This window comes from Paramormyrops kingsleyae, chromosome 14, assembly GCF_048594095.1.
Source record: "Paramormyrops kingsleyae isolate MSU_618 chromosome 14, PKINGS_0.4, whole genome shotgun sequence".
In the NCBI taxonomy this organism is placed as follows: Eukaryota; Metazoa; Chordata; class Actinopteri; order Osteoglossiformes; family Mormyridae; genus Paramormyrops; species Paramormyrops kingsleyae.
In genome coordinates, this window is record NC_132810.1 from 19,427,130 (window position 1) to 19,499,218 (window position 72,089).

The following is a 72,089-nucleotide window of genomic DNA, read 5'->3' on the forward strand; positions in this document are numbered from 1 at the left end:
TTTAAGTGCGACTTCGTTAGTGGGATCTTTAGACAGACCGCCCCCCCCCCATCACCCAGTTGACATGTGACCGAGCCTGTCGCGTGGGCCCAGGCAATCAATTACACCACCAGACTGGTTTAGCTGGGACGGAGACAGGGGGGAACAGGAACAGGTCGGATTTTATGACCTGTTTGGGGACCGGTCTCGGCACTCCTGCCCCAACACCCTGCCGTACCACATATGCCGGCGAATTTAAAGTCTGCTGTCCTACAGGAGGCCTGATTCGAGACAGCAGAGAACAAATGCCATCTGTTGTAAATAAACAGGCGAAAGAAAAAAAACAGACGAGAAATATTCCTCGCTGACTCCCGAAAATGGGAGCAAGAAATGGAAAAACCCCCCAAAAAATTATCGCCCCCGCCGTAACGACAGTGGAACTCCAGACGGCCAATTATATTTTATTCGGGCACTTAAAGTTGCGGAGGAGTGCAGAATATTGTTCGTAATCTATACAAAAAGCAGCAGGCTGCCATTAAACTGGATCCCCGGGGGGGGGCGGGTGCCTCGGAGTGGGGAGAGGGAGTACAAGCGAACAGACAGAGCCACCTGCATACGTCTGCTCAAACGAGTGCCAATTACGGCCTGACGGGGGGAGGGGGGGGCCGACTGCCTCGCGGCGTCTGGCAGGAACGGCGACGCAGAGCTCACGCTGACCTGGGGCTGGGAGGTGGCTGACGGGTCAGGCTGAGCGGAGCCAGAAGGAAGATTGGAGTCGTGTCGAGGACCGGGGCGGGGGGGGGGAGACTGACACCTGCGAGTCGGATTATCATATTGACCTGTCCGAAGTTTGCACCACCATACATGTGAAGGCCAGGCAGAATGTCAAACCATATTGTGTTTACGCTACGAACGGCTTGGAATTATTTTCTGTCCAGATTACTGTTATATACAACCATTTATGTCAATACTTTATTTTATTTAGATATGGAATTTTATTCTGTTGATTGTCCTTGATTGTTTGCCGAAACACCACGAAGTCCCTTGCATGTCAAAGTCTGTCAACTTAACATATTAAATATTGTAGTATCTTTCTGTAAGATAGCAGTTTTCACGTTTTTATAACCACTTTTGATAAAGTAACTAAATCATATCTTTATAAAGTTCAGTATCACCCGTATTTATTTTTATCTGTAATCACTCATAGGTGATTAATCTTTCCTTCCTGAAGGATGTGGGGTCATATTCAATTTCATATCCATTAATTAAATATGTTTGTACATCGAGATAAATGCTAATCATAATTATTTTTCTTGTGACTCTGGCCATGATGTCAGATTCAATTACTGTAAATAAGGTTTACACGTGTCAGTTCACTGTCATAACAATGCTCTATCACTATTAAAAGCTAGTTAGTACTGGCAATCATTTTTTCTGATTTCATTTCACGTTCCACGCAGCGCCCACGTGAAATGAAAAGCAAATTTCAATTATGCTAAGTTTTAACTGACCTGTTTGGCTTCAGAGGTGAGATTTTGGGGAGAAGGGCTTCTGTGAGTCTATCTGGAATTCCACCAGGGATTACTAGCAGAAGGTGTGAAATTCCTGGAGGAACATCATTGATCTTCTCACGCTTGACGATTATATGGCCAGCGCTCTGCTCCATGTCCCACTTCATGAGAAGACCTGTGTATAGACGGCCACAACAGGCCTGCAGAACCATCGTCCCGTTCACCCGAAAGGATTCATCTAGACCTGATTCCTGAGCGTTGCTGAATGACGACGACGTGACAGGTGCACCGCGGGGGCTGACAGTCTGTCCCTGAAGATCCAACGAAATGTTTGCCAAAGGTGATTATGTGATGAGAATGAGAGAGTCGAGAGCATCGCTGTCTGGCTGGCGGGTGACAGACATCTGTGAGTCAGATGTCTTCTTTCAATCACTGTCAGCTTTTTTTAAAAAACAAAAAAACAAAGCTTTATTTACCATTCGTACCCTGAAATCGCAATGCTGCCAACTTTGGTCAGAGTGAGATTTTAAATAATCTTCATACGCATTTTTATGTATGTAACTGTTTTATTACCAGGTAAATAGTCTTAGGGGTTTGCAAACTACTTGCAAACTAGCACTTTTGATGCAGCTAATTTTAGGTTTGTAACAGAATAATATATATTTGGCGTAAGATTTCTTGTGTGAGCATGTCACGCCAGATGCACAAGAGTTCACAACCCTGTAACTGTGTTTTTTCACATATCCCATCATGCTCTGCTTTTTTTTAAAGTCATTCACACACATAGGTGTGAGAGTTAAGCTTTGGGTCTGAGCGTATGGTCAATCTTCTCTCCAGTGTCCCAAGTGCATTTTCAGGGGGGGGGGGGGGGGGGGGGGGCTCAAGAACCCAATAGAGATGAGTTTGGTTAGGCTCAGTAATCTCTCCACAGCTAGCAGAGTCACCCCCAGCCCACCATTCTGCTCCTCCTGTCTCTATCAGCTCAGAGAAAACAGTATTTTCATGAAGGTTTCTGCTATACACCGCTAATCCTGGTTGCAGATAATCGCAAACATCGTGAGCCGTAGGCCTCAGTTCTTCAAACCCTCATTCGAGAACCATATTACGAGATTTTAAACTGTAGCCAATGTGTAATACGTTTATTTATTTTAGAACCTCCAAATAAACCACTTTACTAGTTGCCCTGGGTCTGTCAGGATGACCACCAAATTTTATATCTTGAAGGTGGCGATATCATCGATTTTTTTTTTTTAAAGGTTGAGACCAAATCGCAAACACATTTGCTTCGGCGTTTCAGTTTGTCCCAGGAAAGAAAATCGCTCTCAGGCTGCATTTATTTTTCCATGATGCAGTGGCTTATGTCTGTCACACCACATCTGCGAGGCCATCTATCTCCGCCCCAGATGAAGTGCACCCAACTTTAGCTTTTATCTCAGCCCACCACATGTTCCTGAGGTCGCTAGGTTGTGTCTGACAAGTCTGTCTGCTTCATTTGTAAACTTTTGCCTTTCGCGTTAAGGTTGACACAGGAAGTCCCTTCGCCTTTTAAAGGGGCAGAATATATGCCTCGGGAAGGAATTTCCTCCTCGGTAAAGCTAGCATACAAAGCGCTTTACAGTTTCTGTGCTGTAACACATAGAGCAGTTTGTAGAGATACAACTATGGAAGTATCCCTGTTTTTTGTTTTATTAAACGTATTACAGAGATTCACAGGTAAATGATTCATCCAAAGTCACTTATTTGGTCTGGATATTCAGTAGAATTTCAGAAATTGGAGTTAAGGCAGGACACTCAACAGCATGCAGCTACATTGCATTGATATACACAAAGCACTGCCTATTTAGCCCAAATAAAATGAAAGCTAGAAGATGTATGAAGCAGATCAACAACATCAGGTTAGAGGCTGTTTAATTCTTCTTTCCGCAAACCTTCATCGATTCGTAGGCATTTAATGTTGATCCTTTGGTCAGTTATACAACTGCAAAGTTTTCTGCACTTTTCAGTGGTTTAAGACAGTGATGATGTCTATTTCATTCATAATTGGGCGCCTTTTCATAAATAATAGTGCTCCCAAGTGCCCCCTGGAGGCTGTTAGAGAATGACACAATAAATACCTAAGTACAGGGGCAATAGCCAGCCACCTCCATGCAGCTGGTGAATGAGAGAGTAAACATGTTGTGTGCTTCCCATTAAGGCAAAGATTTCTGCATAGGACAGCAGTGTGACAGAAGGGGAGGCCTTTTCCCTAAAGAAACATCTGTCAGTATTATTGTTCCCTGAGCATTGATCTGTCAGCCAACCCCTGGAAAGAACTGCTGTCACACACAACAATGGAATCCATGCTTGTCAGTTTAATTTTAAATGGTTTCCTTTTCCCAACACCTGTCATCATGCCAGTCTCCGATTTGGTCCAGCGGAACTTGTACTCAAACTACATCACACACATCTCGCGACTAGATCTGTATCGAACCTTTAATTGAGGTTTGGTGGGATCTCTCCAGCGTGACACCTGCCATCACTGCATGAAATATCCTGGACGCCATTACTCCAAGATAAGTGTGAGTATAATGGAAAATCCCACCCCCCCCCGCATCCAAAGGGTCCCGTTCCTTAATTCCCCAGGCCCCCTAAAAAGAGGGATCAGGAAAATTAATTCTCATCATTTTAAACCGCAATCACCGTGTTTCACCAGAGTTCAGATGGTAATTTAAACCATGACTTGAAAAATATTGGTAAAAATATAGCATATAAACAATCGTCAGAATCGCTAACGCGATTTGAGGGGATTCAGGGGCCGTAAAAAACAAGCTAAGTACAACACAACAGAGCAAAACAAACTGTTATTACTGCTTATGGAATAAGAATGAGATTAACGGGGGATAAGAAGATTTTCCCGATTTAATCTGCATAGTTTCTACTTGTTATGGTGGCAACTTTCTATTATGAGCAATGAGGATAGAAAACTCATATGAGCAAATTTCAGCAAAAAACGTGAGACCTGAAACTGAACAGGTCGCCTTTGTCTGTATGTACAAATTTGTATAAATGATGTAATAATGGATTGTCACACATTCTTGTCAAGTGCCTTAGTGCGACTCTGCTGTGAAAGGTGCTATATAAAAATAAATTGAAATAAAATTGAATTGCGGCCCATCTTTACATTGTTACACTAATGTGACATTAATGAAACGTTTCACGAGTGCTTGTACTTGAGGTGTTTTGCAACACTTTTCCAACACAAGACCTCCTCATGAGATAGTCCTTGCATCCACAAACCGAAATAGACACGTTTCAGCTATTAAGCTCAGAATTGTTAAAGAGGCGGGGGGGGGGGTGGGGGTGGGGGGGCATGCTGGCTACATGTTGGGGAGAAACTAAATTTTTGTAGAGGTTTGGGCGACGTATATCCGAGTTTTTCTGAGTATCCAGGAGTCTTAATTAAAGAGGGCGCTCACGGCGGCCTCGCAGTCGGAAGAGCCGATACAAACGTTCCCGGCACGCCCACGAGAGAAATTCCCAGCGCTGCCTTCCAATTAAATCCAGACATTGCAAAAACAATTAAGTGAGCAACATCAAGCTAACCGTCAGAAGCTCTGTACGACGTAGCTTTTTCTAAACACCCATTGAAGAGTTTTTTTTGTGTTTTTCCTTGATATGAAAGTGTCATGTGTTAGCTACCTAAATACTGCTTAGCTATCAGCTAGACGATCCAGGAGGTGTAAATATCAGCGGTGACCTCAACATTTTAGTAACTTATTTTTTTACAGAGGAAATGGAGACGGCCTGCATAGAGGAATAAGTTAAAGTCACCATAGGGGTGCAGAAATCCAGCCGGCGCTTTTAAGACGAGATTACTAGGATTCTTTGTGTCAAAATACAAAAGGTTCACAATTCCTGGTCAAATCGGGCCTCTCCAGACTCTGGCCTGTTTCGCATTTTGCCGCTGACAGACGAGAACTTCCAGCAAAGGGTGACATGAGGGGGTTACCCGGAGCGGGGGTCCGTGTCGATTTCTTTGGCAGCGGGAATGGAAGCGACGGTTTTCCGAAGCAGATGTCTAATGGTGTTTGGTGAGTCCCCGACTTTATCAAGCCAGACCAGCGCTGACTGTTAGATGCTGGAGGGCAATTAAAATTGAAGCGTGCCTGATTAGAATATCATATTCATCTGGATGGTAATTACGGTGTCTGGCCCGATATAAATAATTAATTATGCAAAACCTAAGCATCTGCCACTGGCTAGAGTTAACTGACTTTCTGTCAACACCTCACAGTTCTCGAAAGGATAAAGCGATTTGCGAAATAAGCCTTTTAACGGCTCTACCTTGGGCCTGCTGGCGTGTGGCAACGCGGCGCCCACCCCCAGCTTACGCGGAGTGGCATCCACGGGGCGATCGGGGTTTCCTTTAAAGGTCCAGAGTGTGGGAGGGATGAATGATCCTGGACAGCAGGTGCTGGTTGATACCACGTCTCAATCATACCCAGGGCATGTAAAAACCTTCTGGGAGATTAGAAAGCGAGTCCAGCTTCTTAGTTCATACTTATTTCATCAATATATTATGCAATAAAAAGATCTTTTGGAGATTTAAAAAGTCTCACTTAAGTACTAACAGTTCAGGAGGAATGTTATTGTTTTACTGTGTATTAAACTTGTCTAGGATGATAAAGGTGCTTAGCCTGACTTAGTCCATAGTTAATTTATCAAACATTCTGCAAAAAATCACCTGATGTTATATACGCTTTTCCTTCTTAAATGATATTTTTGTTTGTTGTGACAAAAAAATCATGGAATCATTTGTACCTATGTATAAATAAATATATTTTAATTCTCGAAATCAGTATGATTTCTACTAGCCCCCTAGAATCAAATGAATAACTCAGTGCCCAGGAAACATACTAAATAAGGTAAAGTAAATATGTATTAACGGATGACAGTGACTTGACTCAGATGACTTTCCTCATGTATAAACCTGACAACTAAGCATGGCACGCAAAAATATCCCCTGAAAAATAGTTATTATAATAAAGACTTTATTCACAGAGAAATGCTTTGGTGTGCATATTATTTAATCATATTAGGCTGTTGTAAATAGTGGAAATACTGGGCCTTTCTCTGCCCGTACATTTTATTAAGCCTTTGGCCCCGTCCTCAGGAAACGGTGGGTTAGGGTTTGACATTTAGAGCAACACTTTAAAGTTTACAGCCTGGACTAATTTCAGGGGACGAACGTTAAGGGGCAATAAACTCGAAACATGCAAGGCGTCAGCCAACCGCTCGACACGTTGGCATGAGCGTGCCGCTGGAGACCGGGCCGGTCGGGATCATCGAACTGCGCTAATTATTGCGTATCGCTACAGAGTTCTTTAAAAACGATTCTTTCCCGGAAGATTGAAGCTTCCCAAGGAGCGGAGCAGGTATTCTAGTGCCAAGCAAGACCACTAGAAACACTGAGCCACGGGCAAACGAAGATCTCGAATCGTTTGTGTCAAGGGAGAGGAAACTTGGCAGGAAGGTGACATTTGGACGGCTTGGAATTCTTTCAACGAGTGTCGCTTCGTCCTCATTGAAATTCCCGCTCATGACTGGATAGACATTTAGCATGTTGGACAAGTAGGACCTGTAGCGAGCTGCATGTTTAGCTCGTCATCACAACCCTCTCCATGGCTCTCAAATTAGCATCATCCTGTTAGGGTCTCGGAGCGATAATCACGCGCAGAAGGTTATATAACGCAGTAAAGGTTACTGCGTCTTATGACAATAAGCGAAGAGGCACGACTGTTTGGATGGCCCCAAACTGTCGATTGTGCACTTTGACCTTTTACAGAACCCCATGATGTGACATTTCAAAATGGCTTCCACTCTAGCTACTCAAAATGGTTTATAATAGGTGCATCCAAAATCAAATATTTAAACAGTACGCAGTCAATTTTGTGAGAAGCCACCTAAAACTATCAATGAAAAAATACATATTCAAATCAATTTCTATAACTGGGTCTTGCTACTGACATTTGTACAGAGACGGCTCTTCCTCCACCATCTTGACACAAAAATTTGTGCAAGCGACAGTGTTTTGTCTCTGGTTGCTGGTCCAGTGGCCTTTCTGGGATAGGGTAGTGTCCATTGATTGGATTTCGCAGAATGTAGTGTATCATCCGGGTACTGTTCGCTTACCATCACATATATACTGAGTATTCGGACATACTGCTCACCTCACATACTATATCTCGCCTACTACACAGCAAACAAGTATGTGGTTTCAGATGCACCTGACGGTTCTTCCTTAACCACACCTGGTCTGCCCTCACTAAGGGTCCATCGTCAACCTTAATGACTTCATCCTCATTCTGATATATCGTCAGTACAGTATGCACAAAATCACGTGACGCACACTCATTAAGAAGATCCAATAATTAGATCTTTATGATAATGGATCTGGAGATCTGATTGCATGTTACTGTATTTCCCTGCTGCACCACACACTGGTCTCACTACAATCTTCCCATTTCCAGTACCCCCCCGGTAGGCTTAAATCACAGCCCTGACCACCTATGCATTAAAATATTTAATTATGCAGCAAAGTAGTGCTCTTGAAATATGTGCTTCAGACCGTCTCGCCTCCGGCTTACTGTTCAGAGAGATTAAGCGGAACGGTGCATTTGCTGGTGATTTTTCACCATGAGAACCTTGATAATTATATAACATCTTCAGGCAGAAATGGCGGGTTACTGACTTGAAACACGAGCTACTACAGCGCATTAAATTTAGTACAAAGGCCTGCAGAATAATTAGTGATTTAAATGAAAGGGCAAAGAGTAAGATCAGGAAACATATGAAGCCTCGTGCAAATCTGTGTGAGACATAGAGAGACGGTATTACAGTGTGGCTCAGTGACAGAGTGTCACACTCAGAGATCACGCTTCAGTCCATCTATATGTGCGCAAAGTCCGGTCATCCGCTTTTTTTTCCTTTGTGAGATAATTTGTGGTCACAAGTAGCCTGGCAACACGGGGGTTAATACGAGATCTTCTGTTGACAAGCGTGGCTGGTCATACGGGGGTCTGATGAGGAACTGTGGTGAGGGAGGCCAAGTAATTGGGACAAATGGTTGAGGTCACAAAGCAGAGCTGCAAACCAAATGGTTTCTAGTTCATATCCCAGTGCAGGGACGTTCTGTTGTACCCTTGAGCAAATACGAAGCAATTTCGTAAATTGCTCAGCCTCGTTAAAGGAGAGAAGTAAAGAGTAGAAACCGCAGGTTGTTTAGGTTACCATGAGCAGAAGGATGTCGGTTTGGAAATGGCAGCAAATACATCAACCGCAATTTCAGTGGAGCAGGACTAAGCCGATGTCTGTCTGGTGTGTCGTTCCACGGAAAAGAGAGAGATGGCAGAGCTGCAGAGCTTGGCTACTACTTGAGGTGCTGTGAAAATAAAACCTAAACTACCGTTAAACCTACAGGTCCCTCCGGAATTTACCCAGGCGCTGTCAACAACCGCCACACTGCTCTGCTCTTATCGGCTTCCCAGTGGGTACGATTTTTTTGTTCTTCTTCAAACAACGCTCAGTTCTACCATTATCCTCTTTCCAGGTCTTTTTTTAATGAATACAGTGCACATAGAGGAAATTAACTCAATCATTTCAAACAAACTTCCCTCAACTCAAGCGCAAAATTGAATTGAATAAGTGCGCAAAAGCGCATCCGGCAATATGTTTTGTCATATTAAAAAAAGATAAATAACGCATAGCGAAAGCAACGGCTGACTTAACAAATGAGCTTGGAGAATGTGTGCCGAGCGGAATTGAAAATTGTCGAAGGCGTTTGTGGACGCAGCGGCTGAGTCTGGAACTGGAAAACGTGCGTCGGATGCGGCAGCGTTGGCGAAGCCGGATCTGCGGCCCGGAGCTGGCTAACCTTTCGAACTCTGGGTCTTCGTCCAAAAGCGCACACGCCGGCACCCAGCATAGAGGTGGCGGCTGAGACGAGGGGGGGTGGCGCGTCCGGGGGCACGCGTTCACAAGGTCACATCTGTCTCACTGGGACGAAGGCCATGTAACTCCCGGCTTGCAGCCCGCCTTGCCAAAGCCGACTGTAGCCACCAAAACCCGGCACCGCACCCCACGCCCCCGCAGGAAGTGCAAACCCCTCCCCCCCCCGCTGCTCATCATGGCTCGTACCAACCGGTGCCCAGCCAATCAGACGCAGCTCCGCTGGGATGTGGACACAAGGACGAGCAAGGGCTGTCTGAGTCACTTCCTGTGCCAAGGTGTTGGATGCTCATTCAGTAGTGGGGGTGTGTTTTTGGGGGAAGGGGCAGCTACTGCTACAAGACAACAATAAGTCAATAGCTAAAAGAATTAACAGCATGCTGTGGGAGATTTCTGTGTAAATATTCTGTAATGTGCTTCTCAAATGCGAAACACAATGGAAAAGTGCTAATCGAGGTGTCATTACCATCCCTGTCAAAGATGGCTGAACAAAAAAAAAAATTGGTAACACTTTACTTAAGGCCTTATGAAGCTCTAATCTATAACGCACTATAAATACCTTTATAATGCATTATAATGCTCAATATTAGCAGTAAGGATGCTTAGTACTGCATTATAAAGGTTTCTATAGTGCATTATAGACGGGAGCTTCATAAAGCATTTATAACGCAAAATAAAAATGGCTATAATGTGTTATGACTTCTTATAAACATTTATAGCCATCTTTATAATTCTCTATGAATGCATTATAATGCATTATGAATGTGCCTCTAAATTATCAATAACATGGCCATAAGTAAAATGTTCCCCAAAATTCATTCTTTTTATGCTCTGTAGGCCACCTTTGCAGCATCTGCCAAACGTGAACAAGAAAGGGAGGGCTATATCCTTAAGATATATATTTGGATATATACACCATTCATGCAAGATCGAGGGTCTTGATTATGCCTTTGCAAGTGAGTGTCTTTGTGTCGGTTGTGACTGAGAGACGGGTCGGTGGATCACTCACTGAACAGGCCGAACGAGACCTGACTGCAAGCCAGCGATGAGATCACCGCACAAACACGGGCCGGAATTTCGCTCTCGGTGTGGATGGGTCATCCTGGTAACATGGAGGACTGGGGCCCCTTCCTGCTGGAAAGGCCACACCACGCCAGGCTGTGCACCCCTTAGTGAAACACTTACAAGGGTTCGACATTCCCTGCTAACAAGGCCATAAATTCATACGGGGGATAGTAGGGGGATATGGGTTCCAGGCCTCAAGGAGACTGAATTATAAAAACAGACGGCCGTGGACAAAATCCAGGCGAATAAAAGCCACTGAAAATGTATTTCGAAAAGTGCAAAAAGTTACTACTTTCATTCCTAGAGAAAGTCAGTCAAAACAAAGTATTATAAATATTAAGAAACTGTCGGGGGCAGATAAATTATGGCTTACTATGGCTTTATATATATAAAAATCGGATATCCCAGAGCCCCGGAGGACACACATGGCAAAGATGCAGTCACGATGCTTTAATACTGACAGACAGACTCCAGCAAGCTCATATGTCACACTGATGTCACACTGATCTCACATGTCATGTCAATACTGAGTTTCTAGCTAATTCACATGTGACATCGATGCTAACTTGCTAGCAAGCTTACATGTCGCACTGATGTTAAGATGCTAGCTCAGGTTACAGTAATGCTAAGATGCAGGCAAGCTCACATGTTACACCGATAATGAGATGCTATCAAGCTCACATGGTATGTTGATGCTGCTTTGCTAGCACAACCGCATGCTAATTTGTCAGCTATATCCAACCAGAGGTGGATAGTTCAGGTGCAGCAAGTAAAAATCCAGACCAAGATTTTGTTTCAACCAATTAGTTGAGTATAAATAGTCACAGTCACAGAATACTCAACTGGTTGGTCAAAACAAAAACCTAGCAAGTGAATATTGCTGGGAGAGAACGAAATGCTTGGAGCCGTCATGGAAAACTCCAGAAAAATAAATGTAGTCTGTTAGAGGGCTGCTTTTAATGACTTAATTATAGCTTTCAGAGACATTAGTCTGTTGGTAGAATACTTAGCGCACAGTAAACGCTACAACCAGAATCTTCTTCATATCAACATTGATATATAATCACCGGAAAGTAAATATGCAGGGCTGCTATGGATTTATGCAGCCTACTTTGTCAACATTTTAGATGTCTAGACTTACTGATTCTGGTTGGCTTTGACAGAGATAGGAGACTATGGAAATGCACAAGTTTGCTACACATGGTAGCTGTCCTAGTTTCCCCGACAGAAAAAAATCTCCAAAGTCCATTTTAGAGGTGTCAACTGCCAAATAATCTGTCCTTCTGTTACTGGTCAGGGGATCCGTGAAACTGGGATATTTTCCACCAGTGGGAGTTATGCGATTTGCTTCTGGCAAACGTCAGCATTTGCTCAGCAGTCCAAACGTGGGAATAAGAAGCCATTTTAGGGGAGGCTTAATTCTGGGATTTGAAACATGAAAAAGGACGTCTCTTTATGCCGGAATTTAGAGCCTGTGCCGGAAAAACCCCAACCTACGCCTCCCAGTGCAGGATCGTGATGGAAACTATGACAAATGGCATCCAAAACAGCGACGGAAGGGTCTGAACAGCTCTATGCCTGACAAGTGGCAAGCAGAAGGTTCTGGATTTATCAGAATGAAGATGTACTCTCCTGTTTCCCAGAGTTGAACAAAATAGGGTTGTGGTGAGGCGCCCCCCCCCCCCTCAGACATTCAGGAAATGATTTGTCTTTCCATGCATTAGGCTAAACATTCACTTGCGGACCCTGTTTACTAGTGTCTTGTAACTATAAGGACCTCAAAAGGAGTAAAGAGTTACACTTCGGGTAGGTGTGATCCAGATGCCTAAGTATCCTGGTTCCCCCCCCCCCAAAGCACTGGATGGGAATGGAAAGCAGCTTATTGTGTTGGTAGGGTGCCTGCTATGTTAGCAGAAGCAGCTATCTGTGGTATCCACACTCTCGGATTATCCCACTATCCTTGAATCCTTTCGCAACAGTTGAGAGGATGAGAGGGCCTGCTGGATTCCCTCCAAAGCCTTCCATCTCAGATTCCTCCATTTCAATACCCCCGCCATCCATTAATCGGGGCCTTCTGCCACAGAAGACACACCCCCACAGTGCTGGCTCCGCCCAGATGAGCCCCAGATGCTCCTGTGTCCTCGCTCCCGGACTGTAGCTGGCTACATCTGTTTTCCCTCCGACAGCGTTCCTTGCACTATCTGGGCTAATACGGACAGACGTTAAGCAAACACAGAACAGGACCCCCAGGTCCTATGAGCCCCGTAGTAGGTGCCCCTGCTGTGGATGAGATCCAGGAAACAGAGCTGACTAAGCTAATGTCCTTGGCTAATAATTGACGGTAGGAAATGGCTAAAAAGGACTTTTAACTAATTGCTGGGCTGATGATCTGAGCATTACACAGCAAATACGGGCAACAAATTCAGGTAAAGCAGCAGCAACAACAAAAACGTAGATGAAAATTTGCCTGAAAATAACTGCCATTGGTGGAACTGACCGTTGCTTTTTTTAATGTCTAATCCCATGACTTTTTGCTCCCTTTAACCAAGTGGCTGGTTGTGGGGGGGGGGGGGGCTGCATGCGGGGCTATATTCCCGTTAACTGCCATGCTCAGCGGTGCCATGCATATGCGTCAGGCCCCTGGGGATTGGTGGCCCCCTGTTGACCACAAACAGTCACTACGTCACTACGCTAAATATTAAATAAACACGTTGTTTGATTAGGAGATGCTGAAGCAGCAGGCTCTGCTAGCCGGCTAGCTAGCTGTGATTTTCCATCTCTACCCATTCGCCATTTATTGAGTTTTTGAAATATCTGGGGGGGGGGCAAAGTGACTTTTTGACTGGGTCCAAGAAACTGCGTCTTTGCCATGTTTAGTAGTTTAATGAATAAATGCTCATACTCTCACACACTACAGCCTGTTTGTTAGAAGATGTCCGTTCATGTAACCACATTTGTGGACTGTCGAGATGGGATGCAAACCCCCGACCCAGGAGGTGTGAGTCTACACCATTACCCACCATGCCCCTGTGCCATCCTGCCTGCTGCTACACCTGCTTTGAGTAAAAGACGATTATTTCAGTGGGGGGGTACAAATAATTCCCAGCTCTACGGCACTTTAAAGCTCCAGGATGATAATCCCGCTGATTCCTCCAGCTTCTTGGATAATAAATCCTTTCATTTATTGTGCCAGGAAATTTCCCCTCCCTCTGTCGGCCGCGTCCCAGATAGGCACAGTGCGGGCGAGAACCCAAGCAGTGTCCCATTTCAGAAGACGAGTGTTAACATCGGATCTGGGTACTGGCCGCTTCTCGTCGGTGACTGGAAACGGTCCAGTTTGCGTCGGCTCTCCCGCTTCCGGTAATGGGCCGCTTTTCACGTAGCGCCGTTAGCGCCGTTAGCGCCGAGCTCTGGGACTCTGGGTCTCGATCCGACCCGAGTCCTGCCTCCATGGGAGTGTTTGGCTCGGTGTCTGGAGCTAATCCAGCTCATGTTTACTCATCCCGGCTCCCCCACAGCCTGTAATGGGCAGCTCACAGGTCAGCGCATAGCGCTGTTAGCGCATAGCTCCGGGATCCAGTCCCTGATTCTGTTACTTCCTGTTTCTTTTGGAAGGTGGATGACTGAGGGTGGACTGACCTCAGTGCTTAAATGTGAAATGAAAAATCATGAGTTGCCTCATTTGCACTTACAGTGGTACCTCGGTTCTCGAACTTAATCTGTTCCGGACTCTGGATCGAAGCCTAAAAAGTTCGAGTTCTGATCGAATTTTTCCCATAAGAAATAATGGAAAACCAATTAATTGGTTCCCGGCCCCCCAAAATTACACCTAAATATGTTTTTTTTTTTGTTTTGTTTTTTAGCATTGAAACACAAAATGAACAGGGTAAAACAAGAAGAGCATTTTTTTTCTTAAAAATCTTATCCCAACATTACCCCTGTCCTGCCCCGATCGTCCGCTCCTTCCGTGTGCCACGCCCCCTCGTTAACCTCGTGTGGGATCCCCATGTGATCAGCTGTTTCTGGTTGTTGTCATTAGTCCTCTGTATTAAGTCCGCGTTTCAGTTTGTTTCCCCAGTCCGGTCATTGGGTGCGTTCAACTTGCTTACAGCGCTGGCTTAAAGCAACGCATTCTGATCCTGACGCAATGCATTACGGTTAGATGCATTGCGACCTCTCACCCGGCTGCACAAACTGGAACCGCCTCCGTGACGAACACCCTTTGCCCTTATTGGCTGAAGAGTCTAGTTACACGCATGACGTTTGTATCCCATGCAGTTCCGATGCGTAATCTGCTATTTTCCCGAATATCACGTAAAGCAGTGAGAACTGGTTTTCAGTTAATTTAACTGGTAAAATAAAGTTTAAATAAATGACATAAATGCTGTAATAGTACACGCTAGTTAGTGGTTTATTTATTGTTAGTTACTGTAATGTTGCGCTGCTTTATTTGGTTAATCGTCCAGCCTGTGAAGAAGGCATTCAAGTAAGAACTGCATTGTAGTATGACTCATTTCCTGGCGCGTACAATTTATATTAGGTCAGCGTTCACGGTTCGACTTCTGATATTCAGATCGAGTTCTAGGTCAAACTGGCTTGTTTGACTTTCAAGAAATTCGAGTTCTAGTGAGTTCGAGAACCGAGGTACCACTGTATATAGGTGCAGGGTGAGCCGATTGTCTGACTGGCTTGGAGCATTTCAGGGCTTTAGGGGTCTCACTCAAGGGCCCATCGGACAGGTGACTCTTGAATTTTAGATTCAAATTGGCAACCTTCCAATTGCAGGCACAGAGGCCAAACCGCTGAGTCACATGCCGTGGGGGTGTGTGGGACCCCAGGCCTGGGACTCTGTGTGGGACCCCAGACCTGGGACTCTGTGTGGGACCCCAGACCTGGGACTCTGTGTGGGACCCCAGGCCTGGGACTCTGTGTGGGACCCCAGGCCTGGGACTCTGTGTGGGACCCCAGGCAGAGCCTCTCACTGTCGCCCCAAACCATTATACTCCTACTTCGTCTTCAATGACGGTGAAGCCAGCAATTCCTGAGAAATTGCTATTTATTATTTTTAATCTGATTATATTTATAGGATTTTATATATCAATACAGCCCCTCACATTACAATCACCCAAGATCTGCGGTCTTCAGTCGATTGTGCCAATTTCTGCTCTCCTAACTGAGGGCGTTTGAGAGATTATTTAGGACATAATTAATGATCTGATGTTTATTCAGTGGGTCTTAAATGGCGGACACTGTCTGCTTTAATACAGCTGTATGTTTCGGGATAATTCTGGGTACAAATGGCACTGGAGGGCAGGACAGCAAAGTTCTGGGTTTTCATGCTGGAACTTTTCATTACGCAGCGTCAGGAAAAATAAGCTCCCCAGCCTCCGGGTGCCCTGTGTCTTCGCCGTCCCGCCATTCGCTGACCCTGATGACCTGAGAGGGGCTTTTCCTGAGAACGGGCCTCCTTCCTCACTCACAAAAGACGTGCAAGTCCCACACGGAGGCCAGCGATGTTTCTGAGATGTGCTTTTTTACATTTCTTTTTGGGGATTGAGCCTCCCGGTTCACTCAAGACAGCCCAGGGTCCGGTTTGGAATGAGCGAGGCAGGCCGCCCCCCTCCTGCCCCTCCCACACACTCCTGCCCCCCTGCCCATTCAGGTCACGGTCCCTGCCTCTCTAATAAACTGCAGCCTGCACTGGTGAGCCTCTCAAGCTCGGGGGTGAGATGAACCCCAGCCCCGACCGCGTCTCCCGCAGGAACACAATACAGCTCAGAGCCCCGAGTCTTAAAGGCGGTGGGAGAGCGGGAGCTTTCGGGGGGGGGGGGGGGAGACCAGGGTGCCAGGCAACAAAAGGCCCAGACTCAAACCAGGCAAGATAACACTGATTACTGATGCAGGCGTTACATGTGAATAGGAGCATTAAAGGTATTGCAGAGCAGACCAAAGAAACAGGGTGTTAAGTCACATTGTATTTAAGGAAATGAACTCAGAGACCCTGGGCGAGGGGCAGAAGCATCTGACTGAAACAAAACCAAAAAAAAAGGTTTGAGTTAAAGGTGTTCATCTACATAAATGGATAAAAAAATGCATAGAAAGCACAAGTTGTGTAGATAGCTTCAGATTAGGCGTCTGCTAAGCTTTGAGATATTCTTAAACTGAGCTGGCTGATCTGTTACCCCCGGTAACAATGGCAAGTTAGCCTGTGTACCTGCAGGGTGAGACAGCCTGCTAGTGTGGCTTAAAAATTACTCATGGAGCTCTTGAGCGGGCCGGGGGTTTGTTCCTGGGCTGCTGTGGATTTCAGGATCTTCTCCGTGGGTTCAGATTAGCCCCTGTGATAACGCAGGTGCCAACCCAAGATGAATAGGAGATTTAACGGGGTGTACATCAGTGTCAGGGTACTGGGGGGGGGGGAGTTTGCACCCTCATAGTCTCCATGGTAAAATTGTCATACTGGCACTTGTCAGTTTTACCCATCAAGTGAGGAAGACGGGGCAGCAAACTCCCACAATCCTCCCAGGTGTTACAATCTGGGAGGTCCGGCTAAGGAGTTAGCATTTTTCTGGTCACATGACCAGGGGTCAAAGGGCAACAGAGGTCAGACTCCAATGTCCCTCCTGTTTTGTGAATCTGTCACCTTCCCAGGCCAGAACTCCCAACGGAAGGTTGTGGGTTTGATTCCCACCCTGCACGCAGTGTGTGTGGGGGATGCATGTGCCCCCTCTGTTTGAAAGGGGACCCATGTTAATATCGACGGGCATTTTTACTACATCGCACAGCTGTTGTTTGAAATAGACTAGTCACGTGCACACAGAAGTTGGGGCATATTTTTTCCCTTGGTGCTCGGCTGAGAAACGCTCCTAGATTACCCTCCTGAGTCTGCTTAAGATGACGTTGAGCATCACATGAAATTTCAGTTTGATATCTGTTCTTTCCAGGGCTTCCTCCTTCTGAGGTCATGTGACACGTGGCGGAACGCTCGTAGCTCGCGGGCATTAAGTGGCACAGTTGATGCCACAGAGGGACCCCGTGTGCGGAAAGTGCCGGTCACTCGTTTGGACACTGCCGAGCTCCTTGTGTCACGGTGGGCATGAATACCGGCGGGCGGTAGCAGAACGGGCCAGTTGTGCTGGGAATTCAGCTGTGGGAGAAGCTACTGAGAAAGTGGGAGGTGTCTACTGACGACAGACGCGAGAAGGTGAAATTACAAGACAAGGCAGGCATCTTCGAGTTACGTTAATTTTAGCGGTTAAAGGCCTTGCTCAAGCATCTGACGGTGACATCACTCGGCCAACCCTGGGATTCAAACCAGTGACCTTCCGATCATAGCTGCACCATCCTAACTCGCTGAGTCACGCACCACCCAAGATTTTCAGGCTTCCTACATCATAATTAGTAATTCTTATGTTATATTAAGTTTGTCTTTTATATGGTCGCTATCATGGCCAGATTTATGTTTTAAATCTGTTCTCCTGGACACGTCCCCTATGAACTTCAGCTCAGTATCTCAAAATGCTCCACTGAAATGTTTACACTGCCAGCCCGTACTGGAGGATTTCATTTTAATTTTTAATCCGGTCCCGCTCCAACGGTCCAACACTCCTAAAGTTAGTTTGCTCCAGTAGGGTCTGTCCACTGGGCTTGAAATCTTTGTTTCCTTCCAAATCCTGGTAGCTAGGCCGTCTGCATTGAACAGAGTGGTGGGGGGGCAGGGGGGGGGGGTTTAATGTGAGGCGCTACAGCGAGAGTGCAGCAGGAATGGGGGGGGGGGGGGGGGTCAGTGGGTCACGGCCACCCTCTCACTCCAGTTTGGGCCGCAGGAAGGAAGCAGAGACGTAACGAGTTCCCACTGGAGCTTCCCGGATTTTTTCCGGCTCTGCCCCCGGAAAGCATAGAAGTTTCCCCAGCGCTGGCGGACCAGTCCGAGTTCAGCACCGGTTCCAGCTTATTGATGCTCTTTATGGATCTGCGAGGCAGCGTACAGCGATCTGGCAACCTCGCCGAGCGCCGAGAGCCGAGAGCCGAGACGGGCCCGGCGGTGCGGCGAGGAAACGAGAGCCGTTGGCGTCGAGGCGCTTTCGAAATGTGCGCTGGGGCGGGGTGGGGGTGGGGGTTGGGGGTTGGGGGAGATGGTGCAAAAAAAAGAAGATATTTGGGCGGCAAAGAGAACATTTTGAGGGAAGAACAGCTAAGCAGATTTCCAGAGTGCAGCATTTGCCGGCTCACTTAGCATCGCATGCTAAAATGTACTCGACCTGCTGGTTTGATCTCCCTCTACGGCATGTGGCTCGGGACGACACAGCCATGGGTGTCTCACAGTAAGAAAACACAAAATAAAACAATGTACGTCCAGCCTTTTTTTTTGGGGGGGGGGGGGGTGTTTCTGGAATGAAGCAGGGATAGAATATTTGATGACGAATCAACAGTTGGACACAAATACCCTATTGAGCTAACTATTCCCAGTGAAGGCAGTTCAGTTGGATCAGAGCTGCCTATTTGCAGCCCGGAGGAGACGAGATGAAGGTCCGACGATACCAGCAGGGCCCTGGGACACCTGTCAGGGCATGATAAAGCCTGCCGTCACCCCACCGGGGAATTTCCTGTCGTAATACATACACTCTCCATTCCCACATGCCCCCTCCCACTGAAAGACGCTCGTCGTACACGTCAATAGCTCCCCGGGGGGGTGACGAGCGACGAGAACAACCTGGACCCAGACGGCGGAGGGAATCGATCGAGTCTGCAGGATGCCTCATCTGCTGGCTTGCGATCAGACACATACGCACAGGCCTGAACACACCCACGTGACCTGCTATGGTCAATGAATCCTGGTCACATGGGGAGAGGGGGGGTTCTCGATTGGCCAGAGAGGTAGTAGCAATTTCCCCTGGGGGTAGATACCCAGGGTGGGGCACCACTGCTTTTCCCTCCCTTTCCTCTCCAGGAAACCTTCCCCATATGACAATTGGAGTTGGGGGGGGGGGGGGGGGGGAGTGCTTGGTCATGATGATGTACCTTGGCAGCTGGGGGTGAACTTCCTGCTCACTCGGCGTGTTGCATATAATAATCAGCGTGGGATTGCGGCACCTGCCGAGAGATGGTGACACTGAGTTGTTACTGGGGACAGTAAGACATTAGACATTAACTAGGTGCTGGGGGAGGGGGGTGTCCTCAAATTCACCACATCTAACGCACTAGGTTTTTTGGAATATGATATGAGCATTCAGCATTCGCAGAACCCCTTCTAGGTTTGAAAAATGCCTCCCAGATTTAAAGACGTGCACCAGGCCTACGTGGGAGAGACTGCGATTTGACACTCGGCCACCAGGTGGCAGTCTAGTAATCCACTTCCTGCTTACATGACGAGATCAAGTACCTCTGCCAAGCGCTGGGACTTTGGGCATCTGTGAAGTAACCTAGTTCCCTGGCAGAAAAGAGCTGAGCGAGCAGGCGTTCAAGCGGGCCTCACAGCGGGCGGGCCTCAGAGCAGGCGGGCGTGCAGGCGGGCCTCAGAGCGGGCGGGGGTGCCGACGGGCCTCAGAGCGGGCGTGCCGGCGGGCCTCAGAGCGGGCGTGCGTGCCGGCGGGCCTCAGAGCGGGCGTGCGTGCCGGCGGGCCTCAGTGCGGGCGGGGGTGCCGACGGGCCTCAGAGCAGGCGGGCGTGCAGGCGGGCCTCAGAGCGGGCGTGCGTGCCGGCGGGCCTCAGTGCGGGCGGGGGTGCCGACGGGCCTCAGAGCGGGCGGGGGTGCCGACGGGCCTCAGTGTGGGCGGGGGTGCCGACGGGCCTCAGAGCAGGCGGGCGTGCAGGCGGGCCTCAGAGCGGGCGGGGGTGCCGACGGGCCTCAGAGCGGGCGTGCCGGCGGGCCTCAGAGCGGGCGTGCGTGCCGGCGGGCCTCAGTGCGGGCGTGCGTGCCGGCGGGCCTCAGAGCGGGCGTGCCGACGGGCCTCAGAGCGGGCGTGCGTGCCGGCGGGCCTCAGTGCGGGCGTGCGTGCCGGCGGGCCTCAGAGCGGGCGTGCCGACGGGCCTCAGAGCGGGCGTGCCGACGGGCCTCAGAGCGGGCGGGGGTGCCGGCGGGCCTCAGTGCGGGTGTGCGTGCCGGCGGGCCTCAGAGCGGGCGTGCCTCACAGCAGGCGGGCGTGCAGGCGGGCCTCAGAGCGGGCGGGGGTGCCGGCGGGCCTCAGAGCGGGCGGGCGTGCAGGCGGGCCTCAGAGCGGGCGGGCGTGCCGGCGGGCCTCAGAGCAGGCGGGCGGGCCTCAGAGCGGGCGGGCGTTCCAGCGGGCCTCAGAGCAGGCGGGCGGGCCTCAGAGCGGGCGGGCATGTCGGAGGGCCTCAGAGGGGGCGGGCAGTGCACTGGGTCAGCGCACGTCAGTGTCCTACGTGTCGCTGGACTTGATGTCACGTGTCGTAGGGTTAACCTGCCCCATGTGACGCTGCCCTTCAGGTTCCAGTAACCCTAACCCTAACCCTAACCCGCCCTGTCTGTCGAACGCCAGGGGAAATTTGATAGATGAAAACACGACCCTTGACAAATAGAACGGAGACAGAGCTTAACAGATTTCAGAGCACCTCTCCCCCCACCCCCAGATTATAAATTAACACATGACTGTCATGCTGTATCTCCACGTACGGATGTAACCGAAGAGCAAATTTCCAAAACTGACTCAGTCCATTTTTGTTGTTTTTGAGATGCGATCGCCAATGACCAAGCTTCCTCATGATATGTTAGAGTAAAACTCACTCACTCTTCATGTAATCCAATGCAAAACTTTCATTAAATGTCCATAATTCACTAAGTGCACAGAAATTTTCTTGCAAACGTATCCCACGGACTGACTTTTGGGAATTTGCTCCTCAGTTCCGTGATCTGCTGAAATTGGCGTCTCCCTGCTGGTGATCCGTCACTGTGGCTCCCAGTAAACTGCTACTCCCTTGTGACGATCTCAAAGTGGACTTAAGTGTTCGTTCTGCTTGACATCCACATGCGGTGACTCACTGCAAGTCATTCAAATCAGTTGGATATTCACCATAGCAGACAGAGCACCCCCCCTGCCCCCCCCTCCTGCCCCCCTGTAGTCTCAGTCAACAAGCACTTTTTTAAAGTTGTATAATGTTCATAATTACTCCTAGTTGCTCACTAGGTTTATGTATTAACTTTATATACAGACGTGGACAAATTTGTTGGTACCCTTACAGCTCATTGAAACAATGCTTCATTTCTCCTGAAAAGTGATTCAATTAAAAGCAATTATCTAATGTATACCTGCATGCCTTTAGTATGAGATAGAGTAAACCAATAAAATTGTGAAAAGAAATGATTTGTTGTTTATTTTACAAATATATGATAAAATAGTATGGATAGATTTATTGGTACGTCTAAAGAGACTATTTATCCTTGTATTATAGTCATGTTTCAAACTAAGTGTTTAACCTTAATTAGTATCACAGGAGCCTTCAAACTTTTCATCAGCCATTCAGCCTATTTAAAGGGAAAGAACATGCTGCTGTGTTGTTTGGTATCATTGTGTGCATCACACTGAACATGGACCAGAGAAAGCAAAGGAGAGAGCTGTCTACTGGCCATAGATAACCATGTTAAAGGGAAAGGCTATAAGACCATCTCCAAGCATCTTCATGTTCCTGGGACAACAGCTGCCAATATTATTTAAAGGTATAAGGTTCATGGGACTGTAGCCAACCTCCCAGGATGTGGACGCAAGAGGAAATGCAACCCCAGGTTGATCAGAAGGATAGTGCACTTGGTAGACAAAGAGCCAAGGAAACCACCCAAAACCACTCCAAGGTCAAGGTACGCTTTCTGATTGCACCATCCGTCGCATTTTGAACAATAATGGGCTCCGTGGAAGAAGACCCAGGAGGGCTCCGCTATTGACAGAAAAACAAAAAAAGCCAGAGTGAAATTCGCCAAAACGCATGTTGACAAACCCCAAAGTTTCTGGGAGAATGTCCTTTGGACTTATGAGACAAAACTTTTTGGCCAGTCACATCAGCTCTGTGTTTACAGAAGGAAAAATGAAGCTTTAAAAGAAAAGAACACCATACCTACTGTGAAACATGGAGGGGGCTCGGATTTGTTTTGGGGCTGCTTTGCTGCATCTGACACGGGGAACCTTGAATCTGTGCAGGACACAATGAAGTCTCAAGATTACCAAAGCATCCTGGAGCGAAACATCCCGCCCAGTGTCAGAAAGCTCAGTCGCAGGTCATGGGCCCTCCAACAGGATAATGACCCAAAACATACAGCTAAAAGCACTCAAGAATGGCTGAGAAAAACTTTGAAATATTTTTAAATGGCCCTCCATGAACCCAGATCTTAATCGTATTGGACATCTATGGAAAGATCTGAAAATTGCAGCGTGGAGACGCCACCCTTCAAACCTGAGACAGCTTGAGCAGTTTGCTCAGGAAGAGAGGGCCGTAAGTCTCATGGTGAAGCACAGAGGTCGCTTGTTGGCAGTGATTGCTGCATAAGGTGATGCCACAAAATATTAAATTAAGGGTACTGTCTTTTTTGCCTGTGCCATTTGGTTTGAGGTCCGATCTGCTGTAGCCCGTCCTTAATAGCCATAATGCATGGCAGCATTTGTTTAATTATACAAAATATTGTGTTATTTGTGTTAAATGTGGAATAAACAATAATGGACACAATTAGCTTTTGTTTCAAGTTATTTCAGAGATAGTTGTGTTTGATGTTGTCTTTATTTTTTGTGAAAGAGCACCAACAAATTTGTCAACATCTGTATATAACCCCCCTGACCGTGTGTTTGGATGGGGGCAATGGACTGGCATCCCGTCCACGGTGTCCCCTGCCCTATGCCCTGTGATGGACTGGCATCCCGTCCACAGTGTCCCCCTCTCCTGTGCCCTGTGATGGACTGGCATCCCGTCCAGGGTGTCCCCCTCTCCTGTGCCCTGTGATGGACTGGCATCCCGTCCAGGGTGTCCCCCTGTCCTGTGCCCTGTGATGGACTGGCATCCCGTCCACGGTGTCCCCCTCTCCTGTGCCCTGTGATGGACTGGCATCCCGTCCAGGGTGTCCCCCTGTCCTGTGCCCTGTGATGGACTGGCATCCCGTCCACGGTGTCCCCCTCTCCTGTGCCCTGTGATGGACTGGCATCCCGTCCACGGTGTCCCCCTGTCCTGTGATAGACTGGCATCCCGTCCAGAGTGTCCCCTTCTCCTGTGCCCTGTGTTTCCTGGGATTGGTTCCAGATAAACCCTGTACCAGATAAGCGGTTATGGAAGATGGATGGAGGGATGGATGGATATATAAAGAACCATTTACTGTTTCTCCTCTCCTCGAGGAAAAAGTCGCTGGCTCGTATTTTTGCCATATCAGCCAGTTTAGACCAGCAAGGCCCCAGGGTACTTCCCAGCCCCCCCGACACACTGACATCATCACTGGTGACTTTGCATTTTCACGTCCGCCCCCAACCCCCCCCCCCCTCTTCCCATGAGGGACGACTGCAGTTTTTGCTGCACAGGCCTGAAATGCACCCAGAGTCACATGACGTCACAGAGCTCCCATGGCCGGTCAGCTGACCGCTTTTAACTCTCAATCGCGAAAGGCTCGTCAAGTTTTCCGTGTTGCCATCTCATCCCCGGAGAGAGGGTTCCGGAAGCATGAAGAGTTACACGAGGGAAAGGAAACAGAACAGACTGTGGATGCTGGAAAGGGCAGAATCAGTCTGTCATGTGGGAGACAAGGCTGCCTGTCTTAGCCGTCTGGGATCTAAATGAGGAGATTTTTATACATTCGCATGTTTTATTTAGGCCATCAAAGCAGCTCAGGGTGAAGTACAGGCCCCATGCTGAAAACACCCTGGTTTTCATACTCCTCAGCATCGAAAAGAATCGTGTGTGTTGATTAAATCGATGTGGCATCGCCGTGGCGACCGCATGGTTGGTGGGGGCAGATGCTGGTTTAGCGTTACATTTGCGGATGCACGTTAAAAAATCCCTGCGGGAACTGTACTCCCTCTCCAGACTCCGCCCCCCCAGAGAGGCATTGGCGAATAGGATGGATGGAGCTGAATCGGACTCACATTGTCATCTGGGCTCTTTCAGCCAATCACAGCTTCTCCCTGTCACCACTAATGACATATGCGTGTTCTTGCATCCATTGCTTAGTGGTGCATCTTCGAAGCACCCCCCCCCCCCCACTCTAACAGTGACCTAGGTCAAAGGTCGGGACCTTTGCCCCCTGCTCCTCTACAGTGTGACGCGCATGAGCTTTTGTGATATGAGTTAGCAGGTGTCAGTCTCATTATTGGGACATACGGTCTTGGTCCTGGTGATTTACGTTTGTGCGGAGGTAACAACACACGATAAATTCTCATTTTCCCAAGGTGCAAATCCCACAAAGAAATTTCCTGTGGATGGAATGTTATCCGAGGAAGAAAAACCCAGAAAATTGTAATTACATAGAAAATTGCTGCGATGTTAATTTTGCATGCAGACATATAAATATAATTAACGTTCCCTATACACTTAGAAAAACAAAACAAAAAAAGCTAATTATCTCCGTCTTAACTCATTGTTTCCTGTCACCACACCAAGTAGTTACTGGTTGTTATACTAGAAGGTTTAAAAAACACTTTAAGATGAAACTTTGGAATTATTTTGCGTCGCTTCTGTGAAAAAATGTGGCTTTGGCAAATCAGTGTGAATGGATGTGAATCTAAGTTCACATGAATCCCAACATCCTCCACAAAGAATTCTGAAATATTCATGCCCAAGTAAGATGATAAGGACTAGAAGATCTTTTACAATCCGGAGCAATCCATTAATTTGTTGTTTTTTAGTCACAAATATGCTCAAAGTGTATCTTCAGAATCATTACAGTTTGCAAATGAGCTAATTCTGTCAATGGAAATCTTTTATACTTCTACTGATACAACTGTTTCTTCTCTTCTGAGACGGCGAGGGAAGTCTCTGATAAAATTCAGCTGGGAATTTACATCTGAATTATTTATTTGGCTCATCCACACATGTCTGTGCGTCTCCTTCCAAATACAGCAACCGTAATTCGGTTTTAAAGTTATGAAGCGCTCTCATGCACGGTGTGACGCTGGGACGGTGCGTATCCCCGGAACAGCGCCGCTAATGCGTTTACGTGGGAATAAACAAAAGGGGGAAATCATGGACGTTTGCCGTCAGGAAAAGGCATCTGTTTACTCTGCACGGCCGACGTTGGTCTGCCTCTCTGTGAAAGCGCTTTAATTTTGGCCCTTGGGTACAAGGCGGTACACCCTGTGCCCCCCCCGGAAGCCGGCACCCCAGGAACCCAAAGGGGGGGGGCAGAGATAGCCCCAGGCAGGCACACTTCTATGTTGGGCCAGTCTGTGATCGATACCCCTGTGCAGCAGGAGATTACGTGCGCACACACATGTCCGTGCACACACACGTGCATACACGCACGCACACACGCATGCACACGCACAACCACGTGCTCTCCTTGGATTTATAGTGAGCCTGCCGCGCTGTATAATGCTGAGATAAGGGGGGGTGTCTTAAACGCTTGTGGTACACGGACGAGCGGAAAAAAAAACAAACTCACACTTCATTAAAATGAAGCGTTTAACGACCTAAAAGCGCAGAGCAGTGAATACGTGTTACGGCGGGCATCCTGTCGGTTTAATTTACGGCGGCTGGACGTTCAGCAGAGGAATGCTTGTGCCGTGTCCTCGTCCCTGTGCTCTGCTTTCCATGAAAGGCCTTTGGTGACCTCAGGGTCAGTCGCCGGTACACGTTTGAAAGGCGATACCGCTGCCATGCATTATGGCTATTAAGGACGGGCTACAGCAGATCGGACCTCAAACCAAATGTGGGGGGCAAGAGGTGAAGGAGACATTAATCTGCGTCAACAGCCCCCACCCCACAAATTATTTATGACCTCATTCAAAACAATCCGCGTCCTGCCGGCCACACGGGGGCGCGTGGGGAGGGGAGGTGCAGCACTGATGTTTGCATGAACTTCCATGTTCAACCTGCTCTATAGTAACGTGAAGAGGGGGATGCTGGGATTGTTGGGGGGGAGAGCGGCCAGAGCAGAAGATCTCTGTCCGTGTCTGTGGTCTGGATCCAGAGGGAGGAAACCACATGGGTCGTGTTCATGGGGGTGGTGCGGGGGTGGGGGGCAGTGAGGAACTGAAGTCAGGTGAGACTGGTGATTTTGTGGTGGGGGGGGGGGGGGGGCTGACCATTAAATGCAGAAAGCTTTGTGGCAGGTAGGATGGGGGGGGGGGGGGGGTGGACAATGTGGGAGGGCCATTTGTGGTAATTCTTTGGGGCAGGCCCACAAACAGTCCCTGGGAGGAAGTGTGAGCCCCCCCCCCCCCCCCCCACCTCGTGCTTCCTCCCCACCCTCCACCTGCACTGACGATGCGTCTCGATCGATACCCGGGCTCCTCAGCGAGGAGTCTGCCCGGCGCGGAATGAGCCCGTTATTAAATTACCGGGAGCAATGCGTCCAGGGAAGTGAGTTCACCGATTAGGGCTGGGGGGGGACTGACACTTGCTCTCAGCTTGTGCCTGATTGGAGCCTAGATTCCGAACGGATCTCCTGAGCAATCGCGGCGTTGACTACGCTGTGTGACACTTCGGGGGGGAGAAATGACCCCATATAAACTAAGGACTTTTCCGAGGGGAGATCGGGAAGCTGGCCCCCAGATGGGGGGGGGGGGGGGCAGCACATGGATGATGTCACACCTCGGTAGTGTGAGGGGGGATGCTTTGAAGAGGAATATGACCACATCACCCTGAGCCCATCGAGTCACACGACACAGCACACCTCTCCGTACTATGTTTCTTTAAGAAGCCAAGAAGCCAATTTGTATTTTGAATTATTTCCTGCTTAAAAAAACATGCTTTGATCCTAATTCCACAGCTGGTTAGATGGGCGGGGGGGGGGGGGGGGGGGGGTCACTGGTGGATGAGAGATGCCAGGAGTTTAATGAAAATATTACCCGCTTCAGTTGTTTAGTGCCCCCCCCCCAGCCCCGGTGATCCCCACGTAAGCGGCGGCGATGTGAGGGCTGAGCGATTAATTATTCATTAGGGAGCAGAAGCTGAAGTCTGTGGAAATCCATGGGGGATGGGGGGGCATTGTGTCCAGAGAAAGTTTTCCTCTTAGCCCCTCCCCCCCCCTCCAGATCGCAGCACAGTCAGTAATGCGCCTGCCTGTCCTGAAATGGACACCCCCCACTTCGAATGATCTTAAAAAAAAAAGGCATAACAGCAAAAAATACATAAAATACATAAACATAACCAAAAACCAGCAAGCAAAACCCTGCAGCCTGCGCCCCCCCCCCAGACACACACACACTCCCACATCCCCCCAAGTTCGCTAAGTGCACCGGTGTGTGTGTCATGCTGTATATCTGAAGTTCACAATTTAATGCACAACCTGAAAACTTTTTTCATTCGTTTGTTTGCTTGATATTTGCAAGATAATTGACTTTAATGAAGCAATTATCAGCATTTTAGCTGATTTGGCTGAACATTCCCTGTGTTCTGTGTATGCAACAGAATCCTCATAGTAAACATATTGGTAGTAACAGTAATGACACTGAGTCCGAATAGCGTTTGAGGTGAGTCTGTCTGCCTGATTGAATCGAAAAAACTTTGCTATTTTGCCAGACTTGGACCCAAAAAACCTGAAGGCACATATTACAGCTTTGGCAGATTCAGCTCATGGAATATTATCTATCTGAAAAACTGTTATTCTTGAGGTTAACCGTTGGGCAGAGAGTCGGACTGTGTGAGCCCCACAGTCAAAGCCTTATAACCTTTTACTTCATTTTCTATGAAGCATGGGAAGGAAGCCATACTGGTCGGAGTCTGTGTGGCGTCCTGGGCAAGCTGAAGCATAGGCTCCCCTCCTCAGAGATAAAGTGAAATTGGCTCGCTAAGTCGGCGCCCCATCAGAAGTTGGTGCCCTAGGCGGCCGCCTATGTGGCCAATGGGTTGACCAGCACTGAATGAAAATCAACTCCACATGACATGCTACATGATATGTACCTTCAGTTGCATGCGGAGACGTGCCATCGCGATGGATAGGACTTCTACAAATGCTCTTAGTTTGGCTTGCCCTAAGAAACCTCGACCTTTACTCCGTCGCGTCTCGAGTTTAATACGATGAATCGAGTCTCATTAGTGAAACTTGCAGCATGTGGCAGGTGGTTTACATGCATAGTCTGTAATCTACATGCCGTGTTATGACACTACTGTAATACAAGAAAAGAAACATCGAGCTTTAATTGGAACCATTAGTTTGACAGTTTAGTCATTAGCGTGGCCTTTCAGCTCTTATAGAGCCTTTCCAAGAGTTTAATTTTACATTGTTTGCATTTTCAAGTTTGCAGTTAAGTAAACGGACATAACTTAGGCCAGTCGGCTTCCTTTGAGAGCGGGACCTCGAGGCAGGAGCAGGATGCGACCTCAATCAGAAGAGGGCCACTGACGTTCACAAAGTTCTGATTCCGCTGTGGTAAGTCATGTATGCATAACACGGCCATGCAGCTTCCGGCATAGATGAAGTGTATGTGTGTGTTCCCCCCCCCCCCGTTACAGACATATCTCATTCAGCAGAGAAGTTAGTCAGAGGGAAATAAAAAAAACCACGGAGGCCTACTCTGTCTCCCCTGGTGTGTCAGCTTTTAGGAATGATTAATCATTTCAGCTCCAGATTCACGTGGTGGCAGCCAATGGATGCCACTCAGGGGTGTATACAAGGGTGAGGCCACAGGTTCCAGCTGAAAGCTGATTGGCTCCTGGAGTACCTGATACCCTGTCGCTCACCGATTCAAAACATATTATTGGCTAATGAAAAGGCTGGACCCTATATATGAATTATTGCCCCTCTTCTGCCCTGCACCCTTAAGAAAATTCTAGAATTGTCCCGCATGCCAGTGTTTGTCGCTGAAACTGGGCCACTTCTCAGGGCCTTGAATTTTTACCACGAAACAAAAGAAAAAATATATATACAGTATATGAAAATACTACACCGGGTTTTGTACAAAAACTGTTCAGGGTTGTGGAACTTGCCTCCACTTAGCCAAGAGACCCTGGCAGGCTCAAATCTGGCTTAAATACCCCCCCACGGTCCACTGCAGAGGAACACCCAGTCCTGGTGACATAAGACACGACGCGTGCCCAGTAAAAAACACTCTTATTGGCCGAGCTCTTCTGAAGCCCCAATCGTTCACAGCGGTAGCTGGCGACCTCCCTAAATTCATCTTCGGCATTCTGTCCTAATTTCTGAGGTGTTACCCGCCCCACCTCGCCGAGATTTAACTGATCTGCGGAATCCTCGGGCACGCAGACCAAGCGTGGAAATCAGGACCGAAGACCTTACATCAGCCTAGTCCAATTTGGGAAGGGGCGCGCTCATGGGACGGCTGATGGGGGAAGTGACAAACAGGAGCTGACAAGAGCCACAATCAAAACGGTCACCTGTGGTGAAATAAAAAAAAAAATAGTGGATATCTCCCAGGCAAACCATCCAAAACAGGATCTATCCCATAATAACCACATTCACCATATGGCAGATGTTACATGCGAGCCTGGGCACTCGTGTTCAGTCTCCAAGACAAGCAAACATTCGTTTTTTTATTTCAGAAAGGAGTTTTTTTTTTTACGTCACAATGAGTGAAAGAGAATCGCATCTGCCAGTACTGTACATTACACATCGATCACCCGGGGGGTGGGGGGGCATTGCTACAGCGTGTCCTGTTTCCAAACGTGGAGGATTTTGCCAAGCCGGGGAAGGAGGCGGCGATGCCGTCTTGGACGGATCCCACGAAATCCGCCGTCTAATGAGGAGAGGAGAGGCTCGGAGCCACAACGGAGCCGGCGGACATCGCAGGTCCTCTGCGTTAGCAGGGACGCCGCTTCCTCTGATGATGAATATGGGCTGCAGGACACATCACACATCCGTGACAGTGTCTCGGGACACCAGAGCAGGCCTCTGCCCCTCTGCTCTCCGAAACAGATGAGTCTCCCCCCCTTTCCCAACGACGTCCGGTTTGTCCGACCTTCTGCCTTGTGAGGGCGAGCCGCTGTGGCGATATTAAAACCTGCTCATTCAGGTAGAACCCATTCGCCCCCCCCCCCCCTCCCACTGCACCCATGGGCAGGATGTCTAGGCCGGCCTGGCGTTGACATTAACGGATGAATCTCTCTCTGGAAAAAACAAAGGAATCACATGTCGGACTCAAGTCTGTTCTGCAAACCCTCAAAGGGTAGTTCTTTTAAAACATCATTCCCAGGATTTCACAAGTCCCACGATCGATTCTGAGTTGTATTGATACCGTTTACCAATTCTTACAGAAAAACATATGTGCGCTAAATACTTTAGGGTACACTCCTGCCCAAGGGTTGTTTGAAAGGAGTAGCTGTTGATGTAGTACGTAATAGCAAGTACACTGTAGTACCTTCATAATAAAGCATGTATGTTATTGACTTTAACCTGGAGTCCAAAAAAAAAAACATCCTGAATTAAAAATGTGGCCCTAAAGCCTAAAAAAAAGCCAGAACCACCTGCACCATTTTGTTCGCTGTTTGTTTAACATTGTTTGTAAGATTGACTAGGTTACGGAGCAAAAAAACGCTATTATCCGAATCCGAAGGCAACATTGTGCTGTAATTAAGTCCTCGGAATGATTACTTACCAAGTTTATTGAATAAACCTGAAAGTTTCCATGCGCTACAGGAAACGCGCATGCATTTATAACGCATCTGATAATTAAGAGCTTTATATTCATCAAAATTGTGTGTGTGTGTGTGTGGGGGGGTTGCATTCAGTTATATGAGTTTATTTCTAATGAACTGATAGCACTATTAACGCTTTTAAATTAAACATCAGAGGTCAAGTGGATGTCAAAGGCAATTAATTTTATGAGAGTGCCGATGCGTTGCTTAGCGCTGGTGTGTGTGGGTGACACGTGGGCAACGGAATGGGGAGAAGCTCATTTCTGACTGGTTCTCCAGAACAAGGTCACCCTCAGGTTCCTTCGTGTAGAACCTTCAACCAATAGCTCCATTTCTGAGATCGTACAGGGCTGCTGTACCCGAGACTAGCCGCCTGCTAATCATCCTGACTGCTGCCAGGTCACACCATAGATTTACTGGTTAAGAGGAGCCCAGTGGCGCAGGATCGAGCCTTTCCAGCCTCTGCAGAGCACCGAGACCGTGTGACAGCTGCCTGATGGCATAAATCCTTGAATTCAGTATGTATTTTGCCGTTCATTCAAATGCAAGTGTGGTTGGACAAACATTCACGCATCCTGTTTGTCGATGGGGTCAAAGGTCACCAGCCCTTGCCTATGGGTTCAGTAACACATCAGTTCAGAAACAGCGCAATTGTGGGGAAAGGGCTTCGACCCCATGCTCTTCTGTCCCGCTGGTGCCTGAGATTTCCAGAGAGGAATCTCTCTCTCTCTCTTTCTGACACTCTCTTACTGCATGTGTCAAATATAAACAGGCTCTGCGCAGGAAATGCAGAACGTCCGTCGCAACCAGCGATATGCGGCTCCTGTTTTGTAATGTGCTGCTGGCTTTCCCTTCCAGGCCCGGTAAGCTATCTTGTAACGCTCCTCTATCGAGCTGGTGGGTAAACCTGCACCCCCAGAGGTCTCGCACAGATATGTTAGTCTTTCCTGCTCATATTAAACTATGCCAAGAATGTCGCAAGTTCATTTGTACAGGGCGGAATTACAGATAAAGAGCTCACTGCAGATGAAAGGGAAGAAAAAAGACTCAATTCAGCAAAAAAAAAAAGAAAAAAAAGAACGAAAACAAAAAGGGTTTAACTAGAAAATGTAACCAGAACAGAACTGGAAGGAAGGATCAGCTATAGGATGGCTGTGGGTGTCACCTGTGTGAATGGGGGGGTACATCTGGAAATGGGGCAACAGCTGGAAAGCAGTGACCTTCATACTCCTGGGTACTCCCTCCTCAGGCCAAACCCCCCCACACGCCCTCATTGTCACATCGATCACTGCCCCCTGTCACGTCTTCCTGTTAAAGTCCAGGAAACGAAGGCCCCATTTTTCACTCTGTCTTTTCAGCGATAAAAGGCTTAGATGTGGCTTTAGAGACGGCAGGCCGGTCGAGACGGGGGCAGGCAGTCGTCTTCCAAAACATTTTAAAAATTATTTTAAGGTTATCTCCCCCCCCCCCTCCTGCCACCACGTGCTTATATGGAATGTATGCAACTGTAAGGTAGAAACTTGCTGGTACACTGAGATACTTCACCTAGGGATGGATGGGTAATGTCGCCGGGTTTACATTCTATTCAATACCAAGTAATACCATTTTTGGGGCTCTAAGCCAGGGGCAAATTCATTTGTTGGGGGAGGGGTGGCAATAAAATTTGCTGAAGAGAAGGCTAGTGTCGGAGTATCAATCATTAGATTTGCCCCACGGCAGGGCGCCCCCTAGTGTCGGGGCCTATGTAAATCTCCCCCTTTCTCTCCCCATTTCGGCAGTCGGTCTGGTAATAGTTCATGTCCTGCTGCCTAGAATAATATAAATATGTAAAACTGACATGGAAAAAAAATAAAAAATAAAAAAAAAAATCAATATTTTAATGTTAGAATTCTCAAATTGAAACACTCATATCGAAACAATCGATATTTCAGTATCGATCCGCACATCCATACTCTAAATCCTTTTCTCACTAGTGCTTACCAAGCGAGGAGATACTCCGGACGTTTTTGAAGGTATGGCGTCCTGCGCAGGGTGTCCCCAGCCTGGTGCCCCTTGCCCCCGGGCTTAGTGCCAGACTCACGGCGCCGCCATGCAGGGCACGCGTTTTTGGAAGAGGCAGAGACAGACTTGCCAATGGCTTTGCTGATACTTGGCTGCAGACTGATGATGGTATAAAACGTTAGTTGGAAAACACAGAGAACGTGTGCTGAAAGTGGATATATAGCATTCTTGCATGCGTATAGGGTGCTACTTAATGATTTTATTCTTTTTCATTTTTTTTTATAGTCAACAAAGGATTAAAGATTTAGGACACGCCACTTACAATAAATGGCTTATATCCAAAGACAGAATTTGCATAGGTTTCATGTCACTCTGTGTCGTTGCCTCACCTCCGCCCCGACTGCCGGCCACCTGCTTTTGCCAATGTCAGTACCATCCCCCCCCACCAGGATAATGGGACACACTTCCAGGGGGAAAAAAAGTTTCCATAACGATGGCAGCCCTTGTCTGTGCATCTGGTGGTAACGTTGCGTGCCAAATGACTGGCAGCTTGAAACAGAGAATAAGGAAATGCGAACATGCAGAGGTGGGTGCACGGGAGTGATGGGGACGGTGTCACTCCCTGGGAATTTTGCATGGGGGGGGGGGCTTGTTCCTTTTGTTTGCAATCACCGAGAAAATAACGGAAGTTAAAAATACCGATCCTGCCTCTCAGAATAATGTCCAGTAATAATAATAATTGCCGTATCGGTAATCCTGCCGTGCTGGTTTGCGCCCTCGCTCCTTGTGTTACATGATTACGATTCGGTCCCAGGTGTTCCCGTCTGTCCCGACCGCAGAGGCTCCGCGGGGGACCGGACGCCGCACCTACGCGCCCCGCCAGCAGGTTCATGCAGCCGGCTGCTCGGTGACGACTACACGTCGGAAAAGCCGAGCTGTTGCCGCACTATTTCATCAGCCTTGGGTGGGTGAGTCAAATAGTTGCTTAACTTTACAGCTACACCTGTACGATGGAGATGGGGGAGGGGGTCGTAAATACTCTAAATATTAATACTGAACCCCACTCCCCCACCCCCAAAAAAATTAAATTAAATTGAATTAAACATAAACACAACTGTGTGGACTTTCCGGTTCCGTATAATTTCAGATACAAGAATATTTGTACAAGAATAAGTCCCCACAAGAAGGTATGTGTCTAAAATCACAGACACATCTATGAATTAATAATCACGGCTACAGCTGAAGGCACTTTATTATGGCCGTGCATCAAACCGAATATTAATAATATTCAGGCTGTTTGGAAGCAAAAATGCGACAGCATGAATTTCATTTCCAATATCTGTTTCAAACTCTACACAAATGCATTATTTAATATATATATATTTTTTCACCTCCTGCAATCATACCAAAGAAATAATTTGTTAAACATTTTACTTTCTTATCTTTCTGGTCCCTAAAGGCGCAACCACGTGACTTAATTTACTTAGAGAGAAGCTGTATCGATTAAAACAACAAAAACACATAAATATGCAGTAATTTTTGAACTAATAAACTATATAATACGGACACTGAACGATATTTATTTTTGAAATATGGACTGTAATTAAAGATGAGGCTAATTTCCCAGTAGGCTATTATGGCATTCCTGGAGCCTGCGTGTTTAGGTTTGTGGTAGAATGACTGCTTATTCTGTAATGTGTAAGGAACTTATAACATGGTGTATCCTATATCTGCAATTGATACCTTACACCGGCTCCTGATAATGTGAACAAATCAGGCGAACAGAAATTTGACCACCAGGTCGGTGTTAATCGTTCGGGTCCAGGCATTAATTCTTACAACCTGGGTGGGAGTTAAAAAAAAAAAAGTCAGAAATCCCTGTAACTCACACCAATCTCCCCATCCCTCCGTAACTTCAACCAAGAAGTAGACATACAGGCCTACAGATATCCGATAAACCTATCGTACGGCGAAAATATCGTAAGGCGAAAATGCATTTTAATCCAGCACACCTAACCTAAGAAACATCATCGCCGAGCCTAGCCTACCTTAAACAGGCTTAGAACACTTACATTACCCTACAAATCAATAACGCGAAGGCTAATTAATGGAAAAGTGTTTAATATCATGAAATTTATTGAATAGTATAGCCGACTGAAAGGGAAAAACATTTACCCATCGTAAAGTCCGACATGTCGTAACACGGACCACTGCAACCTGGGGAGCGTTTATATATATATATATTCGCGCACACACACACACACACACACACACATAATCAATCAAGTTGTACGCCTCTGTTCCCGTTTCGCCCAGTCCGTTTATGTTTGGACATATTTTTTACCCTCGTCCACTAGTATCATTAGCCCAGGGGTTCTGCATGCACGAGCTTCGCACACAATAATACACTGTAATACATTGTTTTGCGCTGTTCACGTTTCGCAAGCGCAAATCTCCTCAGTCACCGGGCACTAATCCCTCTCGCATTAAACTCCTCGTTGTCTCATCGTCACGCAGAAGCCGGGGAAATGATTTTCCTTCTATAATCGCATAGACAACTATAACCTGATTAGTTTCCAAAATTCAAGGGTAAAACTATTGATTGTATCCAAATGAAATTAATCTGAAATATAATTATGCCAACCATCTTCAGTCTTTTTTTTTCCCTAGGTCTTCTAAGTCACAGTTAACATTTGCAGGCTCTTAAAGGCACACTCAATCCAATTATATAGATAAATAGAGCTAATCATGCAACAAAATTTGAATATGAGGTTTATGGCACAGTTGATAAGCAAAATTATTCACCGTGAAAAAAATGCACGGCGTAATTTTAGATAACGGGGGGAACCTAAAAGCACAAATTGCTCCGATAAATATGTGCTCGTTAGGCATTAACATATGGATTATGGAAGACCGTGATTTGAGAAAAGGAAAAACATTTCATTACTTGAAAGAAGCATTTGATAAACAGTTTTTTCTATGCATGATTTCCATAATTCGCCCAGAAAGAGCGCTCTTCCTAGAAACGTGATTGTCTTTCTTTAATTGACAGATGGAGTCCTTTTGTGTCCCCATTGTTCGGAAGTGTCGAAAATGAGCAAAACGAGACGTATAACCCACCTCTGCAGTTCTTTATCTTAACTTTTATTTTTGCTATAGTTTTGCTCTTCGTTTGCATAATTTCGTCCCTTAAAAACCGTAACGCATTTCCCTGCTGTGAAAACATTGACCAGGTGGGTTCTGATGTGCGATGATAATAACACACGTACAATGGTGTAACCAGTAGAGATGGATGGCGATTGTAGAATAAAAACTGGGGTAAATAGCAAATAAACAGTGGAGCAGCTGTCTGGCACACCAAGAGGGCCACCCCTACAATAGCATCACAAATATCATTGCTATATAACCTACTAAACGTGTATTTTGGATAAATTAAAATTGTGTACGTATGCAGTCTTGTATCGACACAGTCTCTACATTTTTATGTATTTTCCTCTTCCCATCCATCTTCCAGCCACTTATCCGGTACAGTTTTATGGGGCGGGGGGGCTCCAGATTTCCCCCAGGTCTATGGTACAAAACACCATCGCACCATTATAGCAATAGATGGAACAGTACTCAAGCTGTACGTCATAGTTCAGACAAGTTGAAAGTTCTTTTTTCCTCTTAAGCTTTCAAACACATTTCAAACATCAGAGGGAGCGCTCAGACCTGAGTACACTGTAAATCACGACTCAAACAGATAAACAATTCACTGTAAATATGCTGCGTAGTAATCCGAATGGTCCAAGCACTTAGAAAAGAAAATACACGGTGTCTTATTTTAATGTGGCAGAAATCCAGATCAGCGCGACTCCGTTTGTATTCATTCATTCATTTGGGAGGTCTTGAGTGATATTTGAGAGACTTTCGGCTGAATGAAACATTAAACGGCGGATTTTTCAGTATCCGATTTCTCAGCCCTGATATCCGATGGACAGAACACTGACCACACAAGAATGCGGATGCGTTACTAGGTCAGCTGCTGATAAACTGATAAATAAAGGAAACGAATTTAAGGTCGCCATATGTAATTAAAAGGATGGAACCTGAAATAAACTGGACATGAAGAGTTCATAGACAAAACTGCATCATTTATCATTCAGAGAAGTAATGAAATCAAGAATAATAATAGTTTTATTTACGCGTTTTTGCCTTTATGGATTGTAAATAAATTATGGGCATAGTGTTCACAGCCAGGGGCGTAACTTTGGCTGGAACATCGGGGGGGTTGACTTCTCCACCTATTACAGGAGAAACATGATTATTGGGGGGGGGGGGGGGCTGTATTAGCTGGTTTTGATTTATTGGGGGGGCTATAACCCCCCATCCCCCCCGTAATCTATGCCCATGTTCACAGCTAACAAAGCAGGACAACCGGCATTGAAGGTGCTCGGTGTAAATTAAAAGAGCACCACAGAGACAGTGAGCTAGTTGGTGAGAGGTCGGTTAATCGGAGGGAACCTGGTAAAACTCAATGGCGAATCAGCAAACCCGCTTGCATCTCATTTTCAGGGAACGCCAGTCTGACACAGTGTGTGACTGGAGGACAGACACAAGTTACTCCTCTCTTCTGCTTAATGCCCACATGCTCAATCGCTCCCATTAATCATGTGAGGCAGGAGCCAAGCTGAGCCAAGCCCTGCTTATATCTGCAGCAGAGAGCCAAAGGTGACCGGCTGCTCCTGCCTCACCGCGAAACTGACACCTCCCCTCTCCTTATCCTCCCCCTAAATCCATTTGTTACCACGGCGACTGTGGCCACCCACCCTCTACCACCCCCGACACACGCATATCTAATCAGAGGATGGCTTGCATCCCCAAACCCCCCCCCCCCCAAATAAAAGAGAGAGCTTATACCCCTGGGCTGATCATAACCCCCTCCCCACAAAGAGCACACTCCCCTTTTAGCTGAGTCACAAATCTTCCATCCAATGACAGTTGGGGGGAAATTTTTTTTAAAAAATAATTCTAATCAAATAACCTAAAACAAGAAAAAAAATTATACCGGTATACATCTGGGGAAGAACTTGAAAGCAAAGGCCACGGACACAATAATTTAAGGCTAAGTATATAAACGCAATTATGGTTTTATATAGATCATATATTTTGTGCTTCCACATACATTTTTGCAGTATGTTCAGGCCTAAGAAGTTGTAAGATGAGGCATATATATTTACATGTGCAGCTGCACTGAGTTCAGAGAGTTTTTTTTGGAACAACATTGCTACTCACTGTGTGAGTGTAATTCCAGCTCCTTCAGCTCCGGCTACTTTTTAAACCTCAATACCTTAACGTCTGTCAACACACCCTCAGGAGGCCTGAGGGAAGAGCAGCAGGCCGACCCAGTCGGTGGTCCTCGTTTCCTCATACTTCCCCCCCAGCATGCACTGTGGCGCGCAAGCACCCTTCCGAGACTAATAAGGCACAAGTTCAGGCCCACTTTAGGCTCCGCTCTGGGGGGGAATGGATCAAGTGCTGGCTATTGGGCCGAACCTGAGCCCCAGACAACACAACAGGGCACGTTTTTATTTTTGCATCCTGCTGTTTCTGACGACGGCTGGAGTCGACGGTAGCCAGGACGTTCACGTCAGTCTCGGAGAAAACTACCAGCATGGTTTCATCAGAATGGCGAGGGAGGAATGTGAGGAAAGTTTCGAGGACGGATTCAAATATGCCAGTTGAGCGGAACTTTCGAAACCACATGTAATACAGCTTTGCATTAAGTTTGCATGAAAAGAAAACAACCGCTAGCCTTATCTCCATTAAGCATTGCACCGTTCCTTGGATACTCTTTGATGACAACAGGAAAGGCGGTCCAACCACATTAAAATTAATTACTTGATAAAACTGTAATAGCAGAGATTTTCTCGCATTTACAATATAATTACTCATTGTTTTGCCAGATGGAGCAGCAAACAGTGAGTATTTTCATGCAGCCTGAATGATAGTGTGATAAACATCTAAAATAAAGGTAATTTATGATTTTCCCTTTTGTTTTTAATTCAGTTCAACTTTTTAATTACGTCCCTTTTCATGAAGCCTCTATTCAGATTGTTTCCTGTCTTGCAATAATGTCATTCCACGAAGCAGGGGCGAAATGTATTAAACATAAACTGTACACCGTATTTTTATGCTGTTTAGGCAAAAATTTAGGCAGAATAGCCACAGTATAAAATGCTAATATTATATTGCATGCCCTGAAATGGACCGGCACTGTCTCCAGTACGTCCAGTGACTTGAGCCCTGTGCATGCTGGGATGGTCTCCAGTACACCTCATGATCCATTCCTGGTTGAGCTGCTTTGAAAAATGGATGGATGGATGGATGGATTACTGCCTGTCTCGCTCCCCGAGTTCCTTGGAATAGGGTCCAGGTGCATCCTGCAGCAGATGAACTGGAAGGTAGATGGACTGATAGATAAGCTAACGGTGTGTGCGATTGATAATGGATAATGAATAAGGTCCAGGGATGCTGGAAATATTACGAGTCTGTACCCTCAGTGTCAACAGCGTACCGCCCCTTTGAGCGCGGGTTGGAGTCTTAGCGCTTAAATAAGCCTGTGAACTTTACCTAAGGATGTGCGGCTGATGGGCTTATCGCGCCCACGAGGGCGAGAGACTTTCAATATCGCAGAGTCTCCGCCTGCGTTTCATTCAGAAGCCCTCGGTTTTTAATGCGCCGGGTAACAAAGGACAGAATGAAATTTTATTATTTTTGTTCTTTTTTTTTTGCTGAGGGGTGTGTAAAGAATTCATAAAAAGGAGAAAAGAACCAGTCCTGATTATGGTCTCAGGCTATAATCCCCCCCCCCCCACCATGCCAGACGTTACCTGGGAGCTGAAACGTCTCTGGGTGGCAGTAAGAATAGCTAACAAGTTCCTTTACATCACATTGCGCACTTTTCTCATCCCATAATGTAACTGCACATTTCACTACCATTGACATACTGCTCTGTTTGTTTATTGTCTATTCTGCAGTCATTTTATCTTGATTGTTATCTTCTCTAGTTTTATTATTGTATTCTTGTCTTTTCATACTATTTTGTTTTCCTTTGCACTGCATACAGTACCTCCCTCCCTCAGCACAATCCAGGTAAGGGTGGGAGAGCAGTTCACTACACAGCAGTACAGCGTTTGATTGTGTATGTGACAAATAAAACTTGAAACTTGACAAGAATAGGTCTTACAGACTGGCATTCCAAAAAAATCTTCTTCCTTAACTGTTTTGGGGGCTTCAAGCTAAAAAAAAGAAAAAGCACAAAAAGCCCCAAACAGACCGCGAGGAGGTTCAATCTATTTGCCACTCTGTCAGCGGAGCATTACAAAACAAGGCATGCATTCAGTATTCCAGAATGAATGGATATAGGGAATCTCTATCCCCATCACAGGTGTGACCTAATTTTGGCTTGTCTGTTAGATCATATTAGCTTATTTATCTAGGTTGATTTGATTCAGTTACTTTATTTGTGCATTAATTACTATCAGAGGTGCTTAGCAGACAGTTTTGTTCAATAAAACTTTTTTTCTATGTATACAGCTGGATTTTTCTTTAGCAAAGAAAATGAAGTTAAGTTAGGTAAAGTACCCTGTTCTAAAGTGCAACAGCGAGGCTTGCCCTGGAATTGACCCTGAAAATTGCCACTCAGGAGCCTGTGGGGCCGTTCATCTTCTTCTGCCTGCTCCCCCCCCCCCCCCACACCCGAGTCGCCCAGAGGTGGGGGCGTGAGGCCCGGAACAATGCCAAAGATACACGAGAGAGACGAGCCCCGGAGGTGTGAAAACGAAAAGTAACAAGAGTCAAAAAAGAACAACGATTCAGTACATGCCTCAGACTCCACTCCTGAAGGGAAGTTACATTTGCCACTTGCAAAAGTGTGTGTACAGGCACACTGTAATGCTTCTTTTCACATATCCTATCTTGCTCACCTTCTTTAAAGACATACACACACATATAGAGGTGAGAGCAAAGCTTGGTGTCTGAAGACTGGCTCAGCCATTTGTCTGGGACCCCTGGGTTAATTGAGGGTTAGGGGCCCGACAGCAGTCTCAGTCTGCCTTGCCCCGGGACTCAAGCCAGCGGCCTTCATACCCTCGTATTAGCTACTTATTGTCCATACCTGAGTGATATTTCAACCTTTATTCCATTACAAGAATAATAAAACCTTATTATAAACCAGAAAAGCTAACATACTTTCCCTTCTGATGGTGATTTGCTTGAGTATGTTGAGCAGGACGGTGTAGATGTGGCCAAATCTTTAACTCGTCTCTCCACCTCAGTCTCTTCAACCGAGACAGAGGAATAAGAAAGGGATGTAAATAAAGGGGCCCCTCGTGCTGTTATAGCGCAGATTAGCGTAGCCTGTGTCCTTGTCGGTGACCTCAGTGACACACGTGCCTTATTAAAACGAAGCACAGAAGGCACTGGGAATCTCATTACCACTGGGCGCCGATTCAAAGCATACCGCAGACCGCTGTCAATGGTTACCTCATGTCCCGCCCCTCTCAAACGGCCCCTCTGTTTCCGACCCAATCCCCGAAATGTGACTGATCTCTCCCAGGCGATTACAGATATAAACACGCCACACTGTGTTTTTGTTTTGGCTCCTGAAGTTTGGGTGCAGACATTGGGAGTTGTGCTACACTGGGAGTTGGGGGCAAATTCTTAAAAATTAACTGGGTTTAAAGATTTGTAGAGACCTCATATAAAGCCTCATCAACTTTAGTGGAGTAATCAGTCTGTAAGTCATCATGATGACATTGTTACTGAGTTAGCAAGTTAGCTGCCCAGTAATGATTAGCAGCTAAGCTAACTACGCTAACGGCAGATACAGCCGGAGACTCACCAACTTTAATATCTGAGACACGGCAGAGTCTAGAATATTACAGACAGCAAATAATAAAAATCAGGAAAATACACTCGAGACTTCGGGATGCGATTTGCGAGTCAGGGATGTACGTCTGTACCGAAGACGACTGGCGAGAAAATGAGAATCTCGTAGATGTGCCGCTTCGCTCGTAGCTCAGCTGCGGAGGTTAGCAAAAACAAACAACGAGGACCTGAAATTATGAAAAAATAATAACAAGCCATAGAGAGAAGAAAAAATGAATCATTCAGTTCCATCTAAAAAACACTCCTGTTGTTTTTGAGAAGATCCCTAGAGTTTAATGTAAAAAGTAAGGTTTCCTTTCCCTTACTTCTGTCCCAAATTCATGGGACAGCTGGAAACTCATTAATCGCAGGACTGTTTGTACAGGTTACATTTCACAGGAGTCTTGAGTCTGTCACAAGAGAAAACTTTAACACTTCCACTGAGGCGGTCAAGCAAGCCACTGAATTGCCAAAAACGGGGACAACGGAGTCAGGAGATCCTGTGCCGTGGCTTATTTTAAGTTTTATTGTTTGGCCCAAAAATGAATTAATCTAATGACGTTTGGGAGTATTTGTTACCACTGGAAAGCACCGTTTGTACCACATAAACACGTAATTTGGATGAGACAAAAGCGCTTTTATATTAAAAATTAAACAGGCGCAGTTGTGTTTGTTTACCGCATGGTTGCGTTTTAATAGTAGTTATGCAGAATTAATGATTGTTCGAGATAAACAGCGGGGTGAATTACCGCATACAGCTCCCCCCTCCCCCTCTTGAAAGTCACCGTTTCGTTTAGAGAGTGACATCAGCGTTCTGCTGTCACTGCCTCGCCCCTACTGGTGTTTAGAGAGGTCATCTCCGCTCTGGGCTTCTTCCAAGTACAGCAGGCTGTGCTGTGGGCAGTATGGGGGCAGATTGGGTGGGAGGGGCAGTAGTATCCCCCCCCCCGCACACATATTAGTGTGGCCCACCTGCTCAATCTCCTCCTGCACTCCAGCCTCCTGCAGTTTCATACATGTGGCCTCAACAGCGCAACCCGTCTAGTTGACCCCCCCCACCAAGCACCATGTGACCAGAAAAACATCACACCACCACAGTACTAAGCTCTTAACAACTGTGGGCAGACCCCCTGCCTGTACCCCCCCCCCCCCCCGTCATACGGCACTCACGTGACTCATCTCAAACACTCTGGGGGGTGTGAGGCACGCTGGCCAGATGCATAACAGCCGTGCAAGGTCCGCCCCCATCTCCCCCCCTTCCTCCCCCCGGGATGGTCTGGCCCTCGTCACAGACACACAGCAACCCTTACCCACTGATTTTAGCCTACCCTGCAATACTGTTCTGGGGGGGGGGGGGTGTAACCCTAACGTACGTACAGCAAAGAAGACGTTGGGGGGCAGACGCATTTTTCTGGAGACTGTAAAGGAAACGTTCCCTGCGATATTTTTTCCCCCCGTGGTCTAAAAGAGACGAAACGCACATTCCAGGCCCTCGTTCGCGGAAAGCCGGCGGTCCTCAGGCAACCTCTGAGAAGCGCCAGGTATTAAAAATAAAAATCGATGCGCGGATCAATGCGGCAGAGCGCGCGGCGATGACGCCAGCCCCCCTCCGTAGGCTCCCATTACGCAGCCCGAGCCGGCGCGCGCGTTAGCGCCGGCGCGCCATTGGTTAGACATTACATCAGGATGATGTAATACCCGCGGGAGCGGCTGGCATGCGGGCGTGCTGGGCAGAAGGTGGCTTTTAACACGGGGGAAGCTCTCGCTCGCCTGCAGCCCTAGGAAACCGGCAAACTGCCACGGAGGACTGCTTAAGAAAAAAAATAAAAATCAAAGCCCATTGGCGCTGGGGAGGGAGGGACGACATCGCAACAATGCACTGCGGAGTCGGCGTGTTATACGCATCTTAAATGCACCTCTAAATATTTGATAAACCGGTTGTCCTTGATGGGAGGGAATAGATTTCAGATATAACACCACTAATAGACTTTTTTTTTCCCCTCATCGTTAAAAATCAGTTACACATGCATGCATAATGCACGACGCAGGACTGCACACGTACCAAATATCCAAAAGGTATATCACAACCTTACATCGCTGGGTTTTAACAAAGGATGTGTTTACAGTATCTTTATATGAATATATAAACATCAGTTAAGCTTTTTATACAGGACTGTACAACAGCCAGAAAACATTGATTTCCAAGTTAGTGTAAACCGCACTATAATCGCGAGAATTCCTAAATACACTTGCAATGCAAAGACACGTTAGCTTTATAACCTATTTAAACTATATGTCCTTACAGTGAGCTAACCAGTATGTTAAAGATACGGCTTGATGGAGAGAGTTCTAGTAATGTTTAATAATGCATTAATGATAAGGGGTGGGGGGTTTATCCCTCCCGATCTGGTGTTGCTGAAACGGACTAGTTCTGTTCCTCAGATTAACGCGGTATTCTCGGGTACAGTTACAGGCAAGGCCAGACTCGGAGTCACTCTGAATGTGCAGCCTGCTAGCTATGACCCAACCTGAATAAGGGCAAATATATATATATATATATATATATATATTTGTATATACCCGTGATATACTTATATATCAGCTCGACTGTTTATTTTATCACTTATGAAGAGCAGTGGTCCAAAAGAGATGTGCAACATGGCGTAGAGGTGTGATCCCAGGGTCGCTGAGCTGGGCTCAGGTACTCTCTGTTCCTGGAGTGTTGCCAGACCGAGGTCCAGGACACTTTACGATAAAAAAAAAGCAAAAATGACAGCTTGATAAAATGAAACTACTACCATTTCACATTTAGCCAGAGGGGTAGAGTAATATGATGACGTGTGCGACAGAGGAAGAGAGCGAGAGAGAAATGGAAGAGAACCAAAGGCCCTTGTTGTGGCCACTCGCATTCCACGCCCACCCTGTTTCCCAGCATCCCCAGCAACATTCTGACTCAAGTGCCAGCTGATTGGCCGCCTCGTCTGGAGCAACATGGCCAATCAGAGGTTGGTGGGTGTTAAAAGGCAGTCAAGGCCCTTTGGGGCTACCTGGGGTTATATTCACAGCCATGGGGTGTACAGTTTCCTGCTCTTTAACAATACGGCTCCATCGATTTCCATGACATTTATTTAGAGAGTGCTTCAGTGTCTCAACTGTACACCCAGGAAGTTGGTGAGGGAGGTAGGTGGACTCTTCCAGTCCGCCTCAGCCACTCTCAAGCAGCTGCGGTCACTCATTCGCTCACTGGTGTTGTGATCCGTGCTTGACAGGCTGGTGCGGCCAATGACCTTCTCGGTAACCGTTAATGACTGCCTATAGGTTGAGCCAATCTGTTACCAATGAGGTTATTGGCTGCTTCAGCCTGTACGGGACAATCTCTCCTCCATTTGCTTTCTTTATTGTGTGGCTACACAAATTATGGCCACCTTCGATTTTTGCTTTATTTCATTTATGTTTTTCGTTGCCTGCCGATCTTATGCCTCTAACTTCAACGTTATTTTTCGTAAATTTTCACACTTAATTACCGACCCAAAGGTTCAACAGAAGCACATCTCTGTGGACCATGGATGGCAACCAATGAGTCACGGGTCCTTGTCCGGGCTGCCCTCTCTCTGGGCCGTCCGCTGTGCTGCCTGGGCAAATATAAAAATTCAAATACGGGCATCCGCTAAGAATGCAAATAATAATGATCCCTCTGTCCGACGAAATATGCATAATTGATGACGGCAAAATTAAGAGCATTTATATCTCCGCCAGCTTGACAGAAGCCCTCTTCTCGGCGCCATAATCAACTTTCAATGGCTGTTCAGTCTCATTTTCCCACTAAATGCGCTTCTTTTTTGGGAAAGAACTGTCTTTCTGAGTGATAATGAGCATGTAGTGCTTTGGATTAAATGAAACAAACAAGCAGTGGGAAATCAGTCTGCTCTGCACCATTACATACCTAACAAGCTGTTGGGGCTTGGCTAACGTTGGGCTGTTTTGCTGATGTTGAATATTCGATCTACTCTGCTTAATATGCGAACATAAACCGTCACTGTCGAGATGTCCGCTTAATTCCCAGTTATCCTCCCGGCGGCCGTCCGATCAAGTCATCGTTAAAAGGGATTTTCAACAATTAGCTGGGAAGCGGCCTGACACTTCTTAGCGCCAAGCCGGCTAATGGATTAACCGATTTGGAAAACTAACGCGAAAGTTACACAGAGAGGGAACATTTTAAGCCCGCCTCCCACAATGGCCACGCCCACTTCCTTAAGCAAATATGCACCCTTGTGGAACACCAGCTGACATACCGAGCCCCTTCCTTTAACCCTCCATTGCATACTTCCTTGGGATGCTCATATCGTACACAAGGTTAATGTTTCTGAACCTGCTGGCGCTGTTTGAGCTATTAGAGGTTGCTTGCTAGCTGGATCGATCCCCTGAGGCCCCGCCCCCTGCTGTCGCATGCTTCTGTCTCACCTAACCTTGTCATGGCTACTTCCTTTTCTGGAAGGAGTGTGCCGTGATTAAATCACACACGTGACCTCAGTCTGACATGGAGCGCCTGCACCACGTGGATCCTGCTCTGTGTCTCCCCCTAGAGGTCAAACACAAAAAGCCATTTATTTATTTTTTTCCATTCCTGCACTTTCGCTTGTAGGCAGTGGTGTTTCTGGGCTAGTGTTATGTGTGGCATTTTGGAAGAGTTTGGAATTTTTCATTTCGGAATTTTGTTTGTTTCTGTTCCCCCCACCAGGGACCTACTCCGGAGGGGACAGGTAGGCACAGAGCGAGTGTGTTCACATTGCTTGCCGTGGATGCAGCTCGGTGATACCTTCAGCCCAAACAGCAAGCGGCATTTGCATTCAAATTAGATCCCCCCCCTCGCCCCCCCCCCCTACCCTTCTTTTTTTGGTGCACTGCGATGAGTGTGAGTGTGTGTGTGTGTGTGTGTGTGGGGGGGGGGGAGTTAACCCACGCACATAGTTTCTCATTTAACGCACGGCATCTCACTGTTGGGTTGATGAATCTGGCCTTCAGTTGAGGTAGAAATATGTTTCTGTCAACAGGACAGAGGGGTGGGTTGGGGGGGGGGGGTGGTGGGATACTAAATCGGTACTTAAAAAAAGAAGACAAAAAAAAAAAAAAAACTTTAGCAAACACTGTTGCCACAGTTGTTTTTATGAGGCAATAGCAGTGTAAAGTTTAATGGACTTAGCAGAGAGAGAGAAGCAGAGAGGGGGATCTGATAGCATTTAGTGGGTCATTCCCATACCACCTGGCCCAAATTACACGGAAGCTAACATTGCAGGATGGAGGTAAAAACAATACAAATTTTTCTGATTATAACATTTCCCGAGTCCCGTGTCCCCCGTCCGTGAGCGGGAGGCATGGCAGATGTGACACATACTTTTTTTTTTTTTTTCTTTTCTTTTTTTGAGCAAACCTCATGCAATGGTCCCTACTTCCTATGGAAGCCCTCGTTATGAAATCAGCGGGATTGAAAATGGTTTTTAAGTGGCTCGAGATTCACAGGCAGGTTTTCATTTCACAGGAGGCCTTAATTCGTTTTACAGGCACAAGTATGAACCACCCCCAACCCCCCCCCCCCCCCCCCCCGGCCGACTCGGATTTCCTTTAAACGTCGTAGGTGTCGGACAGGGGGAACGGAGGGAGGAAGGGCAGGGACTGAACTGATGCCTTGATGGTCTTCATGGCGTGTAAAAGATCTGCAGTAACACTGTACGGGTTTCGCAGTCCAGGATTTCATCCATCAAAGTGCCCCCTGTCATCGGATCATTTTATAAATGTTCTCCAGGGATAAATGAATGAGGAAAAAAATGGAAGTCTTGTGCATCTACAGGAAATACAAAAATTCATGACTTTTCACACTCATGTACGCTGAACATTTGGGGAAAACGTTATTAAGAAGACAAAGTGAGCGTGCTCGTGCGGTTTGACAGGTCGCCGCCCAAAAAGACACAGATTTCTCACTAGCTAGAAAGACGGTCACCACCTATATCGCAACAAAAGATCACGAACAGGTGATTGCGCTATCCCTTTTCCCGACTGGCGGGAATGAGTCGGCGCATGTGAAATGCGCCGTGCGCGCTTATTAAGATTTGCCACTCGTGCTGGTATGTTGGGAGGGCCCGCGTTCTTTTGCACGAGTGCAAACAATGACTTCATCCTCTTTGATGGGGCCCGCCGTCGTGTGAACATATGGCACATGCGCGGCGGCGTCCGCCACGGCGGCGGCACTGTTAACAGCGGTTGCCACGGTAAACTGGCCCGGGTTCTCGTTTAGAATATGCAAATGAGCCCGGGGCGCCGCGCCCGCGACACACGCTCACAGGTTCCCCGTTTGCTGTCCGCCCCCCAGCCGAGCTGCTTATATTCGGATGGTAATTCTGCAATCTGTCCTGCCATGGCTCCCGGTGCTGGGGAGGGGGTGGGCCGGGGGGGGGGGCGAACAGTGGTGTGACAGGGACATCAGTTTCCTGAAACATCCACTCCCCGGCACCTGAGCGCCGGAATAATCGCACGCGAAGTCGATGCAGCGTGAAATAGAGTGGAGGCGTGCGTCCGGGGAGGAAGCTCAGAGCCGCTGGCTTGAGGAAATGAGAGCTGCCCCCCCCCCTACCCCGTCTGTGCAGGGAGAGCAGGGGGGGTGGGGGGGGGGTCACACTCCAATTCATAATGTTGTTTGGGATGCTCCCAGAATTCATGCAGTCTGCCTGCATGATCTTGGTATTGATCAGTATATTAGTCCTCATATTACATTAGATATTTGTATTATAGATATTATTATACTTAGGTATTCAATTATAGGGTCCAACAGAAGTGCCCTGTTTTTGGTTAATGTCCTTCACTTGCTATTACTCCTTCTCGCGACTTTCAAAACAATGGGGCATTCAGACAGTCTCAGGGGAATAAAAATTACTGCTTCAATCCTCCTGGAACCTATTTTTAGCAAATTCAAGGAATCCAGTTCAGAATTTGTTGACGCTTCCGGAATGTTTTCATGGTTTAAAGTCAGAAAAGCCAGAAAGCTGGCTGTAAATGTCTCGCTTTTTTTTTCTTCCTTCCCCACTAAGTCCGTGTTCCAAATCTTCCAGTTGGGAGCTGTATTCCCGGGGTCTCAGATGTAAACAAGCGGCTGATGACTCTCTGGCTGCAGACGATCGGCAACGTACCGCGGCCCACTGGCTCCGCACCTTGCTGCCGCCAGAGTCGCAGAGCGTGCTACGCCGGGGGAGGCCATCTGCGCTGTGCGTACCTCGGGGTGGGGGGGTGGATGCCGCCACCCCACCCCCAGATGGTGGGATGGCTCTGACAAGCCCATACCTTACTCTCCTCTGATGGGGAGCCTGGTTCCAGGGGCTGCGGCAGAGACGGCGGAGGGGGGCGTCTCCCTCGCAGCTGTCACCGCCTGTGTACTACGCGTGAGGCGTGACAGAAAGCAGGTCACGCGTGTGTCGGCTCTTTGGAGCCCGCCTGCTCTGCGTCCCTGCTTGTGGCACCACCGCCCCTGCTCCCCTTGTCCTTCTGTGACCGATGCTGCTCCAAAATACATCCCCAGGAACCTACCGGAACAATCTAACACAAATATCTCATCAGATTGTCCACTATCTAATCATGAAGCTTTTAAAGATAACAGCTGCTAGAGTTCCTTTCAGTAATTTTATTATCATTTTCTAGCAAACAGATTCCTTCACTAGGTGTTTTTCAGACTTAAATACTACTGGAATTATTTAAATATATTATTCCACATATCCATAGATACAAACATTATTTATTTACGTTACGTTATATTTTTACCACAGCAAAGTGCCACCGCGTACTAAACTGCATTATGCTGCTATCGATCTGTTAATATCGATTCATGAATTTTTCAGCGGATTCATAAAAGCTCCGTAATGAACAACAGTCCGCAAGACGAGGCAGCCGCCGGCTCATCTGTCCCAGGTTTTTTGCGAATCGTGGTGGACGTCCAGGCCTTGCACGAGCGGGTCGATGTTCCGGTTCACGTAGAAAGCTGGAATCATGGCTGGCTGATTCGGATCTCGCTTGGTTAGCTCTGTCACTGTTCTTTTTAGCTACCGAGCAACTGCAAAATTTTCAAAAATCCAAACGGTCAAAAAATTTATATGGGCCCAAGCGATATTCCAGCTTGAAGCCTTAATGAAGCCTTAATCTACCAATAAGTTGCAACCTTCCACCCCTTAATTAACCAATAAGGTGCAACCTTCCACCCCTTAATTAACCAATAAGGTGCAACCTTCCACCCCTTAATTAACCAATAAGGTATAACCTTTCACCCCTGGCGAATGACCCGCCTCTGGATGTGGACGAGGGAAACCCGAGAAGGTGACGACGGCCCGTCCTGTCAAGGTCGTTTCAGGATCTTAGGATGCCGCGAATTGAAGGCGAAGCAAAACAAAGCGAAGTGTAACGTGGTGGCCGACGTCTGCTAAAGCCCTTAAGGATGTTCGCAGACACGAAATCCCCACCACCTGCGAGTCGTCCATCACTCCCCCCAAAGCCTGTCATGCCACTAGGGCTTCAAATCCTCTTCCTGAGATCCCTCTCCCCGTGTAATAACGGCCGCACAGACGCTCCCTCCTAACGAACCCTGTATAATTACCTCGCTAATGTCTACATGTGTCAGGAGACACAGGCTGGGTGCCAATTAAAGCAGGAGGTGGAGGTTTATGGCTCTCTTTATGGCTTTTTCGGAGAGTGTGTCCTGTGTCTGCTGCAAGCGGCCATAGCAAACCAATTAATGGCTCATTTTAATAGAGAACAATGTGGCGCCGGTCACCCGTGCACCTTCTGCTTCCCGGGCAGCCAGACATCTAACGGCTCCAACAGTAAAGCACTGCAACAAGTTGTTAGCTCGCCCCCTGCTGGTCTGGAAGTGAAGTGTCGTGATTATTATTATTATTTTTTTTTACTTTATGAGGAATTGGGTTGTGATGCAATAGTATCACAGAGGAAACTACGCCAAAAACTGGTGAAACCCCCACCCCCTACCCTGAGCCTTCTTGAACCAAGTAAATGATCCACTTGGATCCAAAAACTAAGGCAGACAGTATCATTAGGACATTACTGGTCCTGCAGTCAATAGGCTGAGAAAATAACGGTTGCAAGGTCTTGTCGAGGATCTGGAAAATCATTCTGTACTTGTGCCATTTTCGTCAGGCCCATTGCTGCACAGTGTTCAGTTTCACAGAACTTAACTGTACGTGTCTGCGTGAGCCTGGTATATTTCATGGATGTAGGAAAAGGGAAAATTCAGCCTGGGACTGAAAATAGAAGAGGGGTTTACATCTGGAGGGGGGGGGGGGGGGCAGGGAGTAGGGATTACCCAGTTCAATCCCTTACACTCACATGTGTGATCCTATATGTTCCTGAGCCAGGGCCAGTAAAAAGACCCCCCACACCTCCCGCCAAACCCACCACTGCCACTCACCATCAAAGGTCTGGTCCAGCTGTCTTTCTTAACCGCCAGATATGGGGAGTCCAGTTTCAGCCACAGCGCTTGGACAGAGCAAGCTCTGTACAGGCATCCTGATTAGCCCACTGGCCGGGGCTGCCCCACACCCACCCCAGCAAAGCCAGACGGATCTGCTTTCTGTTAGGCCCCGCCCCCTCCATAACAGGACTCCCCCCCCCTCACTCCACCTCAAGCATTCCACTTCAAAAGCGGGCTAAGCTGAGGAAGGAATGTCAGGTTCATGTCTAGCAGAGGAGATGGGGGTTGGGGGGCGTCCTGCCCTGTCAGGCTATGGACGACGGGACCGCGCCGCTCGGTTGGCTTTACCGCGTTGACTGCTGGCTTTCTTTTCATTTGCTGGAGAGTCAGATCTTAATTCGATTTGGCTGCAGACGAATCACCCGCAGGGCCTGGGGGGGGTCGGAGGGGAACCTGTTTCCAACCTGCCGAGAATGGGCCAGTTTTATTGCCACCTTAAAACTTTACTAACATACAAGGATCCTTTACGGATGACGAACATGAGATGTTTTTGCGTGACCCCGGGGGGGCTGTAGGGTCATGGAGCCCAGCACTTTAATACGTAAAATTATAGGTAAAAAATTGGGTGGCTGGGGGGGGCAAGGTGACATTTTGTCAGGGGGCCCAGAATTCCTAGCTATGGCTCTGGGAGGAGTAGTGGTTTGTCAGATTCTAAACCAGACTCCATTTTTTCATGAAGCACGTAAAGTACCAGGAATATGTGTTGGCGGTGGGATAGAGTATACAATTAAACATACAATCAAGACAAAGATATATAAAAAAACAATAATTATAACAAACAAAGATAATAGAATTTTTATGAGTGAAGACAGAGTTCCTGGTGAAGCAAGCCCCATCTTCCCTGTACCTTCCCATGTCACATCCCACCTCATAAGAACATCCCTAGTTTTTCCGCCGATGAGAGAATCCCCAGGATTTTTAATTTCTCTGGATATTTGCTAGAGGATGACTTGACAAATGGAGATTCCCCAGCAGGCATGTTGGAAGCCCCTCCCAGCTTGACATGGCTACCCTCACGTCGCCTGTCGGAAGGCTTCCCATCAGCAATACGAGACAATGGAAGGTTCCAGTTGGAACGAGCAACCTGAAACTGACACAGGAAACTCCTAAGCCCCACACGAAACAAAATGAAAACAAAAAAAACACACACACACATATCCACGGACTGTCATTTCCCTTCCCTTGAAAGACTATCCCTCAGTCATTAAAAGCTGAGTCGCCTAATCCCTGCGAAAGTCAGAAAGATCCCCCCCCCCCCCCCCCCCGCTCAGATTTCACCCTGCTGCTGGGATGTGAGGTCCTGCCGATCCACAGGATCCCTCAGTAGCCCCCGTTCACCCCAAAAGGCCGACGCCCTCTTTTTCACTCAGCACCCCGCATTCATCTCTGCGCTGATTTGCTGAATGACACGGTCTCCACCAAAGCTATTCTGTCCCTGAGACTAATCTCTCTCTTTTTTTATTTCATGACCGGAAACTTTAAAGCACTTCAATGCTCGCTTTCTCTCTTCTTTCTCTAAGAGAGTGTCCATTTAGCATCAATGGTTAATAAAAGCTAAAACCAGAAACGTCTCCATTAGGTAAGTATGCTGCGCTAAGTTAATACTATCTTTGGATGCAGCTGTGATCCTTTCGGGATATCTCCCCTTTGGATTTTCACATCTGGATTGTTGCAGTGTCTGCCCCTTTCTTCTTGAGCAATATTGCCGAAGCTGTCACGTTAGACGGAGGTCACTGGTGGAGCACGATCGTCAGGTCTTGCCAAGGCTTCTAGCGGGGACGACATTGGCTTTCTTGTCCTTACGTCCTCCCTGGTGTCATTACGCCAGAGAAGATGCATATCCTGCAGGTTCTGACAGCCTGAAATAGCATCACCTTAGCTTCCTTCCAGAGAGTTTACCTCAGTTCCCTTCCATTCGTTTCGTCAGTCCACAACATCTGGCACATCTTTCACAAATGTCCCAAGAGCTGATTTTTTTAAAGCCAAAACAGAAATTTACATAGATCTTTTTTCCAGAAATGCTTCTCTGCGACCAGTTTCCCATATTAGCTTCAAATAGTAGCCGGGCTATTTTGGACACACAGATTCTTCTCCTACTATCTCACACTCAACCTTGGCAGCTTCTACAACTCGTGTCCTCCATCCCAAGTTTAGTGGGACACCTCGCTCTGAGTTGGTGTCATTTTCCCTCCTTTAAGGATGTGAGCTGAGAGATGATTATAAATTCCTTTCAAAACCAATCTCCTCAACTGTATCCCTATCCCAGAATCCCTTGATCCTCCCCTTTGTGCTTTCATCATAACATCATCATTTTCATCATAACATTTTCTAACTGTAAGACATCACAGAAACAAATAAAATGTGCTCCTCGATATTAATGTACCCAGATTCAGCCTTGCATAATTTCCGTGATTATTTAGAGGTTCGGTAGTAGGAGTGGAGAATGAACTTGTGGTAATTTAGAACGAGCTTCCTGCTGCAATATTTTATCACTTACCCACTTGGGGGGGGGGGGGGATTCATTAGACCTACAGGTCTGTCAGTATTTGTGTCACCTGTCTGCTGTCATTCCATCAGAAGTTCCACTCACATGCTGAAATGTCTGATCTTGGATGGGGCATCACCTCATATCACAGCTCGCTGATCGCCTCCACCCCCTAACCGGGCCCCATCATTTGGGTCTGAGATAAAGACTATGAACTAATCCCCCCCCCCATTATCCCATCAAACCAGCCTCAGCAGCTCGCCATGCTACTTCATTAACTCGCCGAATCGACCACCTTAACCTCCATTAAAATCTGCCCTTATAATTAATAACATTTTTGAGTTTGCTAGGTGGTACTGTAGACAGTATGACCGCCAATGCGAGTTTGCTGAGCCATGTGGATGGTTTCCTTTTACGACTCAGCTGTTTGAATTGCACACCCCAACACAATCTGACTTACCAAAAGATAAGCTGCTGATTTGCCTATTATTATTTTTTCTGTCTGCTCTTGTGGTTTCTTTGCTGAGCGTAAAACAATGCGGCTCCTTGCACAGGCAGAATCCTGCGCTCCTTATAAGCGCATTCGTCAAATCAATGCACGCGTCGCATAATAATGGAAGCAGCAGGCACCCTGGACAGGCTCGACAGCTGATTTTACACTCTGTGTTCTTTGGCAAAGATCTGGTGGATCAATTCCCCCAACCTGTGTCGGAGAAGCGAGAATATTAAATTATGTTTTCTGCAATAACTTTGCACAATCCCCAGTGTTTTTACATGAGTAATGTGCTTTGGGGTGGTAAACAGTCCAACCGTCTGGTCAAATATAATAAATATACCAATAAAACAGGAGATGTATTCTCATTCCAGAAGTTAAGCTAAATGTTATTCTATATGATAGAAAGTAGCAGCGATTCCTGAACCAAGAAAACAGTTCAGTTACTCTGTATATTGCCAAAGGGTGGAAGTTTTCCTGTTAAGGTAATTCATTCATACCACTTTTACCAATCAAGTTAGAGCAGTGCTTCCCAACCCGGTACTCGGGGAGCAAAAATGTGGACTGTCTGATAGGGAGCAAAAATGTGGACTGTCTGATAAGGAGCAAAAACGTGGACCGTCTGGGGCTCCCTGAGGACCAGGATTGGAAACACTGGGTTACATCATGTGATAATCAAGAAGGTACTTTGATTTCATTATTTAACACAGTGTTTCTCAATCCAGTGCTTGGGGACCTGCAGACAGTCCATGTTTTTGCTCCTCCCCCCCCAGCACCCTGGTAGGAAGCAAAAATGTGGAATATCAGGCAGGGAGCAAAAACATGGACTGACGTTGGGTCCTCGAGGATCGGATTGGCAAACGCTCATTTAAGACAAACCACAAGCTTAACGGTAAGTGGACTTCCACACTCTTGGTCTTGTTATGCATCAGCCTCTGGTGAGTGTTGTCGTTCTATCTACACCTTAATTTCTGATGCATTATGGGTATATGCAATCATTTCCTATAGCCTGTTATTCAGTTATAGGTTGTGGACAGCTTGGAATCTGTCACTGGAAGCACTGGACACATAGCATCGGACACCCCGGATGGGATGTAAGTTCATTGCAGGGCACTCACACTCACAGACAATATGGGTAATTCAGAGAAACAAATTCACATGTTTTTGGACACTGAGAGGAACTGAAGCACCTGTAGAACTCTGCACACACCCCATAACCTTAAAGGTGTGAGGTCCCAGTGCTAACTGCTGGGCCAATTATGGTTACACTCATACATAAATATGTATCGTTAGCTTAAAAATGAATGTGACATTCTTATTAACAGTCACGGAAGGCTGAAAGTTGATACAGTATAAAATTACACCGCCCATAAATGGGGGGCTAACGTGTCGGAGCGTAAATGTACGTTATGTTGCCAGCCTAGCTGTGTTATACACAGATATGGGGCCTTCCTATGGAGCACAGTAACCGGCAACGGACCCGCGTGCGCTGACAAACTCTGTCTGATTTATGTCCGGCCGGGGACGAGCAGATGAGGTGCAGCCAAGACATGCGGCATGCATTCTCGAGCCCGGAGCTGGGTCAGCCTGCAGGTCAAAACACGTATTAGTCTGTGTCCAGAGGAGACGTATTAGAGAACGGAAGAGTAATGACTTGTTTCATGCTAAAGGTCACCTGCGTATATTAATGAAAGCCGACATGGATTGAAGTGACAAGAAAAAGCTAGTTTACCGTGAGCAGGACACCCAGGTGGATGAGAATAAAGTTATTTGCTTTTTTTGGGTCATTTAAACAAAACCGTTTCGTTTTGTGGAAGCAGACAGGCTTCCTACCAGTCATTTATTTTGGCGCTGACTGCCTTTGCTGTGTTTTTTCTTTCCAAAAGGTAATCAAAGTAACTGTGAGAATTACTCAGGGATATTGAACAAGTATTTTCCAAGACGTTCTGCCAAACATTCACTTTCTGCACATTATCACTTTGTATTTCATGCGCATGTATCATAGCAACTATGGGGGGGAAAAAAACCTCTTGATTTTATAGCACATGTAAAGTTCTCGTTATTGATTTTTCATCGTTCCCAAATGTAGTAAACGGCAAAAAAAAAAAAAACAATTATGGATGAGAGGTACATAATTAAGGAGGCAAGGGGGCTGTTTTAAGCAAGTGCCAGCTCTTTTTATACCAGTGCCAGAGTTAACTGGCTCCTCTGTCCATTACAGCCTTCATACCTCTGTACTGAATATGACTGCTGGTTTTACTTTGATTTCATCCCATGGGAACATTTATTAGTAAGAACAAAGAGGCCTCCCTGTCAAATGCTGTAAAACTGCTAAAATGTTTTACTTTACCCTGGGATAAAGAGCAGCATAATGGCGTCCTATCCAAGGTGTTCTACGCCTCGTGTTCTGGGCTTCCTGGAACGGACCCAGAACCGGAGAAGCAGTTATAGAAGATGGATGGATGTATGTGTGGATAGGTGGATGGATGGATGTATGGATAGATAGATGGATGGATTTATGGATAGATAGACGAATGGATGGACAGATAGATGGATGGATAAACAGCTCATGTACCTAAAAGTAGGTATCGAAAAAATAAGCTATAAGCAGATGTGAAATTTGAATGAAACTGCAAACTCTGAAGTGTGTGATTCCCTGTTATATGATGCATGACATGCTGGGTTTTGGGGGGGGGGGGGTGAGGAAAGGTAACTCTGATAATCAGCTCTCAGGAAGTGTTACCACCTTTCAATCCTCCATGAAACACTCCCCGCCCCACCTGCCTCTTAGAGCAAAGAATGTGCAAATGAATAAAATGGTGCCTGGAGAGTTTCCTGTCCTGTCACTTAAATCCACAGGCCTTCTCTGATCCACGTTTAGCAACAGCAACAATGATAATAAACAAGACAAATGCTTGAAACCGCTAAAGGTAACAATTCAATTTCTCATATGCTGGCCCCCTGCTTATCATCACAATACTGTTTCCCAAAGGAATAATAATAATAATAATAATAATAAATAAATACACAAATAATTAAATAAAAACACATCATATGCACACACAAGCTTAAGCTAACTTAATTTTATTTGTAATACACTTGTCCCATGAATGTACCTCTGAAAATTATTTTGTTCATTATCACTATTCAGTTTTCAGAGCCCAAGGCAATAATTACAACAATGATAATAAAACAATCAAAACCACAATAACAAATGATGCCTCTGCTGGCATTCGCTGAACCGGAGTTTCTTTAGTCACTGGATGCTATGATCTGGATCCGGCTGCCTCACTTCCCCCCCCCCAGCATCTTTTTTTATACACTTAGCCGGAAAGCTGCCCAGTGCCGTAAAGCCTCGGGGGCGGGAGGGACGGGCGTATGTCTGCGTGAACTGATGCTGCAGATACTAATGCTCCCATTTCCAGTGACCTCTAAGATATTGATTGAATGAAATTCCGGAATTCCAGTGTCACTGAGCACTCTTGATCTTGGGTTCCTTCGGTCGGACCCTGTGAACGTAGCATACATGTGACCTCCCCTTTAACGTTAAATCCAGCTCCCCTTTAAAATGTTGTCTTGGCTAAAAGAGCTATTTAATTTATTTATTTTCATTGTGCGGACGTTTCTGTGTGTTTCCGGGCCACCCCCCCCGTGTTTCCCTCGCGTTCCATCGCTCTCCCCCCACACGTGAATCTACAGAAGCTTTGTCTCTGAGTGGCTCTAGTGTTTATATTCACTTTATATCCTCTGCATTTATATTCATAGACGCCTAATGTAATGAAGAGGAATTCACACAGGATAACCCGTGCAGTACATTACTTCATATGGATTACCTCTTTTCCAATAACCTGCCATACCAGAGGTGATGGATGAGGCCCGGCCCGCATTTTTAATCACCGACAGGTGTGGCCTGTCCCTCAGATCTAGGGGACGAGGATTGGTGAGGCTAAAAAAGGTGACTGAGCAAAGACTTGCGCTCTGTACTTTCTAAGCGAGCAGTGTCACACCGTTTACTTTGATGGTCTGTGACATGACCAATCAGAGCTGAAACCTCACTCACTGGGAGGCCATTTTGTTGAACGTGAACTTGTATGAGTTCTTATTTTGTAAATAAGTTTCTAATGACGAAGGTACAGTCAGGGGGTGTTTTTTTTTTGGGGGGGGGGGGGGGAGGGTATTGGTTTCGTGACTTTCGATCAGGCGCACTTATAAAATCCCAGGCCTGCATTGAGCAGGAATGCATACAGGGGCGGGGCCACAGGGGCATTGGCCTTAGCTGAAGGCTGATTGGCCCTCGGAGTGTCCATCTTCCGTCACTCACCAATTCAAAAATATCATTGGCTAATGATAAATTATGGCCTCACTGATGCCCCTCACCTTATAAAATCCAAATCCCAGAAGCACCCCAGTGTTCACCCCCACGCACCACAACAGCAGCAAATTTCAAGCCTCTTTAGCACGGATGAAGACGGGTTACTTCATAATTGCCAGCCCTACGACCGACTTTGCCAGTTTAAAAATTAAAATGCCTTCCATGCCTGTCTCAGGGCTCATTTTATGATTTAGGAGGGAAAAATGAAATAAAAAAAATTCCTAATTTGCCACGAAATGAAAACTTCTTCTTCATTAGTCGGTGTGAAATCCCATTGCGGGGGTCCTTCTGAAAACTCTCAAACCATATTAAAGTCCCTCTTCCCCTTGATGGCGTCCAATCATCTGAAACAGAACGGAAACTATATCCTATCTATATAATTATCTCATTAGTAGCACATTTGCTCGCAGCTTAGGAACAGAAACTGTAAATCTGGAATGTGTTTGTTGAAATGCAGATATATCACTTGAGAAACAAAGTCCGTACACGATATTCTCCCCCTAATGAGTACACTGAACCTGAACTGAGTTGTGGGCCTGTCAGAATGGGACACTGTGTTACCCTGAATATGTCACGAGGATAAATTTAAGACCAAAAGCACCCAAATTTAAGTCTGTGGCCTACATTTTATTGCCGTGCTTTACAATGCAGATTTGGTGCTGAAGACTGTGCTTTAGCTTTGTATACCCGAAGATGAAAAATGTTTGGGTTATTATGCAAAATAATGTTGGAAAAACAATTACAAATCACTTTAATTGTGCAGAATAATGTGTTATATTAAAGGAATAATCATTGGTTTGTTGATGACCTTTCACAAGAGAACAACTGCTTTTAATTAGACACTCACTACAGATTGATTCTCATCCAAGTACCAATTTTACAACCAACTCAGTACTGAAAAGGTTAGATACTTAAGCTTGTAACCAAGACAGAAATACTGTACATCGGAGTGGGGGGGGAAGGGGGGGGGCGGGGGCGGGGCAAGTGCGCTGGATCTTTTTTGGATTCCGTCCCAGGAAACACCATCACCTGCTCCGATTCCAGGGAAAAGCGCATCACCGTTCTGGCTATGAAAGCAGAGCAGAAGACGCACTTCAAGAGGCACCTGAGGATACGAGACCTTAGCCGACTCATCCCTGGGACGATCCCACAGAGGCCCACCTCCTCCCCAGCCGACTGCCTCCTCCCCAGCCGACTGCCTCCTCCCCAGCCGACTGCCTCCGCCACAGCTTCTGCCGGCTCCGTGTCGCCGTTCTGCCGAGGCAGTCACACCCCGCCCTCTGTCCAACATCGGTTGCAGGACAAGGAGATGAGCAACAGGAACCATTAGGCACCAAATGCCACCATTTGTTCTGGAAGCTTCTAAGAAACGCTACCTGACTCTGAGATCCAGAACAATCCAACACCTGAACTGCCTCACTTCTCGACACGTGCTGCTAATCACCCCCCTCGCTAACCTCACCATCATCACACTTCCATGTACCAAAATAATCACAACAAATTAAATTCTGACCTGTATTATTGGCACGACACTCGCTCACGCTCTACCGCAAAGAATCCATTATTTATTTATCTGCATCTAATTATTTGTCTTATTTATACACAGGATCGTCTCCCTGCCAAACCCCCCCGCTGGCATGTATAGCTCGCGCCTCCTGCCTCTCATGTCGCCGTCTTTGTTTTTAGTAAGACCTGCACATTTTCTGTTCCTCCTATATGTGCCCTTACTGTGTAAGCACCGCATGGCTGTCGTACGCATGACCGAACAAACTGGTAAAACTTTCCCTGAAGTAGGCAAATAAAGTCGATTCTGTGATGTCGCTGTTAAAAAAAAAAGGACAGGAAGAGAGAAATGAGAAAAAGTTGGAAAGATGAGAGCTCAGTCCACTCTCCAGATGTATGATTAACACCCAAGGTGTTTGAATGCCCTGAAAAATGCAGAAACTTCACTCTCTTGAAGTCGTTTTTACCCCAAAGTTTTTTTTTTAAATCATCCTTAAACCTCCCCATCGTCTTGAATCTGGAAGAAACGTAGAGTCTGGCCAGCTCGATGCACGTATTGGGCAGGGTGAGGGTGGGGTCACTTCGAACCTTGAGCAACGAGCACCTGATGAAGAGACTGTCGTTTGCCTGTCACTTCATAGAAACCACCGAGACAGGATGCGCTGCACGTGGCACGGCAATAAATCACTTTCTGCATTGGCGCCATGCATCAATTCTGAGCTCACGCTAACAAATTATCTGTCTGTTTATTCTCTACATGATGGCTACGGGAAATATTAAATCCACGCGCTGCACCTGGACGCAAAAATAAAACATCCGTCACTCCGCCAGGCATCCGTCATCCCGTTTCCATGGTTTCAGGCCGCTTCGCTTTATCCCGGCGTCTCGTCATGCTGTTATTTTTCACGCCGGGCCAGATTCGTCAGGACCCGAACTGTTCATTAACGGGCTGAAAATAACCGGCACGCGGATTAAAATCACATTAAGAGGGAAGCCTGTTCCGCGGGCCGGGGGTTTTAACGAATCCGCGATGGGTAACTCTGATGAGCTATGCGAGGCACTGCAGTATAACTCTGCTCATTTAGTCTTGACGAACAGTCAAGTCGACAACGGAAAGAGTCACGTTCTGTGGGTGGGGGTGGGGGGGGTGGGATTGGGGGCTGCCAACTTAATCTCAGACTCAGGTTACAAATGCTGACGTTCCATACATAATCACATTACGGCCCGCCTGATACAGCACATGTGACCCCCCCCATCGGAAAGGTTGACTGCAGAAATGTGACAGAGGTGTGGCCTAGTAATTAAAAACCGTGTTATCTCTGGCTGGCGTGTTATGGCTGAGTGCTGGCCGGCCTCCAATGACGCTCCGGCCCCCCGCCGACGGGCTCCAGACGTCTCCGAAGACATCCCGCGCACTTTTCACCTTGTTCCCACATGAGGGGGGTCACCTGCAGGAGTGGAGCGGGCAGACGACCACTCAGTCCGCACAGGTTGTGCTTATTAAAAGGGGCAAAATCAATGGCAGACTTGTTATGTGGAGAATATTAAAGTCATTTACCTAATATGATGCAGTGAAGGTGACTGAAGGTTCAGCAGACGGCGGCCGCAGACACCGTAACCCTACTAATACGAGGGGCACTGGATTTAGTTTTTGCAGCATTAGTGCTTTTTAAATAATACTAATATTAATAAAAGCATCAATCATAAAAACCACCAATCAAAACAGCCTCTTTTTCTGCTCGGCAACAAAGTGCCTTTTTTCTCATCAGTTTTCTCATGAAAATTCTCATCTAAGTGGAATCACAGTTAAGTTAAGTTAACCCTGAATTCCCTCTGCTCCTAATCCTCTTTTTGGGCGAGTCGGGTTTTGGTCGGCCTTGGGACAAAGCAGCATTTTTACGACACTCAAGTCGCAGTGATCTTTAGTTTCCTTGATGTGTGACTGTTCGCTCTTTGAATCGCTGCACCAGGTTTGAAATGCTACAAGACAGTGCAATTCCTGCTCGTTAAAATGCTTTTCTTACCGCTTTGAAGGCTGCCTTTCACTCACAGTATGAGCGATATGGTGCTTTTTTTTGGGTCCTTCTGTTTGTTTTTATGAATCGCAATGGCACATTTTAGCGATGCAGTCGCTCTAATTCTGTCGTGTGCGATTAGCAATTTAGCGCACAGTATCATTAATATCCCAAATGGCCAATTTGTACAAGCGGGGCAGCGCTTGCGATACAAGCCTTCAGAAGGCTGAGATGATTTAGAAGTGACTTCAGAGGACTCAGAGTTTCTGCCTTGATCGGGTGCTTCTGAGAAGCCGCTGAACCAGGTATGAGCTCGGAGTGTCTCAGAGATTTCAGCATGACAGCCGCTGCGAGTCGTCTGCCGCGAATCAGGACAGCTTGCTCTCTAGCAGGCCTGAAGTGGCAGTTTGTTTTTGTGCAGGGTGGCGGGTCTATGGGTGTCCATACTCACCGTGTGGGCGGCTCAAGGCAGCTGCTCGCCGAAAGCACATGGAAGACAGAGCACATGACCCAGAGAGTCTGGGGGAATGAAACTTCATTTGCCATTTGTACAAGCATGGCTGTAGTACGCTGGGATGTGTTTTTTTCACATATTCTTGCTGTACTTTAAGACATACCCACAGTTAGAGAGGTGAGAGTGAAGCTTGTGATTTTCAGCTCTCCTTGTAATGCCCCCAGAGATATATATATTTTTTTTTTTTTTTTTTTTTTTTTTTGGGGGGGGGGGGGGGGTTATTTAGAACTTTGCTCAAGGGCCTAATGGAAAAATGCCCACTCTCTGCTATGAGCATAGGCTTCAAAGTAACCTTCTTGATCACAAGCACAAAGGCCAAACCCACAGAGCCACCCCCAAGCCTTTGTGTACGCTGACGGACCCGAGGTACTTAAACTGACCAAAACCCAAGGTCCGCCAACCTTCCAAATCGCTGACCGAGGCTCTGACAAGCCACATATCTGGCGATCACCATACCTTCCCTCGCTTGCTGACGTTCAGAGGAACAAGCCTCTCAGGGAAAAAAGACAATCCACGGAACATAAAGACCCCGGACTCGCCGGCTATCAAGATGTCGGGGTGCCTTTAAATTGCAAAAATGAAGTTTCAAGCACACAAGGACTGGAGAACTGCCGGTCCACATCTGACATGAATTATTCCGTTTCTCTGATCACGCCCCGCTTTTTCGCCCGATATCTGATCTCACATGCCTATGCATCACTATACATTCTCAGTGATTGGCTGGCTCTTTTTTTTTTATGTTCAAAGCACGGGGAAGACATTTTTTTTTTTTCTTTTTTCCCCGAGCGCGAACGGTTGACAAGTGAACCCCAGTGACCGAGCCAGCTGGAAGGGGCCCGAGCAACTGATCAAAAGACTCGATCGCATTCATCTCACCGCGCCGAGGACTGTGTCCCCCCGTGAACCGACGGAAGGCCTTCCTGTTGATGTTGGCAGGGCCTTCCTCGCTCGGAGCCGCATTCCTCTTTGGCAAACGTGCAAGACCTATCCACAATCTTCTCCCAATTCCGCTGTCACAGCCCCCCCTGGTTAACAACTCGAGCAAGTCCAACAGATTTTAACAGAATATCAAAGCATCGCATAACGACTTGTCTTACACTGAAGCACAGGCTCCTTGCGCCTGGTTCCTAAGAACCTCAGGTCCGTTATTCTTCTAACTGCCAAAAGAGCACAGCAGGACATCTTGGAATTATCGGATATAATCCCAGCACCGTTTTCAGCCTTATCCAGGTAGGGAATATGTATAGGGATACAGATTCTGCTCCTGAGTTACAAAGAGGAGAATTAGTGCTTTTACTGTGTCAGCTTTAAAGGTGATGTTTAGCAAACTTTTCTCGAACTTTACGAAATTTCAGTCAAGCTTCTGCAAAGCGAAAAATAATTGACAGAAAAGCTGTATGAATAAAGTTGTTCTTGTTATGCTGTTAATCGTTTTGTAACATTAAATAGTTTATTGAAATGAAAAGTGTCATCAGCCACAATCTATTAAAATGATTCACATAACACATAAAGGCACCATATCAGGGAAAAATTGAGGCTTAAAATGTAGATGTTATGCTAATCCCATACAGAAATGTTACAAATCGAAATGCTTAGGATCCTGGGATTGTTATAAGGGTTATTACAGTAAATGAGTGTTTTTAAGTCATATCTCAGCATTTTTGCACTACACACATAGAGAAGGAGCAGAGCATAAATGACATCTGTAATGCCTGCTATATTATATACTTTATGACAGATGTTTTATGCCTTATATAAAAACAGATGAAATACTTAAAGCTGTGATTATATTTAAATCCAGAACTGAAAAAAAATCTTTTTACCTGTTAAAGTATTCAGTAGGAGTTCTGGAAAATTTGATCAGCAAATCATGATGAATAATTGTGAGAGAGACAGTAGTTATCAGAATAGATGTTCCCTCTGTATATTTCTGAGTAACATTAACCATAATCCTTCTTATAGGAGAACCAGGGAATTGTTACCCCTTCTAATAACCGGGATTCTGTGTTGAGCGTCCATTATAACTGGTAGAAAAACGCATTTGTTTGCTAAATACATTGAAGGGGAAACTATTTTTGACAGCTCTGGCCTCAGATTGCTGTCCGCGAAACCTGCAGGGCGGGTGGATAATCCATTTTGCACACATTGAAATAATTATTGTAATATGAAAATAATTACAGTGGAAATGTCATGGCTTTTATGTCCTATAATGTAATTTCATTGGCGCTTTCCTGAAAAGGATCACTCATATAGATTAAACATTTCAAAATTGAATTGTCACAATTATTATTATTATTTTTATTTTTCGTTCATTTGCACAAGATATATTGATTTAAAAAGGGGATGCTGTCATATATTCTCCTGACACAAATCAATACCATTGTTTACAAAATGAGTCCAAATCGCTGATAAGTGTATTAATTATATGTCAATAGCCTGTAAGATTTCCTGGAATCATTTTGCAGAGAAGTTTAGATGGATTTCCATCTTGATGGTGTGCATAAACCAAAATAATTTTACTGGCTATTTGATCATTTATGTTGGATGCCAAGAAAACATTAGCAAACGTTACAGAATGGCATTGCAGGGCATTGAGAACAAGGGAAAACGGTTGTAAACTTGGACTGACTTACGGAACCCATGCCCTGCCAGCAAGGTATAAAATCATTAACACATTTCACAAGAATACCAAGAAGAGGGTGTCTCTGAAGGCCTCTCCGTCATCAACTCCCGTTGAGCTGTCATCGAAACCACGGCCTCCAGCACACCCATCGATCACCAGTGTCCGCTGCCCCCTCACCAATGCAGAGAATTAGGTGTTGGGTTTTTCTCGCACTCAGCATTGCTTCAGTCTGTACGGTAACATTCGCCCCCAAAACTGCCATGCACTAAAACCATAGAGTATTTATTCCGTGTGAGGAAAACAGGAGTGAACTGTAATTAAACGAACAACGTGAGATGTGAGTGAATGTTGGTGGATGTTAGCCTAGTTTGAGTACTAAATCAAAGCAGTCATGGTCATTTTCCATGTCTAAACAAACCTTAAATTAAAGACAGTTCAAAGAGGTTAACATGCACTTACCCAGTCAAACACATTTCGAAATATGTTAGCAAGAGAATGCTTCACATGGGCCCCTTCCTGACAGAACTGAAACAACAGATCTCACACATGCACACACACGCACACACACACACACACAGGCTTGAAATTATATCTTTATGGGGACTCATGTCTTTGGGGAAATCTCTCTAATCCCAACATGACGACCTTAACCCCTACCCAGCCCTAACGTTAATCATAAGTAACCAAACAAAATACATGCATTTTTACTTTTTTGATTGCATTCACAGATCTTCGTGGGGACCTGAAAAAAAAAACAGGTTTTATTACATTGTAGGGGACATTTGGTCTTCTGGTAAAAAATCTGTCCAAAACGACCTATATTTAGTTTTGTAATGAGAAATTAGTGAGATAACATCTCATTAGTGCTGAGGACACTTTTCTGCTCTCCGCTGAAGTAGCTCTGCTGCCGACGCCCACTGGAAGGCTCCGCCCACCATGAAGGGGATGGGGAAAAGCACTGGGGAGCCAGTGGGATCCGGCCTGTCCGGGGTGGGGGCCGGCGTGGTGCTGAGGCGTCGCCGGCTGTGAGGCAGCACTCGGGTCCCCGAGGCGTCCCGTTGCGTGGTGAGTGCGGCAGCGCGGTGCACGAGCCCCAACCTGACCTGACCTGACCTGTAAGTAGACACAGTGAAACACCATAAAACAAATCCGTATACAAAGATATCTTAAAGCCTTAAATATTATGCGTCACGCTCTCGGGCCCCTGTGGTCCCCAGGGGCCACTTCCAGCGATGGCCCCTATATGCAGGAGTGATTTACTATCACCTCTGCTTGGAGGTGTATTTTATCCTCTTATCACAGCCATGACGGGGGCTAAAGACAGACCCCACCGGCTGAGTTGTTTATGTGTGTTACTGAAGGATGGATGGGAGGATGTATGGATGGATGGATATAATGTACTCACTAAATTAATGAATCAAACACATGCATGTACTTGCTTGTATACTTTACATATTCACTTCAATTCAATTTATCTTTATATAGTGCCTTTCACCAGAGAGTGGCTCCAAGGTGCTTTACATGGGTGTGTTGTGGTTCATTACAACATCATTAAGACAGAATAATACAGAATCAGGGAAAAGGGAAGACAAAGAAAGAAAGAAAGAAAGAAAGAAAGAAAGCCAGATGACAACAAAGGAGAGGAACCAAAAATATACCTGTATTTCGGTTTGACAATTTTCTTCTTGAGCTAAATTTTTTGGATTCCACTGCCCCATAAGCCCTTTGAACTTGGGTACGTGTAACTGAGGACTGATCGACTGGACTGATTTTATTCATATGTGGTGAAAGGATTAAATAAAGCCAGTACCAGAACTGAAGCATTATGGTTAGCGCGCCGCGAAGCCGCTAGCCGTGCTAACCTAGAGAATGACAGCTGGCTCTCTGCCGGTCCCCTCTGAAGTGCCGCGGAGCAGCATCCCTCCCGGTCGCGGTGTCAAGGTGGGAACCCGTCGCTTGGCTGCCGGCTGGTGATAACTGAGCCAGAAGCGTTTCCTTTAATCGTGTGCCGGTTTCCAGGATACGGCCTTCTGCAGTGTAAAGTGCTGAAAAAATGTCTGATTTACATTGAATGCCGTCCCTGGAGCACTTTTATGCAGCGATTATTGCCGTAAAACAAAAACCGCCTGGCTCACATTCGGCCAAAAGATTAACAGTGTTTATTTATCCTGCTCATAAAAGTACATATTTATTATGGACGACTAATAAAAAGGCCTTGGAGAATGGGCCTTTACTTCTATTCTGGTACAAATCCTATTGTGAAAAACTCACCCAATTATCAAATTAATAAATGTTAATTATCTAGTCCCCAATCCCAGATACATCTTTTTTGTATTGAAGGCTGTTGAACTGTAGTCTTATATGTCTGAAATGAGTACTAGGAAAAAAAAACTAGAACGTACTAAAGAACACAGAAGAGCACTGAAACACGATGATGTTCTAGAACTTACTGAAGCTCTATAATGCAAATTCTGTGGGTCATTTTTAACCATCCTCTCTCCTTTTGACCATTTCTGTCTGCTAGTCCATTCGGGAGAGTCTAAACTGCAGGAAAAATACTTATTTTCCATGCAAAGATCTTTTATTCTTCTGTTCTATTCTATTCCTCACCTAAGGTCACAAAGTATGTTGCAGGAATACCATCCTATCAAAAGGTTGTTGGATTGTAATCTTGCATTATCTCTCGGGACCTGGTGGTGAACAAGAACGCTCCGAATGTCTAGAACACAGAGAAGTCTTAGAACACACTGATATTATAGAACTTATGGAAGTTCTAGAACACACATCTTTTATAAAGATCTTTATTCCTCTAATCTGTTTCCCGGTTTTAAGGTATGTTTCAGGAGCTCTGGGGCTGCTTTAATACATCCAGCCGTCGGCCCACTGGAAAACGCTTCAGCGTAAGCATGAAAGTCACACAAGCTCCGTGATCTCCCTGCTGAGTAAACACAAACTGGTGTAGCTTTCTTGTTACTTTCTTCACAAAATAAAATGTACAGGAAGGGGAGAACACTTTACATCACTGAAGGTATCCTTGTACTCTGTCTTAAATCCAGTCTTAAATCACCCATGTAAGAGGGTTAACACAGTGTAATGTGAATATAATATATTTTATATTGACAATGCTATTTGGGAAATAAATTGTAAGAACGTTATCTTGAATTTCCAAAACCCAGGCAGAGTGGTTCAGGGCTGAGAGCCTTATTACAGGTGTATATAAGAGCAGTAACCTCATGTTGGTATTTAATTCCCTGGGAGATGCAGTGTGCTGATCTCTGCGCTGAGGTCAGCCCTGCCATGTCATGGGGGCGGAGCCACGTGACCGGAAAGTCGCGATTGGGCCGTGAGCAGACAGGCACCGGGTCCTTGTTAGCTCCGGCAGGTTGCCACACACGGGAGATTTTAATGACCATGAGCCATAAAACTTGTGCTGTAGAGAAGGAACCGTATTTTCCATCAGGTCTAACTCTTGTTCAGGCAGCATTACCGTGGAATAAAGCTAGTCACCATTTTTGCATTAAGCACATTCATGACTTGAGGAAATAGGATGATGCTTTGCTGTAAGTCATGTGGTTTATGCCATAAATGTATTTATGTAATAATGACCCCCCTCCCGTTATGATTATCGAATAATTTATACTTCATTATCTTTTAGTTTATTTACCAAAGTTAGCATACTCTTGTGTTACATTGTTTCTGTGTGTGGTTTATGTCAGGGTAATGTGAAAATAATCTGTCCGTCCATCGTCCAACTGCTTATCCACCAGGGATCGGCCTGGACCCTAACCCAGGTGACAGAGGGTATGAGGAGACCTTGAAGGAAAGGTGTCAGGCCCATGCTGGAGGGGATGGAAAATACACACACATAAGGAGAATATGCAGACACCACATTTAGGGCTGGACTTAAGATGACAGACAGATAGATCCTTTATGCATTCCAAGGAAGTTTAAAATGATGATGAGGATGGCTGAGGCTCTGAGGATGAAGGCAAAGGTCACACAGTAAAAGTGGCAGAGTGGGAGGTGATGCTCCATGGACCTTCACAGCTCAGCAGCTCCAGGACGCTCCCCTTGCCTCGGCCGGTCAGCTGGCTGGGTGGTCCGTCTGGCCGGGCCGACCCTCAGTCCAGGATGATGTAAATTTTGCCAGCGGACGCCCCCCCCCCACCACACGCGGACACGCATCCCTCTCTGCCGGCTCACCGTGGGACCGTTTGGGATTGGACTTCCACAGATGTGTGGTCCTGTCAACTCCGGAGCGCTGGCTGGGAAAACGACATTCCCCGGAGGCCACTAAATGCCAATGTGCCGGATTTATGATGATCCTGCGAATCACCGATTCCGATAATAAACAGATAATCTGACATCATCATGCAAAATGATACTGCATGACAACAGCTGTACTGACCTGTGGATAAAACTAGACTGAAGCTCTTAAAACAGGCACAGCACTTTTCTCAGTTCTGTTTTTTTGCAGTTAAAATGTGAAAACATGTCACCATAAAGCTAGATAGACAAGGAAGAACCTTCTTCCTGCCTGCAGTAAAACTTACAAAGGACACATACTTTTCATGCTTCTCTTATACTAAAAAAGTTCAATCAGGTCACCCTTATAAATACATCCCAGGCTGAAGACGTGGGACAAATCCCTGGCTGGATGGTATCTTTTACATATTTATATTCTATTTATTTCTGATTCTTGCACTATGACCAGTAAGATCGAAATTTCATCTTTGTGTATGACCCATGCATCATATAGCTGAAGATGACAATGAAGATTCTGCGGCTTTTGACTTTGGCCTCCGACTTTGTGGTGATTGTAAGCACCCTTCCGCCCTGCGGCAGTGAAAATAGGGCGAAAACTGAAAGTTTGTTCCAATCTTCCCTTCGCTATGAGAGGACTCTCAGATGGGCTACCACAGAGTTCAGGGCCAGGTTCACCACCGGCGGAGCTGACTTACTACCCATGATCCTCAGCTCTGCTCCCCCGAAGACCTGACCGAGGGAGGGTCATCTTCAAAGGTAGCGGGCGGTCTGTAATCAGCACCCGTCTGCTTTGATCCCAGGGGGGAGAGCAAAAATGATGGCTTGTTTCAGAGTGCCCTTGCAAATAAACGAAGGAGCCGAATCGTGTTTGTGTTGCGAGGTAATAAGGGGCGGCCATGTGGGGGGTGATGGGGGCGTGGTGATGGGGGCGTGTTGATCGCTGCTAAGCGAAATGAGATCCCGGGGATCCCAGACGTGGCGATCCTCGGGGCAGTGATCGTGGATTACCCTCCAGATTCCGAAGGGAGATCTGTATTCCTGATGCCGTGAAAACGCTCCAGGTCGGGATGTTAAACGGAACCATATGAGAGACGGCTGGGGCAGAAGGTTTTAAGTTTGTTTGGAGCAAACTGTGCAATTTCTAGAACAACAGGTATTGAGTAGAGACAGTTACATTTAGCAGAAGCTTTTATCCAAAGTCGCGTACGTTTGCGAGTACAGGGTCAGTCAGTCCCTGCAGCGACTGGGCGATCAGGGACTCGTTCAAGCCCCCAACAGAGACTGCTGACCCTGGGATTTGAACCAGCAACCCTCCCATCATGGCTGCAGCATCCTAACCCACTGGCACCGGGGAGGAATTGGGGGTGCAGGACAGTGACTAACAGCAGTGACCAAACTGGTACAGCCCCTGGACAGCATCCCTGGACTTTGGTCTAGGTCACCAGGGATGAAACGATACAGACTGCATCAGAATATACGGATAAATGAAACATGACATCTATTAAACAGCAGCACAGCTCAGATAAGGGGTGGCAGGTACCTCACCGGGGTTAAAAAAAGACTCACAAGCAGGGTCACTGCCACATCCATACTCGCACGCACAATATGAAAGCCGCTGGTCATGGACGGGTCACTCAGCGTACCCCTCATAGCACAGCTCGCTGTCAGCTCATAGTGAACATAATCAGTGATGAAGTGACAAGAAATGCTACTGTAACAGGACTTGTGAACACTAGTGAAGTTTTGCTGTCACATGTGTTTTGAGGAATGCAGAAAAATTGCATGGTAGGGCATGAGTGCATAGGGGAATCAATAGGACAGACGGCAGTGAGATACAGGGCAGACGGCAGTGAGATACAGGGCAGACGGCAGTGAGATACAGGGCAGACGGCAGTGAGATACAGGGCAGACAGCAGTGTAATAAAATACAAGACAGTGGAAGACATGCAACGTAAGAGTAAGTGAACAAAAAGTAGGTAATACATCGAATGCAATGGGAATAAGTATGTACAAATAGACCAGAATAGTAAATAATATTGTTGGATTAAGAATAGCGTACAGCACACTGCAGTGGTGACATGACAAATCAAGGCTGAATCACTTCAGTCAG